This window comes from Lissotriton helveticus, chromosome 5_1, assembly GCF_964261635.1.
Source record: "Lissotriton helveticus chromosome 5_1, aLisHel1.1, whole genome shotgun sequence".
Classification (NCBI taxonomy): Eukaryota; Metazoa; Chordata; class Amphibia; order Caudata; family Salamandridae; genus Lissotriton; species Lissotriton helveticus.
The window spans coordinates 356,223,739-356,295,827 of record NC_136065.1 but is presented as its reverse complement, the minus strand read 5'-3'; positions in this window follow the sequence as shown (position 1 = coordinate 356,295,827).

The window sequence follows — 72,089 nt, the reverse complement described above, 5'->3', positions numbered from 1 at the left end:
TATATATTTTGAGGCAGTCTGGGATGCCCATGCTTCAAATGAAATTAAACCTCAAAACACACATGCAGGAAGGTGTGCACGGTTTGTCCTGCTAAAACTCTAATACCCATGCCCCAAGAAGCAATGTATTTCAATTTCTTGTGTATGTTCCTAGGTTTACCTTTTCTTAGACTTGCATCAAACAACCCCAGTGCTTCCGTGCCTGTGGGATTACAGTTTATAAAACCTTTTATTAGACTTGCATCAAACAACCCCAGTGGTTCCGTGCCTGTGGGATTACAGAGCCACAATCCGAGCAATGTTTTGTTTATAAACATTGCTTCCGCTAACAATAGAACAAATGGTAATAGGCCACGAGGGCCGGACTTTCTTTTCCAAGGATAATATCCATGTCACGTCTCTGTGCACGGATCCCCTTTTAATCATTTCTCAATGGTCCCCAGCAAGCATTTATTTATCATGTGCCGCGTATGCCGCTAAAATACATCACAGGTGATTTTTACAGAAACCCAAGATGCTTGAGCCGTTGCCGGTACTCGAACCATGTTGCCCGGTTACATCGTCAACTGCTTTTACCCGTTAGACCACCAAGGATCTCATAACAAAATCAACAAATTTACGATCAGTACGCCGAGGTGCGGATGGATATTACCAATGCTCCTGAATCTCGATATGAAAATGTGCTATGGGTAGAGCGTTCTTAACCACCGGTATTACCTACATTCTAATGGATCGTGCCCACCTCCGGCAACGAAACCGATGGTTCAGGTGAGGATTGCTAAGGTTATACGGGAGCTTGTATCTTTTGTTCCACTAAGTCTTTCCCAAAACAGCACAGCACACAAGAATGGCCGTGTCCACGGCCGGAATATGCAAACAATCCATAACACCATGTGTGCTTACCCAGTTATACGGTAAAAACAATTCATAACACCATGATCTATGCATGCGGGAGCATTTACACATTCGCCCCACAAAGTATTTCCTAAAATTGCACAGCGATAAGAAAAAAAATGCGTCCGTTTCCGTAAATTGCTTACCATGTTCTACGGTGTCAATGCGGGCGGAAGCATTTATCCTTGGGCCCACGAAGGGTTCCCTAAACAGCACGAGACGGAAGGACGGAAGGCAGGACAGAAACCCCCGCACTCCGCGCGTGCCTCCCAACCGCTGAAGTGTGTCTGCCCGTGAGTCTGCAACGCCGCAGGAGCATCTATTACTCGCCCCTCGACCGCCCCCATACATAGCGCAAATTAAAATTTTTACTCACATCGGGATAAGAACCCACCTACTTCGCTCTACAAAGTATTACGTAAAACAGCGCAGCACGCAAGAAAATACGGGTCCGTGGTATCACGTGGCCGGTAAACGCGACCGGATCTGGCAATACCGCCTGGCCGGCAATGGCGGCCGGATCTCGCACCAACCACATGGCTGTTAATGGCGGTCGTGTCTAGCACTCTCAGTGTCGGCAATGGCGGCCGGATCTGGCCCCAACCACATGGCTGTTAATGGCAGTCGTGTCTAGCCCTCTCTGTGTCGCCCAACGGTCGCCCCACTCCAAGGGTGAAGGGAGGTCTAAAGTGAGGTCATAACATAAACATAAGGCTATTGGGCTAATGTTTATTTCCAGTGTGAACCCCACCACCAGAAACATATTTTACCTATGAAACCGCGCTATTGATAAATGCTATGAAACCGCGCTATTGATAAATGCGTATTTTCTGCCATAATAATTAGACCTGAGGATGATACGGAAAGAACCTCGCCACGAAGGGGCCCGAACCCTCATACATCTGATTCGAAGTCAGACACCTAGATACATTCTCCCTGCATGATCCAGCACAGATACAAACCGCATGAATTGCCGGCGGTTTTAAAGCCCGGATAAACCGATCACACGCTCTGCGTCCCTAAGCTGGATACACCCGCCTAACCCGATCTACCCGCAAACAGCCGACGATCCCGCCCCCACATTAACCGGCGACCAGCAACCACCAGCCCCCCCCCCGTGGTCGATACCACAGGGCCCCATCAACCTGGTCATATCCAGGGACCGGACCGGGGGAGGCTAATTGGAAGCCACATACCTCTGAAGTGATCAGCCGACGCACAAGACGCGAGGCAACAGCGCAGAGCCGGGAGAGCCGAAGGACGGGAAAGAGGCCGAGCACTGGCGCTGGGAACCTAAATACCAGAGGGGCGCCCCTCCTCCCACTTGAGACCTCCCCTTGTTAGAATCTGGAGGTGGGCGCCAGGAGGGGCGTTGCCGAGCTGAGTTCGCGCGTCGTGTGGGACTAGGGCGCTGCCCCGCCCATGCTCCCCTGCGGGTCGCGCGGACAGCGGCAGAGAGCAGAGCCGCCGGGGGAGAGCTGCTGTAACCGGGACGCTGCATTTTCCTGCGCCCTGTTACAGCCCTTGGTGACGCTCTCTGCCCGCATTTTAGTGTGGAAGTACGGGACTGACCGGCGGACTTGCTGACTCCCGCTGGGCACTCGATACGTTGAGCCTGCCGATGCTCTGTCCCCGCAGTTCCTTCATCCAACGACCGCACGGCTGGTTGGACGTGGGTGTTCAGCGTGTGAGCCCCGCAGCTGGGAAGACTGATTGCGTTGGCAGCAGCAGCACTGTTGTACCGAGTGGAGCTCTACAGGAGAAGGAGTGTGAACGGTGTGAGAAAGGAGGCGCAACGCCTGCAGAGCTCCCGGTGTTTCAGCGGATTTAGTTGAGATCTGATAGGGTGATTTCCATCTGAAAGAATATCTAATCAAAGCTGCACCAAGAATCATAGTTGGGAAAAAAACTGCTGATAAGTGTGGTTATATTTGTAGTGCTTCAACTTGTGAAAAGTGCCAATTGGAGTAGATATAAGGGGTGCTCTAGGTAATCCTGTAATACTTCAAATGAGCCAGCGAGGAGCAGGACGCTCCAGTGTAAGCCTGCGCACCTCTTTACCCATTTGAACGCCAGAGAGGAGTTGATGAGCTGTAGCCGAGGCGAACCACAGGAGCTGGCGAGCTGTGAGGACCTGAAAATCACCAGTGGGCGGAGGTGAGCAGGGCAAGCAAGCCTCCAACTCTTCTTCTGGTGTCTCTAGTGCCTCCAACAGTGCCCTCTGTGCTCTGTGCCTTGTGCGCTGTAACCACTGTGCATTGCAGTTCGTCATCGGAGCAGAGCAGAGTAGAGTAAGAGAGTGAGAGGCGAGGCGGCGTGGCAAGGCGGCGAAGGAGCGGCTGCGGAAAATAGCGGCCATAGCACTCTACAGTACCCCTTACCTCCTGCTCTATTGCTTTGCTGCTTTGTCCTGTGGTTTCCGCGGCCCTGCGGTCGAGGCAGGCGGCCTATCTTTTTGGTCTAATCCTCCGTTCTGCCCCTCCGCTCTGTGGCCGCTCAGCAGGGGAGTTGGAGTCCGGGGTTGGAGTTCAGCAGCGGAGCTCTCAGCAGTAGTGGCAGAAAGCTGAGAGCGGCGTGAGAACAAGTTGTGCAGGGGTTGAGCCATGAATTCTGCTCTTCTGCTCCCCCGCTCCTCTGTTTCTCCTCTGCTTCTCCGTTCAGCCGCATCCAGCCGCATCACTCCCCGCCACTGACTCTATCTCCAAGGGGGAGGAGAGCTAGAGAATCGTGCAGAGGAAGCTAGTCCAGAAGGTGAGAGGCGCTCCTTCTGTCCTTCCGCCCTTGGGGAGAAGTCTGAAATCGAGATCACAATGGATTAACAAAAGGCAGTGTAAGAGGGGGAGCCCATCTACAGGGTCCAGGCCAGGGGGCCAGGGAGTGCAGTCCCCCTCATATCTATCCGCCAACCCCGTCCTGCCCCAACTTTTACCTTGCAGGAGGGAGAAAATCTTCATTCTGGGACATATCAAAACACAATCAAAGTATTCCAGTAAAAACTGAACTATTCCAACACCCGAACAGCAGCTAACTGAATAATACAGTTCAAAATCTACAATCATACAGAAACAAAAGTAACAATCAGCCACCATTACCCACAACATCAGAATTAATTATCATCAAATTAGGAAAAAAAGGAGAACTAATAATTCAGACAAATTAAATAACTAAATTACTAAGATACAACCAAGGAACAACCAAGGAAAACCTGCGCTAAAACACAACAGATTAAAAGGATACAAAAGGAAAAAACAAGGTAAAAACCAGGAAATATAATTCACAACGTCTGTTTGGGCTTCTAGAAAACCGGATACCCAAGAATCTTTCCGGCATTGGTAAACCTTTTCAAATATTTATTAAATTTCAACATAAAAAATACAAAGGCCCACATCAATTTAATTTGTTGCCCCAATTCATTAACCCGGACCACTTTTCAAAATATCCAACAGGAATTTTTTAGGATCAATCGGAAAGCCTTGGGGCACCCGGGATGAGGTCAGGACGAACAAGGACAGCTCCACCAAAACCACCCAGAAAAGGTGTAAAGAAGATGGACCTCTGTGATCCTCTGGCTGAACCCTCGGTGGTACCCCTGCCTCTCCAAACATCAGTAAAGCAAAGGACAGTGTCCGATCCAGGGTCAGAATACCCCTATTCAACTGTCGAGGAACAACTGTCCGGCCCCAAAGAACAATTCAAATCAACAAACATCAAACCCACTCTAAGGGATTACTTTAGGACCACAGTCCCAGCTACAGCAAGGAAGAACCATACAAGCACTCAGGATAAACAACAGGCACTTGCCCCTCGGCAGGTACTCGCCTCGGCAGCCCCTGAGCTAAGGCCACACCAAACTACGGTTCTGCCAATGATCCACAGTGTTGATGGAGGGCACTTCGACCTAGGGCAACCTAACACTATATCATCAGTAACAGAATCCCCCTGCAAAAGCAGCCTACAAGTCCTTGACCTCAGTCCACCTCAACAGCCCCTCCTTCAACCATCAGCCCATGATTTAATTCCGTTAGAACAAGCCTCATCCAATGTAACATTGCACAGCAATATTGATCCGCCAACTTTCCAACCATTACTAAATTTAAGCCTGTTTTCTCTGCCCGTATTTTACCCCTCAACCGATCCTAAATTGTACAAGCCTCAAAAGAGCCCAAAAGCCTCATTTGCACAGGCCGGGGCCCAACCACAACGAGAACCAGATTACTCTCTGGATAAGGAAAATCAAGGAGAAGAAGCGGATCAAAAGGTCACGCGAGAGGGGTCAAACATTAATATAATCAATACCTCTCTGGACTTATCGTTTTTTAATACTGAATCAAAAGAGCCCGAAAGGCAGGACAGTTACCCTTCGGCTAACCTCAACAATCTATGGTCCCAATTATTGCAAACCTTCCAAACAACGTCAGCGGCACTAACATATCACTCTGATAAGATGGACATGCAGGTGCACCTGCTAAACACACTTGTGGTGTACACTGCCGGGATTGATCAAAAATTGGAGGCGCTTAACGCTCAAGCCCAAACTCAACTGGTGCAATCAGTGTGCTGTTGCTCCCCCATAATTGACTCCCTCTCATCTTTGCCCCAATTCCTTTCAGCCGTCCTAACGGAAATAAAGAAACCCTTGGAGTCCAAGTCGTTAGCCTCTTCAACTGAGACTCCAAGCCAGGCACATGAGTCACCCTGCCTGAAAACCCACTCCAGTCCATCCTTACCAAACACCGCAGAATCAGTTGTAGCTAAACTATCCACCATCGAACCATCTAGAAATCATAATTTACATCGGTTGTCGAAAAGGGAAAAGAAAAGACAACGAAAAAGCCGGAACAAATAAAAAATTGGCATAACAAACTCAAACATAACAACTCTCCCAGAAGCGACGCAGTACGTCCAGGAAACGTTCCACCGGCCGCATCGGCATTATTTTTGAAAGGAGATCTGACAAGTCCACAACAATCACTGAACCAGCTGCCCACTCAGACAGATCCCTCAAATGGGACCACCCAGCTGTCAGTGCCACCTCAAGTTCCTGGAAACCCTCTCTTGCCGCCCATACAAGTACATTCTAGCTCTATACAACCATTTTTCGAGCACCCAGTATCGGAAGCAGAGCAACACAGTCTCGCAACTATTCACATGCCATCTCAGGAAACCAGCTTCCCTCATCTTCCTATTGTCAAGGAGAACAACTTATGCACACAGAGCACAGCTACAGAATCAGGTCGCAAGCACGTCAGCAACCCAGCAAGCTGTCACAAGTTGGTGCCCACAAACAAAAGTCAACCCCCACATTCCTCAAACACCAACTATAAGGAATTTCCCCTTTTATCATTCACCATACCCACAGATTCAAGAAAGCACTCTGATGAAAAACTAAAACAAAAACAGTCAGTAACGGTCAATGAATCCAGCAAGGCCCAAAGCAGGAATGAGAACACCGAATTGTTGCTTATCCCTGAATTTACTTCAAGGGGCCCCCATGACCTCCTTAACCGAGGGAATATATAAAAACTTTTCAAAACCCTACCAGATTTGAATCATCTGCAATCGAGAGATATAATTGCTATCAAATTTGTTCCATTCATCGGTTCCAACACGGGCGAAGCTACACAAGTAACACTGGCATCACCGGCAACCCGGGATTTGGTTCTGACGAAAACCGACCAATTTAAAACATGGGGAATAATAATAACAATACCAAGTGCCCCTCGTTACCCCTCAATACTGGAAAATAACCAGGCAGATACTCCTAGTTCCTCTTCAATCCCCTATTCAGTATTGAGGTCCGCAAGAGGCATCTCTCAAACGGGAACCACTGACCGAGCAATTATCGAAATCTTGGTGAAGCAGACTGGTTATGGCTGCCAGGGATTCTATCTAGAAACCAGTCCGATTGAACCACCACTAACCATAGTCTGACGATATGCTCCTGGAACATTGACGGATTTGGTCGGGAAAAACAATCTCCCGCCATCTTAGATTTTTTTAAAGAATATGACATCCTCCTTTTGCAGGAGACTTGGGCAGGAGAAAGTATCCCAATAGTGGGCTATCTGGAGTTTATGACCCCTGCCACCAGGCAGTCCAAGTTCGGTAGACCAAGTGGCGGTCTCTCGATCTATGTATCGACAAAAATAGCCCAATGTATCGAACAGATTAAATTTGAAGAGGATTGGCTCTCTGGAATAATCCTAGAAAGTTCACTCATGGACCCCCAGCTGCTCATTCTCAATGCTTATATATCCCCGTGCACCAATAAGAAAAAATTCAAAATGGACACCCTGATCAATTCCATCTGTGATCTAATTGGCAAGTATGGCAGTATACCAGTCATAATATCAGGTGATTTCAACACTAATCTTTATTGCAACCTTGCCGACGACCCAGGATCAGACCTTCCCAGTATTTCCCCACATTTTGCACCCCGACAATTCCTGTTGGAAACAAATCATCAAAATTGGGTGAATACATGGTAATGCAGTTTAACAGCCTACGATTTACCATACTGAATGGGCGCTTCTCATCTGACATCCCTCCCGCATGGACTCGGTCAGACGGCAGATCCTGTTCTTTTTTGAATTTTACCCTAGTGAGCAGAGAAATACTGCCCAGGATCAAGAACTACCAAATTGCTCCACAAGGAGAGAGCGACCACCGGGCACAAATAATAACACTCTCCACCAGTAACTCATATCACCAAGAACTGCCCCACCCCCATTCAGGGAGCCATACAGAGGATTTAAAGCGGATAAAGTGGTCACAATCCTCGGCTCTATCCCTGACGGAAAAAATCAGAGTCCTACTACAAAATTCTTCAGCGCTAAATACCCATGTTGTCAGTGGCTGGACCTCTCTCACAAACCTCCTTCTCCAGGAACTTCCAATAAAGAGGGGCCAAAGAAACCAAATTTCACAATTCTACATCTCAAAAGCCACAAGGAAATTAAGAACCGAGAGGAATCGAGCACTCCGTCAATCAAGAAAGTTCCCCAGCAGCAAAACCTATTTCAATAACAATAAGCAAGCTCAAGCCGCCTTCAGAATCTCCACACAAAAGGAAAAACGAGTGGCATCGGATCAATTCTGGATGAAGCTTATCCACGAAAGTAAAAATCCTAACCCAAAGCAATTCTGGTCTCTCGTAAATAGGAGTAAAGAAAGTTCAAGTGGATATGGTAGCGCAAACATCAGCGAAGCAGTTTGGTGCACGTTTTTATCTCTGCACTTTAGAGTCACTAACACAAACGAAGCTTGCACCGACTCTGCCGGCCCTGTCAACTCCACGAGATTTCTTCCGGGACTGGAGAGTTTGAGGCGGGCTTGCCCTGCAGCTATTCCATCTGAGGATCTGACACACAAGGAACTAGCGAAACGGTGTGATACTTCACTGGAGCCCACGGTGTCGCTGGTTGCCTTAAAAAATAAGATCTCAAGCTGCATAAGGAAAGCCAGAGCCGATGGAGCCCCAGGCCCAAATGGCCTCCCTCAAGCTATGTTTAAATCCGACATCAGCCTATGGTCAGAATACTTGACTTCTTTATTTCTCTACTGCATTTTAAACAACACGGTCCCAGAATCCTGGCGAGGCGCAGTTATCCATCCAATCTACAAAGGCGGGAAGAGAAATGAGCCAAAAAATTACCGAATGGTAGCGCTTCTTGATGCGGAGTCCAAGTACTACGCAAATATTCTACTGGAGGAGCTACAGGCTTGGACCAACTCAACTGCACTGCTTCCTTTCAACCAGACGGGCTTTGTGGCTAATACCGGTACCACAACCAATTTGCTAACGCTAACCGTCTTGCTGGATAAAGCGACCTGTCAACATATCCCGCTGCACTGCTGCTTTGTAGACTTCAAAGCAGCCTTTGATCGCGTGCCTAGGGGCCTGTTATGGCAGAAACTAAAATCGTGGGGCATTCCGCAGCCTCTTCTTCAGGCAATAATTCAACTCCACACGGAAACGTGGATAAAAATTAAGCTAGGCGAAGGCTGCCATGTCTCCAGGAAGATCCAAACCGAAACCGGCGTCAAACAAGGGTGCGTATTGGCCCCACTTCTCTTCAACTTGTTTATATCTGATCTCTCTCCAGTTCTCGACAGTGTAAACTGCCACCCTCCTCAACTTGACGGGACTCGCATCACTAACTTGCCTTATGCCGATGATCTGGTGCTTTTAAGCCACACAAAAGTGGGTCTCCAGAGATTGCTGGATGAATTGCTACCCTATACGACAAGAAACCATCTAGAGCTCAACTTGTCAAAAACCAAAACCATCTAGCAAAAAAGGTCAACAGAAAGGTGGTATTTCAGCAAAACAAAGTTAGATTCAACTCACAGCTACAAATACCTGGGCATCTATCTGGATAGAAGAGGCTCCTTTATCAAGCACAAAGAAGCATTAAAAATCAAAGCTCTGTCGTTAGAGGTGGTTGCTGCAAAGCTGGCAAAACAGCTACTAGGTCCCAGCTTAATACCCATGCTGAAAGTTATGAAAACCAAAGTAATCAACTCCCTGACATATGGCCACGAAATCACCAAAGGCGCAACCAGCACACTAATAAACAAGTTAATAACAAAAATCTTCAAAAGAGCCTTTGGGTTGCCAAAATCTGTCTCGCCAGCCCAAGTGAGACTTGAATTGGGTCTCCAAGATCAGCATGGAGTGGAGGCAGGTGCATTCATCAAACTGTGCCATAGACTGCGCCGTGCCGAGGAGGGTTCCTTGGAGGCCCGACTCTGGCAGGAAATACAGCATAAACAGACCAGCCACAAGCATCGGCAACTCCTGGACTACAGCCTACAGTTATTAGGTGCAAAAGATCTCTGGGCCATAAATCCATCTGTCCCGGTGCTAAAGTCTGCCATCAAAAAATCAGTTAGATTGTGGTCCTTCCACTCGGACAGGGCGATCCTTTCAAAGAGGAGATATGCCTGGGCTGTAATTGCCAATCTTAAAGTGGGTGTTCTGCCGCTCTACTTGTCAAGCACATACGCACTTTATTGGAAACGCAAGTTTTTAGCCCGGAGGATGGGAGAATGGCCCTTTCTGAAGAACCTCCCGGAATGGCGGCGGCCGAGTAGTTGCACGAAATGCAGATTGTGCGGCTACCATTCAGAATCAATTGAACATATCGTCTGTGCATGCCCTGCACTGCTTACAGCCAGACGGTCACTGTTGCGAGGCCAATGTATCCAGTTGGAAGTTCGATCTTGCCGCCAGGCAATAATGGCCGCTCTCGACCCTGACAACGTCAAGCTAAACATTGGGCTTTCAAAATTTGTCCATAAAGCGATAAAATCCCTTGAAGCCACTCGCCAACCCAAAGTCTCCCCATTATAGCAGACGGTGGTGTTAACAGACACAATATCCGAATCAGTCTACAAGTAATCCAGATTTAAGTACTGTACCAGAACATTATTAGATCTTATTGGCCCCCTGAATCCCAAGCTATTTTAAATTAACTGTTTTAAATTCTTTTTATCACATTCATTTGTATTAATTTTTTGTCATGTCGCAAATTGTAAATGGTTTTTTTAACCAATCAATAAAGATTACTACCCCATGCTGACCATAATGCAGACAGCTTTGCACTCTACTGCAAGAATCACTGCATGGAAAGAGCAGAACTGCGCCACTTCCTATTAGATGCGCGTAGTTTTCTTCTCTCCTGTTCAAACAATGCAGTACACAACTTTACTTGCTGTGCTGTGTAGTGTGAGCTCTTTGTAAATCTGGCCTTAAGAATGTTTAACCCCGTAACACTGATGACTCCTTTTGAATGGCCAGGTTACCTCCAAACTTGTTTAACTCAGTTTGTTCCTTCTGAATTTACATAAAGGTGGTTCCATCATTAAAACTCTTTCTGCTATGAAGACAGTCCATAGAATATTATTTCTTATCTGTTGGTCCCTGGAAATACTCAGCTGTTAAATGCACTTACCTCCACCAATATATGGATTGTAATTAAATATGAGGGTGAAAACAACAAGGAGTTGCAATTTATTAATATTTCCTTTATATAGCACTTCAGATCCCCAATGTGATGTCAACATTAACTGTCGTATTAAATCATCTTGGATGCTATTTAAATGCCTCTCTTCAACATATCCTCACTCAAGTCTCAGTCTCAATGAGTTGTAATAACCATCATCCACCTATCGCCCTCAAAACTCACTAATCAATAATCCATCCCCATCACCCAATTATTTTGCCACTCACTCTTGAAAATCATAACATTTAGCTACACCCTGACTTCACTACCTACCTTTCCAACACTACGTATTGCACCATACCCTCCAACACACCCATCACACTCCAATTTCATCCATATGCATTTTCAAGCCTTGCCACACATCCCCTTCTGAAATATGTTCAGTAATCTGAGCCACTAACCCATCCTCTATATCATCGGGCTCATTCATCCATCAAACTACCAAGTGTCTAGCACTGAGGTGCGGACCTCAATACTGTCTGAGTTATCTCTCCAAATATTTCCTAATTTCAGGCAAACACCCTTCGTTTCAAATCCACAGAGGTTCTGCCTCTCCTATTACAATCAAATGCATATCTTGGCGCTCTCCAACTATCACCCAGTATCTTAACTTCCCTTTTTCTGCAAGATGAAGGAGTGATCAGTTTTCATCTCATCAAACTCTATCTCTCCGCAAACAACATAGTTAGCCTCCTTTCATTAGTCTTGCCTACCATCCACTACATGCAAACAGAATTCTCCCATTTATCAAACTTTTTCCTCACTGCACATCACAAGCAATGTTATGGCAAGACAGGAGACTAGTATAAACGGACTGTAAGTAAATAGTGTATTGAATAGTTAGTTAAAACCATAACAATATTACATAAGACAACATACTTCACTCGAGGATGTAAAAGCAATTCAACATTTTACAGAATAAAAATTGTCATTGGGTGTATAAAAACCATTGGTATAAAAAGTCAATGTATGACGTGTCAAACTTTGCTCTGGGATCCTTGTTTTACTAGCTGAGCATGCTAAAATACAAATAAAGTGCATTTATAATAAAACTAGACATTTGCGGTGTCAGTCTGATTGTTTACGTCCTATCTGGATTTGAGTTATGTCTGTATGTCTCGTAGTCCCTCAACTAACAAAATTGTACTGGCAATACTACAGAAGGGAGACCAATTTGTAAATTCAGGAAATCAGTGATAACCGACTAGGTTGTCTCCTTCTCATTACAGTATCATCATCATCATCAAAGCTTTATTTGAGGATTATACTCATAAAAGCACAAACATACATTTAAAATGCATCATTTAAAAGATTAAATTCGAATTATACAAAATTTTAAAACAATTGTGCAGACATAATCAATAAGAAACTTTGATGTATAATTACATAGAACCCACAAAAAGTACCCCGATCAATTTGCATTAGTAAGAATTGCCCTCCGTCTAATGGACCATGCCCACCCCAAGTACTTTGCTGTTGCTAGGACAACAGGCATATCGGTGGAGGTACAAAGTATTCGTAGTGCCTCAACACCCCTACGTGTCCCTAAATTTCTACATACAGGTGTTAACCAGACTTTTCTTGGGGTGATATAGGCTATGCACATAAATAAAAAGTGGCCTATGCTTTCGTCTGCTGCACCACAGACTGGGCAGCAGGAGGTGGTGGAGCTCCTCCACCTACCGGTCAATGATCTCAGAGGAAGGGCACCTGATCTTAGCTGGAAGAAAAGCTTCTTATCCCCTGGGCTAGTGATACTGTCCCAATATGGTTCCAATGCAGGATATTGTTTAACTTCAAGAAAGCGCCCCGTCATGGTGTCAGATCTCGTTTTGTTCCAGAGTCTTCCAGCTACCCAGTCCCAATATAAGCTTTTAATTGTATTTTTACTTGGGAAGGGTTCCGCAGATGGATTGTCCCATAGATTTGAGAGGCCAAGATCGCCTAAGGCAGTCCTGAGCTTTTTTAGCCAAACTATCTTATGGAAAGTGTCAGCTTTAATTATGGCCAAGAACCCATCTGCATAGTGCCGGATCTCCGGGGTAGTCCAGAGGCGTCTCCAATAGATTATCGGGCGCAAACTCGCTTGGTCGCTAACTGATCTTCTCCCTAAATCAAGACCAAGTGGGATTAGTGGTGTACTCTGCGGGAGTCCTGTAATTCCCCTAAGAAACCTATTCTCGGATAACTGCAAAGGGAGGAGCTTCCCAAATCCCCACAACTCTGCCCCATAAAGGGCAGACCCAAGAGCCTTGGCGTCATATACAGCCAAGACGGGTTTTATTGGCTTAGTCTTCGACTTTTTGCGTTCCGCCCGAAGTGCCCCCGAGATCTGTTGGTGCCTCAGAACCGCCTTTTCTATGTGTTGGGACCGTCTTGAGTCGTTTGCTATCTGTATTCCAAGATAGGTAAATACACTGACCACCTCAAGCTGACAGTTATTCAGAAATATTTTCTGCCGGGGTCTGCGTTTTGATGTAAAGGCCATCAGTTTGGTCTTACCCACGTTGACTTCTAGGCCATGCTCCCCACAAAAGAGATCGAAAATATTCAAAGCTCGCTGCAGTCCAGCCGGGGTTTTGGATAGAATTAGCGTATCGTCGGCGAACATCAGGATCGGAACCCTGAGGCCCGCCAACGAAGGCGCGTCTACACTGGCGTCCAGCATACGAGCCACTATCCCATTAATAAATAGGGAAAAGAGCAGGGGAGCCATTGCGCACCCCTGCCGCACTCCACGCTCAATCGGGAAGTCAGCAGATGACTCGCCATTCATGCCCCATTGGACTTTGGCGAAGTTATACTCATGCAACCTCATTATCAGGGTGAGTAGCTCAGCCGGAAGACCTATTTCTCTCAGAACTGCCCAGAGTTTTCTCCTTGGGACCAGGTCGAAGGCAGCCCGCAGGTCAACAAAAGCAACATACAGGCTGCCCTCGCCAAGCACCACCGTCCCCCACTGCAGCAGAGCAAAGCGAAACACCTGGTCGACTGTACTTGTAGCCCGCCGAAAACCAGCCTGATAAGGGGACAGGGCATTGTTCTCGTCAACCCAATCCATTAGTTTGTTTACCACCATCCTCCCTACCACTTTTTGGACAGTGGCGATCAAGCTTATCGGCCTGTAATTAACCGGGAGAGACCGATCCCCTTTTTTATATATGGGTATGATGGTTGCTCCCTTCCATAATTCAGGGACAGCCGTTCCCTTTGCTATAGCATTTCCCAGAAGAAATACATATCCGGCCCACCTCACCTTGTCGTTTGTAAAAACATCAGAGGGTACACCATCTAAACCCGGGGCCCTTCCCCCGGGGGCAGGGCATATTGCGACTTCGGTTTCTTTAAGGGTAAATAAATTCCCAGTGGGGAATACAGCCGAAACTGCTTCCACATCCTTAAACTCTGCAGTCTCAGCATATTGGGGTTTGAAATAATCCACCCAGGCACCCTCGGCAACATTATTATCGGGTTTGTCTGGAGTTCCACCTCTACCCCACTTGACAATATTCCAGAATAACCTGGAGTCCTTAGCCCCCGAAGCAGTATCGTTTTCTCTACCGTTAAGGTTATCATAACTTTAGAGCCTCTATCTTCACTGCTTGGTCACGAGCAAGTAGAAACTTTACCAATCTACAATTGATTTGGGGGTCCGATGGATCCAATCCTCTAATAACAGCAGTTCTACCGGTGCTTATCCCACTAACCAAGAAAGCTTTCCTTAAAAACATGACTCGCGCTGGTTGCAGTTTCTAACAGTGACATATGAGGCAAATAAGGTCTTCTTTTGGCTGCAGCAAAGGCGGCATTCTTTTGAATCAATTTGCTTCCAGTGCGGGGCATCAGCCAATGTAGGGATCTTACTGAACCGCAGTGCCATTAGTTGTCTTTTTATATGGATAGAGAATGTGGAGTCTAGGTAAGCTGCCGGTTTAAGGACTTTGTAGTTGTTAATCACTGTCCACGAATGAGATCTTTGGGAAAAAATGTTTTTATTCATTATCAGAGAATGACATTTTGGTGCTTTATTTATTGCTAACTTGAAAGGTGGAAAAGGCACATTTTTATTCCAGAGATCATTGGTACAAGTTGCCTTAAATGCATTGTCCAGGAATTGGTTGTCCTTCAAGTTTTTAATCCTTTTCCAGCTCTAACCATAATAATTCGTTGAGGCTGTTTTCCTCCTTTTTTTAAAAATCCGTACCAGACCTTTAAATACGTGCAAAGTCTACCCAATGATTCATACATTAACCCGAATTCTAGGCACATTTGCGCTGGTGAGGCGGTTTTAGGGAGTTGAAAAACCTTTTTGTAAATGCTTGTTATTAGGTTATTAAGAATCACATAATTTTTCTCATGCATAGCAGCGCTAGAGTAAATTAAGGTTGGCAGTGTTTTAGCAGCTATAACCAAGAGCAGCGGCCTTAGTGATGGTCCTTTCAGTTTCTTTGCCTAGGACCTGAAGGCAAATGTTAAGGTCCCGCTCGCTGTGTCATGTAGTTTTTCTGGTCACAATGGGTTAGCTTGTTTTCCATATAGTGTCCCATGTATTTGTAGCTGGACACCTTCTCCAATAGTTTGTCTTCTAGCCAGATGTTATTTTGTGGGGCTAACCGATTGGTAACAAGCATTGTTTTTGTTTTGGATACATTGATTTCCAGCTTGTTTTCAGACAGAAACAAAGAGAGTTTGACTAACAGTCTGGTCAGAACAACCTTAGTTAGACTTAAAAGTACAATGTCGTCTGCATAGGCAAGGTGTGAGAGCTGTAACTTACCTAAGTGCAGAGAATGGAAATTAATTCTATCAAGCTTTCCAGATAGGTTAGATATGAATAGGTTAAACAGGTGCGGGGCCAACACAAACCCCTGTTTCAGGCCTGTGGTTGTATACACTTTTCTTGAAATTCTAGCACCATCTCCAAATTTCACTCTGACTCAAGTATCTGTATAAAATAACAATAGACCCCTTAGGATTCTCTCAGACATGTCCCAGGTTTTTAATTTTGCCCACAGTAGTTTCTGGTCCACAATGTCAAATGCAGCTCTTAAATCTATGAAACAAAGATACAGATCCTGTTTCTGGTTCTTGCATCTTTCTGCTATTAGAGAGATTGACAACATCTTTGAGATAGTTCCAATCACCTTTCTGAAGCCTGTTTGGTTTTTTGGGATCAAGTTGAGTTCCTCTGACCAGTTGACCTAATCTTCCAGGATTAGAGAGGCAAAATATTTAGCTACAATATCCTGTAGGGCAATTAGCCCTTAATTTGAGGGGTTAGTTCTATCTCCTCCTTTTTGGAATTTGATTGTTGATCTCAACTTCAGCATAAAGCTTCCCCAGATGAATGCTCCAGTATTCGAATCACTGTCAAAATATCGACCTACAAAATATCAACCTACAGGAATATCGATGCAGAAATATCGAAGTCAAGAATATCGACATCCTCCTATCTACAACATGGTAACTACAAAAATATCGGAAAAAATATATAGATGTTAAAAATATCGATGATAAAAATATCGGTTTTTTTCTGTAAAAATATAAATGTAAAATAAAGTAAATAGCACTAATAAATAAAATAAACATAAGTAAAAATATCTAATAATGTTTAAAATTAATAAATAATACATATGTAATAATAATACATTAAGTAAACAAATACATAAAATATATAATATATACATACTTTATAAGTTGTAATAATTATTTTAATATTTTATAAATTAATAAAAAATATTATAAATTACAAATACATTTACAAACATAAAACAAAAACATAAATAAAAAGAAAAGAATTATGTTAATAAATTAAAAAAATTAAATGTACCTTTAATAAGTTTAAAATTAATTATATGCTACATTATCTACATTTATACAAAAAAATTAAATACCTAAATAAATAAAAATACTATTCAAAATCCATAATTAAAAAAATACAGTAATAAAAATGTTGGATAGCATAGAACTTAAAATTAACATTCCCACTCCAGAGAGCGCAACAGTAGAGAAACCGTTGTATAGCGTAGGGGTAAAAATTACTATTCCAACTCCAGAGAGTGCAACAGTAGGGAAAGCGTTGGATAGCGTGGGGGTAAACATTACTATTCCAACTTCAGAGAGTGCAACAGTAGGGAAAGCGTTGGATAGCGTAGGGGTAAAAATTACTATTCCCACTCCAGAGAGTGCAACAGTAGGGAAAACATTGGATAGCCTAGGGGTAAAAATTACTATTCCAACTCCAGAGAGTGCAACAGTAGGGAAAGCGTTGGATAGCGAAGGCGTAAAAATTACTATTCCAACTCCAGAGCATGCAACAGTAGGGAAAGCGTTGGATAGCGTAGGGATAAAAATTACTATTCCCACTCCAGATTGTGCAACAGTAGGGAAAGCGTTGGATAGCGTAGGGGTAAAAATTACTATTCCCACTCCAGAGAGTGCAACAGTAGGGAAAACATTGGATAGCGTAGGGGTAAAAATTACCATTCCAACTCCAGAGAGTGCAACAGTAGGGAAAGCGTTGGATAGCGTAGGGGTAAACATTAATATTCCAACTCCAGAGAGTGCAACAGTAGGGAAAGCGTTGGATAGCGTAGGGGTAAAAATTACTATTCCCACTCCAGAGAGTGCAACAGTAGGGAAAGCGTTGGATAGCGTAGGGGTAAACATTACTATTCCAACTCCAGAGAGTGCATCAGTAGGGAAAGTGTTGGATAGCGTGGGGGTAAAAATTACTATTCCCACTCCAGAGAGTGCAACAGTAGAAAAAGCGTTGAATAGCGTAGGGGCAAAAATTACTATTCCAACTCCAGAGAGTGCAACAGTAGGGAAAGCGTTGGATAGCGTAGGGGTAAAAATTACTATTCCCACTCCAGAGAGTGCAACAGTAGGGAAAGCGTTGGATAGCGTAGGGGTAAACATTACTATTCCAACTCCAGAGAGTGCATCAGTAGGGAAAGTGTTGGATAGCGTGGGGGTAAAAATTACTATTCCCACTCCAGAGAGTGCAACAGTAGAAAAAGCGTTGAATAGCGTAGGGGCAAAAATTACTATTCCAACTCCAGAGAGTGCAACAGTAGGGAAAGCGTTGGATAGCGTAGGGGTAAACATTACTATTCCCACTCCACAGAGTGCAACAGTAGGGAAAGCATTGGATAGCGTAGAAGTTAAATATAAAATACTTATAAATAAGTGTTGTAAATAACTCTACATCATTTGCAAATACCCATTTATAATTACTAAAACATATTTAAAATTGAATAATTAATTAACTATAAATTACCAAATAATAAATATTGAACACAAAAATATTTTTCAAAACAAAAAACATATTGAAAATTAAAAATTGATTAACAATTAAAAATTGGTAAACAATACATTTATTTAAAAAAACATTTTTTATGAAAAATTAATTACAAATTAATAAAATACATTTCCAATTAATAAAAAGTAAATAACAATTAAAATATCAATTACGAATTGTAAAAAGTTAATTATCAATTTAAAAATTAATTGACAATTACAAAATGTAATTGCCAATTACAAACCTTAATTTCTAATAAAAAAAATCAATTGCCAATTACAAAATTTAATTACCAATTACAAACCTTAATTTCCAATTAAAAAAATTATTAATTATTTAGAAATAAAAAAATTATCAATACCAATAAAAAATAAATAATTAATTAATTACATTTAAATTACTTCCCACCCAATTCCCCTATAAACCCACAACCCGCTACAGAACTTAAACGCAAAAACGAATTAAAATTAAAGTACAATTACTAAAAATTAATAATTAATTTACTATAATTAAATTGCTTCCCACCCTAGTCCCCTATAAACCCACAACCCACTCCAATACTAAAACATAAAATTAAATTAAAAATAACATTTTTAACATACGAAAAATAGTACACATATACTTTAAAACAAATAAAATACTTAAACAAACACATAACACATACATATAAAATGCATAATCAAATACATAACAACATACATAACAACAAACAAATATCGATATTAGTAACATCGAAATTAGTAACATCGATATAATTGATATCGATATTACTAACTTCAATATTACTTACATTGATATAAAACAAATCAATATTACTTACCTTAGGGTCGATATTCTGTCCAACAATATTCTTGACCTCGATATTCTTCACCTTCGGGCCCCCAGAGTGAAGGAGGGGTGGGGGCTTCACACAGGGGGTACCCCCCCACATTTGCATAAACAAAGCGGCAGGCATTGCGCGGTGCCTGCCGCTTTGTTTATGCAAATGCTGAAATGCATTTCTAGCATTGTGGTGGGCAGTGCTGAGAGCACCGCCCGCCACAATGCTAGAAATGCAGGATGTGCCCGCCACTGTGGCGGGCACATCCTAATACCCTCCACGGGACCCCCGCCCTTATGGCGGTGCGGTCCCAATCCCCGCTAGGATTATGGGCGAACAAAGTCCGCCCATCATCCTAATGACCCCCTAAGTATTTGTTCTAGCAATGTTGGTAGGAAACTTAATTTGTCTAGGATAGGCCCACATGTACAGGCCGATTTCCCTGGGGAATAGTCTGATTGTACTCTTTTAATTGATTAGTTAGGTCATCAAGTTTCACATTTCTTCCTGCTATATATGATGCAATAACATTCTTTAGTATGCTAGTCCATTGTTTCAGGCAATAATGTTGCAGAGGCAGACGTAGTTGAGTTAAGTTGCAGGTTTACTAGTAAATTATGTTGAGGTTCCTTCATCTTGAAATACTTGTTGCGTGTTCCACATTAGTTACTGGTGAGTTGAAATTCCTTTCAGATGGCACGTTGAACGCAGGTAAGTCTCTTCAAGATCGTCGCCAAGAAATATGTAGTATGCTAGTCCATGTGTTCAGGCAATAATGTAGCAGAGGAATACGTAGTTGAATTAAGTTGTAGGTTTACTAGTAAATTAACAGGAAGCAGAGATCTGGAATTAGCAGCCCCACCAGGAGAAGCCTTCTAGCTGCTCAGCCCATCTCCCAACTCACAACACTCACACCAGGCACCCAAGCATTCCACTCAAGTCAATCACACTAACATTCTACCTGGAACACTCACACTGGCTCAGCAGCTAGATGCAGAGGAGTAAAGGAAAATATGTACAAATGTGAGGATACTACACATTCATTAGATCGTTTTATAGATCTAATTTATCTGTCTGCATTATCAAGGTAGCTGGTGATGTTTGCAATGCTTGCAGTAGCGGGCAATGAATTCTGTATGAACGTTAATTTCACTATGGTTATTAGTTCCCCTTTTCTCTGGTGTACAACTAGATCTCTCATTTAGTTCAGGTTTAAGTAATAAGTTAACTACAAAATCTAATGCCTTGTCTTGTCTGCTGATGTAGTTTGTACTAAATAGCTGATTCTCCACTACTTGTCTTCCTTGGGCCTCGGTCCAGACCACCTGTGGGTCTACTGCCGGTTGACTAGCCTGTGACCCATCCAAATGTGTAGTGGGTAGGCATGAATTTAGCCATGAGAGAGCGCAGGGTCTTCAGTACTTGATTGTAGATTTTTTGGGCTGACTGCTTGACCTTGCCCAGAGGCCTGAGAGGAGATGCTCATTAGGATGTTGTGTGTTTGGATCTCTTCTTTCTAACAAACTATCTGGTGCCCTTTCTCCATTGGTTTTGCTGGTAGCAATTTTCAGCTCTTGTTGCTCTGTTAAAATATTAGTGTCGTCTCATGCGGCATGTACTAGCACCGTCGTTGTAATGGTGTTACGCAGTAAAGTCCCACTGGCGAGAATACTCCTGTCTTGATCTGCTTGTTATTCACTCCATGTACGCAGGCTTTGGATCCTAGTAGGGTGTGGATGTAGTATCGCTGAAGTAATTATTTGGCCTTGCTCTCCCCCCCTTAGGTCTATCCGTTGTAGGATTTTAAGGTGGGACAAAGGGGTCATCAAGCCCAATGTTTCCCCTGGGGTAGCACAGAAAGATGACCCGGGATCCTTTAGAAATTGAAACATTGAGTTTTGAGTCGATTTTGCATTTGCCATTGATTTTTCAAACATGGAGGCTATTGGAAAAATTAATGGGATACTTATGGGTCCATTAGGATGGCGGGTGGACTTTGTCCGCCCGCCACCCTAACGGAGCTCGGGACCGCCCGCCATAAGGGCGGGGGTCCCGTTGTGGGTATTAGGATGTGCCCGCCACAGTGGCGGGCACATCCCATATGTCTTACATTGTGGCGGGCGGTGCTCTCTGCACCGCCCGCCACCATGCAAAACATAAGTTGCAGCATTCAGACATGCAATGCGGCAGGCACCGCTAGGTGCCTGCCGCTTAGCATATGTACATGTGGGGGGTTACCATAGGTACCCCCCATGTGCCCCCACGACAGTGGCGCCAACCTGGGGGCCCTGCAGGGGGCCCCCGCAGCAATCACCGCATGCCTTTCCGTGGCGGCATTGCCGCCGCGGAAAGGCAAACACATTTTGCCATTGTAATATGGCTGCCGGTGTCCAATGGACACCGCCACCATATACATCTATTACCGCCGCGGTCGCAAGGCGACCGCCGCGGTAAAGTGGCGGACGGTCTTTCCGTCCACCGCTGTCCCCTCCGCCATCCTAATCTGGCGGAGAGGTAAACGAGAGTGGTTGTCGGGCGGATTGCCTCCGCCAGGGTGGCGGTGGCCACCGCCACCCTGGCGGAGGCAATCCGCCCGATATCCTTATGGAGCCCTTAATGTGACACTTGCACCATTTGCAATTGCAGGATTCCCGTTGTTTTACTTTTTGGGAAGTCTTTTTTGTGCGGTGACTTTGTCTCCTGGTGGCTTCCTGACCCTATCGCATGATTAATTAACTTAGTGTGTTGTCACCTTTACGGATCACATTGCCACTAGTGCGTTCATAACCTCCTCTATCAAATTTGAACAAACCACACCAGGTCACAACAGTCACAACAGTCTCAGTCACAGTTACTAGTCGTTCGACTAGGACCAAGTAATGGCTTTATTAATCTTTTCTTCCCCTTAGGCAGTGGCACTTTTTCCTTGGCCAATGGGCTCCTAGAAGGATCTTTAAATGGTCCTTAAAAGATCTATGGTCTTAGGGTGCTTGTCTGGTTACTGGTTACTGGGGTGCTACGCTGTTAGGGAAAAGAAGAGGGAGGAAAGGGTGCCAATCCTCTGAGCAGCCGCAGTCATTAGCTACCACCCTGCACGTCAAACCTGGCGTGAGTGAAAGCAGGCCTCTGGTTTACTGACCCCCTCTCCCCAACTCACCGGGATCATGCCCGCAACCTCTGGTTCACCAAGCCACCACCCAGAGCCCGGGAGCTGGTGCTTAGAGCTCATTTGCTAGATGTTCCTTCCTAGTGCAGCTAGTGAGCTTCCTGATACAGCTAGCGGGTCCCATTGCTGAGGCCAGTACGCTGTATTGAGGTGGTGTAGGTAGGTGCGGTGGAAAGAAAAACACAGCTGCCAATTCCGCAGTTGAATCACAGTTTCTCCTCCGCTGCTAAGCTGCTCCACTGCTCGGCTGCCTCTGGATCCTGGGGCGCTTGCTGATTGCTTGCTTGCAGCAGGGGCCCTGAATGAAATGAAGCCAAGAATGCTGGCTAAGGGTTCTACTGTTGGGTGCAGGCACGTTTGCTTAGCACTGTGCCAGGGGCGAACCTTGCTGGGAGGTAAAGCGGTGTGCTCCCACCCCTGTTCCTGTTTAATAGTACTCCCGTGAGTCATTGAGCTGACGAACTCGTGGATGAAGCACCCGCATGCCTGTGAGAGGTACCTGACCTGAGAAAGATGTTGGCAGCCTATTCAGCAAACCCCACATTTGAAAGACTGTAATCTCTACTGATGACGGTTAAAGAACCAGAAACACGTGTCTAGAGATCAGCACTATCTGCACCAACTGTGGCAAAACACTCGAACACTCTTGAAGGAAGCAAGTAACTGAAACTGCATTTACCACAATGCCAGGGGCGAACCTTGCTGGAAGGTAAAGCGGTGTGCTCCCACCCCTGTTCTTGTTTAATAGTACTCCTGTGAGTCATTAAGCTGACGAGCTCGTGGATGAAGCACCCGCATGCCTGTGAGAGGTACCTGACCAGAGAAAAATATTGGCAGCCTGCTCAGCAAACCCCACATTTGAAAGACTGTAATCTCTAATGATGACAGTTAAAGAACCTGAAAAACGTATCTAGAGATCAGCACTATCTGCGCCAACTGTGGCGAAACACTCGAACACTCTTGAAGGAAGCAAGTAACTGAAACTGCATTTACCACAATGCCAGGGGCGAACGTTGCTGGGAGGTAAAGCGGTGTGCTCCCACCCCTGTTCCTGTTTAATAGTACTCGTGTGAGTCATTGAGCTGACGAGCTCGTGGATGAAACACCTGCATGCCTGTGAGAGGTACTTGACCTGAGAAAGATGTTGGAAGCCTACTCAGCAAACCCCACATTGGAAAGACTGTAATCTCTAGTGATGATGGTTAAAGAACCAGAAACACGTCTAGAGATCAGCACTATCTGCGCCAACTGTGGTGAAACACTCAAACACCCTTGAAGGAAGCAAGTTACTGAAACTGCATTTACCACAATGCCAGGGGCGAACCTTGCTGGGAGGTAAAGCGGTGTGCTCTCACCCCTGTTCCTTTTTAATAGCATTCCCGTGAGTCATTGAGCTGACGAGCTCGTGGATGAAGCACCCACATGCCTGTGAGAGGTACCTGACCTGAGAAAGATGTTGGCAGTCTACTCAGCAAACCCCACATTTGAAAGACTGTAATCTCTACTGATGACAGTTAAAGAACCAGGAACACATGTCTAGAGATCAGCACTATCTGTGCCAACTGTGGCGAAACACTCGAACACTCTTGAAGGAAGCAAGTAACTGAAACTGCATTTACCACAATGCCAGGGGCGAACCTTGCTGGGAGGTAAAGCGGTGTGCTCCCACCCCTGTTCCTGTTTAATAATACTCCTGTGAGTCATTGAGCTTACGAGCTCGTGGATGAAGCACCCGCATGCCTGTGAGAGGTACCTGACCTGAGAAAGATGTTGGGAGCCTACTCAGCAAACCCCATATTTGAAAGACTGTAATCTCTACTGATGACGGTTAAAGAACCAGAAACACGTGTCTGGAGATCAGCACTATCTGCGCCAACTGTGGCGAAACACTCGAACACTCTTGAAGGAAGCAAGTAACTGAAACTGCATTTACCACAATGCCAGGGGTGAACCTTGCTGGGAGGTAAAGCGGTGTGCTCCCACCCCTGTTACTGTTACAGTCCTCCACATCTCACACCACAAATCTTATTACTGCTGCTCCGCCCAACACTGCTGCGCTACTTAGGACCCATACTTGGTATTTGGCCCGCACCTGCACCTGCACATTCACCCGCACTCGACAGTTCTGGCGGCAGCGCCGTTTGACAGCGTTTTGGCTGCATATGGGAATGAAGAAAGGATTAGCGGCTGAATGGCCGGGACCTTGTCGAGCGGTCGCGCCGGCTTTCTGCTACCTGCTTTGCAGCTTTCCATTTTCCCCTGCTGCTCACTTCTTTGCTGTCTGCCATACGCCATCGCCGTTCTGCTCAGCTTCCCAGAACTCTCTCCGATGCTCCAATAAACAGACAGGGTGCAAGCAGGTCCAAGAGATTGTCAGAGTTAGCAAAAAAAAGTGGGAATTTTGTTTGGAAAACAAAAAAGATTTGAAAGCGTAGTATTTGCCTATGGGTCAAAATGTTATAGCAGATTGGAATTCATGGAATGTGGCAGATTTCAGCGATTGGAAGTTAAGGGAGGACATCATTCAGAGGATTATGATTCTTATTGGGCCCATGGAAGTAGATATGTTTGCTTCCAGGTTGACTTATCAATTGCCAAATTATAACAGCTGGAGACCGGATCAGGGAGCAATGGCAGTGGATGCATTGATGCAGAATTGAAGGGATATAAGAGGATATGTTTTTCCCCCGTTCTCTATCATTCAAAAAGTATTGGTACAGGTGATAAGATAGAGATGTCAGTTGGTAATGGTTCTAGTTTGAAAGATATCAGGTGTTCAGATAAAATATAGGGACTTTAGAGTACAGCATTGGACTTACTTAATGAGTCATGAGTACCAGCAACAAGGAAGAGGTATAGAGGAGCATGAAACATCTTGTTACATTGGTGCATGGAAAGGGACATGGATTCTGTGGAGGCAGATGAAGTACAGGTAACACATTTTCTAGCAGGATTATTTGAGAAGGGGATGTTAAGTCCCAGGGGCTTCGCCTAGTCTGGACAAATGTGGATCAAGGGGAGATGCTGGAAAACCTGCGTAGTAATCACATTGATATTATACATAATTGTTTAATTTTACCCAACCAATCCAAGTCTAATGGTCAATAGACCTATTTAGTGCCTTCAACAGTGTGGTTAGGCCCAGGCTGTGGGACATGCTGTACGAGCTGGGGGTGGACCCCGGGCCCGTTCAATTACTGCATGCCCTTCACTGATTTATCAGCATCTGTTAGGTACAGCCCTGCTTGTGAGCACACCCCCAGCTTTCTGCTGGGGAAGGGTGTCCATCAGGGATGTGTACTGACCCCCATACTTTCCCTGTTGTATATCAGTGGCGTTGAGGAGACTCTATCCGCCTGTGTAGTAGATGCACCGATAATGGGTGTTAAAAAAGTTCCTGCATTACTTTACATGGATGACACTGTCCTAATGGGTAGAACACATGAGTTTAAACACTCTCTTCCAGAAATTTGTGAGCTACATGGTGTTCCTGGGCTTAACTATCAATCATTTTAAAACTTACATCATGTCTTGTGGGCCCAAATCTATGAAGCCTAGAAATGTTTATCTCCAAGACCACCAGGGTGCCTCTACACTGGAGTTTTCTTATCTGGGGAGGTTATTGATGCCAAGGGCAATTGCGGCTCCTGTAAGAGCAAAACAGCTCAAAGATTTACCAGTGCTGTTGGTTTCATCTATAGCTTAGCTTCACATATTGGCAGAAAGCCCATGACCCCCTAGCAGGACGTTTTTAGGAGCAAATGTCTCCCCATCCTCACCAATGGGGCTGGCATGTAAGGCTACTCTAACATCTCTACCCTACGATGTCTACTGGGTGTTCCTAGATAATGTGCTTCATACATTGTACATCAGAAGCTTGCTGTCAGGTTTGTTTATTAATATCCCAGTCTTATGATTATATTGTTTGCCCTCGTTCTTTGACACTCCTTCTCCCGTTCAGGGAACTCTCAGATCATGTTTCTAGGTTTATTTGTTCTTTGTGGAATATTCTTCTTCCTTGTATTGTCTGCTTAGTTGGCAGATTAGCACGTCACTATAACCATATGCGCTGATTATGGTTAGAGGTGGATGGATAGTATACTATCTCCTTTCCAAAATGGCGCTAATGCTAGAACCACTTACGTGGTAGCATAGCAGGTCAGATGCATGCAACGGTCTGCTCGGAGCTCCTAATGTACGTTTACATTTGATGCGAGGACTCCGACACTAGATGCTCTTTTCTGCACTGCTGGGACACCATATCTGCAATTTGATCTCTTGAACAGTAAACACTAGCCATATGAGATCTGGCTCTGTAGTCTTACCGCTTTAGATTCCGATGTAAGTCTATTTGTGCCCTGGTGCAGTGAGATTTGTTTGCAAGCATTGATGCTGATCAAAAGATAACTATCTCTTTTAAGTGGAGTTCCTACACTTGCGCAGTACTATGGAGAAACATAGATATTATTTTGAGGACACTTTGGGCTATAGTCCTGGCCTCAGAATATGGTGAGCCATTGCTGGAGATTGGGATAATTGGCTGCGTGCATATGGGTTTGCATCGACTAGATACAGACGGAAGGATTGTCAGTTCTAACGGTTGATAGCAGTGAGCACAGTAGTTTGACTGCATTCTCTATTTTTAAATAAGTATATAAGAGACACAGGGAGGCCCGGGACCCAAAGTAGAACATACTTTAAATGTGGGAAGAGGCCTGTATTCTATTCATTTCTGTCTATATCAGTATCTCTTTCATTGCCAGCCATTTTATGGCTTCACCTTGAACATGGAAGCGGAGTCTCTAGATTGGGATACCCCTGCAGCTCATCGTTTAGTAAAGTTTAACTAGCATAGCAAGTAATTTCTCTTTCTGGCCGTCAAGGGAAACCATATACGGGCCTTAGTGTCTCGACACATTTCTTAAGGTGGGGCTAGTTTCAGTCTCTTGTGGATCCTTTCTATAGCTGCCTCATTTAATGCTTTGAACCATGGCTATTAAACTAGTTACGTGGGATTTCCCCCCATTTATGTTTATGCATGCCTTCTTCAAATTTGTGATTCTTACTCTATTTCTAGCCACTTTTCTGAGGCTATTCTCTTTGATGTTCTTCATCTCCTCAGGACTTCCTCCTTCTATTCGACGGAAGGTTAAGTGCCATCTGGCCCTTGGAAAATATGTGTTGACAGGTCTAGACACAGAGGATCCTGTCCAAAAGTAGGATATCTACAAGGGCATTAGATTTTCTATGGTTAGCACACCTTATGAAACCTTGGCTGACCAACTTGCCCTGTCTTCTCCCTCTTACCATTAGAGCTCGGGTGCCTCTAAGCAATATTGGCCCATTGAAGCGTCTAACTAATTGTTAGTGTATATTTATTACCCCTGATAGACAGCCATGTAAGTATAATATTCTATCACATTATTCTCTACTTCTTCTTTATTCAATTAATCTAGTGGTAGGGCTACAAATCACAGCCTTGTTTATTCAAGTGTTTGAACATTTACTAAGATTTCTACCCTCTTGGCATTTCTATTTTCTTTCCTCTCAGGACATGGGCCCAGATTAGCTTGAACCTGAGGACTGGGACTACTCTTAGCACCACCTTTGGTGGAACGTCTTATATCTTTTCTTTGGTACATGGCACACTAAGTGGCTGTATCACAGATTGGACTGTTGGTTAGTAGGAACTTTACACACTATATGGTAGGTAGGGTCCTACTTGTATCCATAGTCTTGATCAAGCTATTATTTTATTTATAGGATCCTTTGCATTTGTTGGTTGCCCCCACGTACTCCATTCCACTTTGAGCTTTGGAACATCCCTTCTTAGTGCCCTGAAGAAGGTGTAACTCAGAGAGGGTGGTCACCGAAATGGGCGTCAGCGCTGTTTTCAGCAGGATTCTAAGTTCTGATCAAGAAGTTTTGATCAGGAAGCGGACTTTACATCATACAAGGGTACAGTGATAAATTAAAACGATCAAATTGCACCAATCCGCTCTTTACCATTACACTTTGAGGTGTTTGGTATACACTGTATCACATATGCACTGCTAAAATTGTCCCTATGTAGCCTGAAAAATTGGGTTGTTTTTATTTCCTGTGCTGGTTTCCTTTGAAATATGTATTGTGGATTTAAAAGAATACTGAGTGTTAGCCGTAAGCAATATATGTATGGTCTGAGTTCTTAGTGAGTGTGAGTAGGTATTGATGAGGAATCTGAATGCATTGTGTTGGGGATGAAGATTACATCTGCGAGCCTCTTATCTATATAAGTTTTGTCTTTGTTACATTTATTACAATTGCTATCTCAAGAATTCTAAATATAGTTTTGTATTAAATACTTATGAATTTATATATGAGCATTGTCTTTATATCTTTAGCTTGGTCTGATTGAAAATTTCTGTCCCAGGCAATAGCGAGATATTCCACCATTTAATTATTAGTGGCAGTGGAGTCCCAATGAGGTTTGTTTGCTTCAGTACCACAGAGTCCTGTTAACTAGATTTAGGTTGGTTATAGTAAGGTGGCTACTAAGCTTTTCGCTGGGTCCCTTTAATTGCACTAATGTGTTAATTTGTCCCTGTGACGAGTCCTTTCCCCAGAGCTTGCTCCATTTCACTTTTTTCTGTAAATATTATAGTACATACCCCATAACGTTATTAGTCCCATTAATGAGAGCCCGTGTCATTAGAAGTTGTGCAGAGGCTTTGTTGTACCTGCAAGCACTGAATTCCCTCACTCTCTTTTGTTTCTGAGTACTTTATTGTGTATTTATTTCTTTTTAAGCAATGATTAACTGTGGTTTTTTATCTGTATTAAGGATGTTTTACATGATTGTACTGTGCTTTTATGGCTGTGTGTTACTGCCAAAATAAAGATATTAAAAAGAAACAAGAAAGGGGATTTCATAATGGACTGTTAACTGCTACAGACCTGCTGTAGCAGCTGGTCATTCATTACATCAAGGGCTGTCAGTGGGTAGGAGTCCCCTAATATGCAGACTGATGAAAGGGATTCAGTTGAAGAGACCACTTAATGTGAACTATCAAACATTGTGGAATGTGGATTCAGTACAACAGTTGTTTGTGAATTGGCCAAGCAATAAATGTCTGGAGATGAGAGAGTTAACTTGGAAGTTGGTCATATTATTATGCCTCATATCATTCAGGAGAGTTTCAGATGTTCGTGCATTGGAGGTGCACTGGATTTCAGCCAGATGGAGTTGTTTTTGAAGTTTGTAAGTGGACAAAAACTACGCCAGGCTCTATTTTTTCCCTAGATTTGACATTTGCCCTAAATTGTGTGTTGTGAGATGTTTGACGGACTATGAGTCAAGAATATAGGACAGGAGATGTGCTGGGGTAGATCAATTATTAATATCTTATGTAAAACCATTTAAACCTGTTATATATGTAACAATTACTAGGTGAGTAAAAGCTGCAACAAAGGAGGCAGGTGTAGATATGTCCAAATTTACAGCTCAGTCTGTGAGAGGTGCTATAACTAGTAAGGTGTGTCTGATGGGAGGAAGTCTTGGGGACATCATGAAAGATGCAGGTTGGTCTACTGCTGAGCCATTCAGGAGATTTAATTTCAAGGCTTTAGAACATGTTTCAAATTGTGTCTTAAAGGACTTTGAACAGGCAGAATGCTAGCCTTCTGTCTTTTACCATATAGGTTTACTAAATAAAGAATCCCAATTTTATTAGAGACAAGGAGCTAGCATTATCCCACTCACACTTCCCTTGGAGGAACCTATGTGGGTAGTGAATTAATAGACTATAACGTATTTACAATATGGATAATTTAAGAAATTAGTAAGTTTGGAGTGTGATTACTTTGGTTAATATAATTGTTGAAAGCAAGAATACGTTTTTTTATTGTGCATGTAATTATATGTTGATAAAGACAGGATGCAGACTTTGCAGACTGTGTGGTAAGGACCCTTTAAATAATACGGGACAACGTAATAGCGGGCCGGGACTTGAGAATTATTAAGTGCTAACTTCTGTTTGGCAAATTAAATAAGAATGAGCTCAAATAGACGCATTGAGGGCCGCTGGCACTTTGGATGCCTTTATCATCAGAGCAGAGTTCTCTTAGTCTTAACCCATGAGTTACAGAGAGCAGAGAGGCGTCTCTCTTTTGACCACTCTAAATTAGCTACATATAGACAAACGAGCCCACCTACTACCAAGGCTGGATTACAGTCACCTAGGATAAGCCCAATAGTGATTGTGCATAATAAGCAAAGAACACTAATCCCACCGATACCATCCCTAGCTGATTTGGGCGACGTGGAAGTTATCGAAGATGGTACAAACAAAAAGGGCATGGCAACTAGGTTGCGTGCACCAAGGTTAACTGAAGAACCAAAAGAGATGGTGCTATCGGTAAAACATAGAAAAACAAATTGGCCGAGTAAAGCTAAAACAAAGAAAGTAGGAGGGCAGGTGTGCATGGTAAATCCAAATCATAATACAGATGAGCAACCTGAGATTGAAACCCAGAATAGATCAGTTAGCACGCAGACAGAGATAGATTTTGTTATACACCCTTCTTTTCTAGAACAGACTAGGACAATTTTAGAGGGCTCAATAGCATCGATGCTAGAATCTGCTCTTGGGATAATGTCAACACTTATCAGTGACCCAATGGACAAGAAACTTAGCCTAATAGGAATCAAGATAGAGCAGTTGAACAGTGCAATTAAACAACTAAAAATCAGCAGCAATACGGTCCATATTGAAAAATCTACAGAGAGATACCCATTACCACAAGTAGAAGGGTTGTTAGCACAGCAAGCTGAAATGAGTAATGTGTGTAAAGAGTCATTTACTAGCAAATCACACACCAAAGTCTAATGGCAGGGAAATAGGCCAATTGTGTAGATAGTGGAATATACAAGATAATCTAGGATGATCACAAAATAGCAACACTCATAATATAATTCCTAATGTACCTGAAATCCATACTGGTTCAAGGCAAATGCAAAGCCCAAAAGGGACTGACCCTGTACCTAATAATGAAGTCCTAAGCCTCCCAACGGCCTCGTGCCCTTTTGCGCTAATTCTAGCTGGGGTTCCACCGCTTAAAAGAGAGCAAAACAAATCATGGTATAATTTGCAAAATAAGACGGTTGACTGGCTCACTAAACACAAAAAATGTCATCCTTCGAATATGAAAGATATCCTCATGGTTTGAAGGGTTGGGTGGATAGGGAACTCCCCAAAGAACATGGTAGGCGATTGTGTCGTAGTAAATTTTCAGCGACCACAGTTGGTACGCAGAATACTAAACACGGACGGGGAGATATTCCCCCAAGGAAGTTGCTTTACCGCCCTCCCACTTGGCTTTTTCTACATACCCCGATTCGAAAATCTTTATAACAATGATGGCACCCAAGTAGCACTCTTTAACAAGTTCAAGGGATTATCAGATCTAGACACACTAGATTGACAACAAAAGATACCATATCAGAGAAACATCCAACCCAGGATCATCCGGTAAAACTGTAAAATGGTTCAACTTGTTTAATAAATGGCTATGTCCGAAAGTGCCACACTAGGTCTTAGATTCTGGCAGGACACAGGAAATAAAAGAATATCAAGTGGAGGAGAATATAAGTATTACTCAAGGTAACCTCTTAGAGATTCCATCTGACACCGTGATTCGCAGTATAACAACTGAGAAATCTAATTGCAGCATGAGTAATAATCTACATCTAGATGCTGAACCAGGCTCATGGTCAGAAATACACCTTATCTCATGGAACATAGCAGGTCTTAATAGGAATCTTGGAGATATGGAATGGCATGAGTATATAGAGCAGAGCGATATTTGCCTTCTGCAGGAGACTTGGGCATTAGAAATTCCCCACAGAATAGGATATAAGAGTTTTAATGCGGAAGCCATTCCATGGGCTAGAGGTAGGCCTTCGGGGGGACTAGTTATTTGGGTAAGGATCAGCCTTTAAGTTGATATAACCCAAACATGCTTACCATCACATGCCATAATTGTGATCAAAATAACTGCTAGGGATGGAAAAAGATATCCTTATTTAACATCTATAATAGACCAAGCCCAGCAATAAAGCAATCTTCAGTGATAGACCAACTTGATTCCTTTTCAAACACACTAAACCAAAGGCACGGGTAATTGTTGGGGGGGACCTGAACTGAACCAGTGGTGGGTTTTGAAAACCTTTTTGAGGGTGAAGACGTAGCAAATAACATCCCTAATATAGAAAGCGATAAACTAGTGCCATGCACTGTGGCGGTGGCACAAATTATGAAATTAACTATATGGAATGGATTAAGAGCTTGCAATGGCCATTTACCCTCGGATAGACCGAGAGCGCATACATTTTGTAGAGGCACTACAACTGAAACATTATAGGGAAGGTCTAGAAGAGATATTAAAGAATGACAAAAGTAGGGATATTCCATGGTTTAAGCATATTTCACTCTGGTTCTCAAAGATGGGTTTATCATATTTTTGGGAAGATCCGACCCAGTTGATATCATTATCAAAGAAACTTCTAAAAATAACCTTTTGGGCTTATATCCACAATAGTATGTTGCAAAGCTCTAATAAAGGGTCCTTTACAACTAAGTTTCTCCTCTTTAAATATGTACCAAGCTTTGAGCCATTTATGGATGCGGTGCACCCACAATTAGCTAAGTTCTTATACGTAAAGTTTAGGTACGGGGTGTTACAAACAAATGTTAATAGATCCAGATGGTGTAATAACCCTGGAAGTGAAAGTAATGAATTGTGTTTTCTATGCCAAAGTGAAGCCAAAGAAAATGATTTGCATGTACTTTTTTTCTGCCCATCGTATAACACACCGAGGAAGAAATGGATCATACCCATTTGTAAAAACTGGAATACGTAAAGAGGCAGAAAGAAACTTGCAAACCGATACATTGCAAGTAATTGTCTTTGGCGTAAGTAGGTACTTATTTAATGTAAATCTTATAAGAGCCAAAGTAGGACTAAAGCTCTAAAAGTGGATACTTTGGTAAATAATAGCAGAACCAGAGGAAAATAGCATTTTGCGTTATAATCTTGCACATAGCACTTTATGTTTCTTTTAATACAGCGCTGGGAAGTTCAAATATCTATAACTACAATAGAATTGTGGAATATGGGAATTATGAAGTAAGACCTGCAGCAACGGCCGGTAGTAGGTGTAACTGCAGGGCAGTAACGTGGGGAGAGGGAGGGGCAGGGTGGGAGTAGTAATGTATAGATTTTGGACTTTAACAGATAAGTACACATATAAATAAATAAAACTAATTTTGTTGCGCGCACTGCATCGCATTTGGTGATGCAGTGCACAGAACGAAATGTGTTTTATTTATTTATATGTTTACTTACCTGTTAAAGTCCGTAATCCATATATTACTACCTGTCCCTCCCCCTCCCCACGTCACCGCCCTGCAGTTACACCTACTACCGGCCGCGGCTGAAGACCTGCATAGATGGTACCCGTGGCGTCATGAAGCCGTATAGGGATCCTGCGAGGAAGCACAATTAATATAAAAAAGTCATTGGATTGGTTTAAATTGATTTTGCGATTACATATGCCTGCTTTTAGATATATATTGTATATTATATAGTTTTATTGGCTGTAGTAGGGGCCTGTTGCACTTTACAAATTCGTCCTAAAGGCCCTTATTGTGATGTATGTATTGCATAGTACTTATATTTTAACAAATTCATTTGAATTATGGAATGTGATTTTATATGCAGCTTTTATGGTTCTAAATAAATCGAAATAAAGAATTTGAATTAGAATTTGACTCCCAGGTGGGTGGAACACAGAAACTTTCATGGTTGAACATTAATGACAATATTAAGATGCCTATTGAAGACAGACTAAACTGCCATTATGGGGCATGGAACAGAGCAACACAAACATTGGTGTGAGAAAGGATTTAGAGGTATAAGGATAAATAATAAAAGCAACTGCACTCTTGTTTTCATGCACCCCAAATTTACTGACTTGCAATCTACTTGACCATAGTCATCTTGTGCAGGGTCACAGGAATTATGCGTTTCTGGGGCTGCAGCATTTTTTGCATTTTATGGATTTGAAACATTGGCTTCATTTGCTGCATAATTACAGGTTTATTGGCAAGGGTTGACTGGTCAGCTTTCTATTGCTTATTGCTGATTTTACGTGTTAAATTAGTACTAATGAGGTGAAGCCTTTGACCAGACTGTGTTAACTTGAAAAAAAAACAAAATAATGAACTGATAGTATTCCAAAATGTGCCACATTACGCCTCATAAATTCATAATTTAGTCATCTCTGCTGCATAATTTCGCCCTCTCTTGCTACATAATTCCAGTGACCTTCATTTTGTGACACACACGTGTAAGACAACGGATAAATCTCCAGTTGTGTCCGTAGAATGAAACAGACACACATAAAAGAACAGTTTATCCTTGAAAAGACTCGGTGCCTTGTACTGTGTGACAAGAAAAATCCATAACAGGAAAAGGCTGAAAAACATAATGGGACCCTTTCCAGGTGAATTAATGAATATACATGACAGCATCACATAATTTGGTATAAAGAAACATTAATATTGAATTATTTGCAAAGATGTCCAAGCTCAATGCAATTTGTAATGAGAACTACCTTCAGAGCCGTGATAAGAAAATGCTGTACCCAGCAAAGAAACTGCTCTAGAGATGAGGGTATTTCGCACACAAGAGAGATATACACGCATAGTAAATTCCTTTAATTTATGTTTTAGTGCAAAGCGCACATAAATCTTGTTTACAAATCCTGCTGAGCCCCAGTGTTGTTTTTAAGAGGTTGACAACTATTTAAAGAGTGATTTGTTTACTGGCCGTTGCTTATGGGACTGTGCATGTTCTAGGTTAGCACATTTTTATTATTGGTCTCAGTTCATTAACACATGCACAACCCCCTTCTTCGCTGGCAGTTGACTTCCAAGTGCACATTACGCCGTTCTTGAGGAGATTTGTTCCCTGGCTCGCTCGCGGGACTTAAAAAAAATATATATATATATTATATTATATTTCTGGCTTTCCGTCTTCTGGATGTGTTGTAACTTATGGTGCAAGCATTTGCGACTTACCGGATATTGTGCATCGTTTTCTGTAGTTTTGGTAATGGCCATAAGTCTGTATTTATGGGCAGGACTTTATTCATTTTGTCTCCTGAAACCGTGGCTGTATTCGTCTTTAGAGCCCCAGGCTGCCCGTTCTTTATGTTTGCCTCTTTTAATGTTATGTATTGTTAATGAAAAACGTACCTACTTTGCTATGCTATGGTGGTGATCGTGTAGTACATCTAGCCTTGGACTTCTTCCACTTTCTGGTAAAATCTGATAAAAGCAGTAGATGCAACAGGAGGGAGTGTAATATCCAGTAGCGGCTGCTAGGGGGCAGTAGTAGCCGCGACCGCTGCAGGTAAGAGGAGTTGGGTCGGCTGGCGAGGATTTCGAGAGACTAACACGAGAGATAATTAATTATTTATTTAATTTTCCTTTGGGACACCTCTCGAACCCCCCCCCCCCCCCCCCCCCCACCTCCCCAACGGCGTGACCGTTTTTACCTGCAGCAGCAGCAACTGGGCAGTAGTGGTAAGGCAAAATAAAAAAAATAAAAAAATAAAAGGATAATAAAAAGAAAATGTCACTTACCTGACAGCCGCCGCCTCTCCTCCGCCCTCTTCAGTCAACTCAGGAAGCACACAGGCTCCCAGACTCCCCTAAGCCAATCATGACACTGCTGTCATCAGCGTGATAGCAGCCTCGTGATTGATCTGAGCGGCCTGGTTCAGCGCTCAGACAGGTAGTAGGAGCCCTTGCATGTGCTCTACCTAGCTGTGCAATGCAGCCAGGTGGAGCACATGCTAAGTGAGCATGTGTGTTTGGCTAGCTGAAGATCGCTGGCCAAACAGTCATGCGCACTTAGAAAGTGCCCACCACTCCTCCCCCTGCTCTGTAGGAAGCCCAGCCCCACCCGCACCTCCAGAGCCAGTACAGAAAAAATAAAATGTTAATAACAAGGTGTTATTATCATTTTATTTTTCCTGTGGGATGAGGTTCCTTCACCTTAGCGAAGAAGTCGCAGCTGGAAATATTACATTTATTCTTATACATTAGCAGTGGAACTTCATGGCTTGGTTGTGACTGTTCTCTTGGTGAACATTGCCCTCCATCACCAAGCAGGGAATCAGAGTCTGTTGATACACTGCTGACAGGTGCCTTATTGAGAAAAATGCAGTCCAATATTTTTCTTCTTTTTTCTTACCCTCCATCTTCTTCGTTATTCTTCTGATTCTACTTTATTTTCTCCCATCTCATTGATCATTTTATTATTTTCTTCCTTCTTATGTATTTTTTCTCTTTTCCTTTTGTTCTTTTTATTGATTTATTTCCGTCTTTATTCTTTATATTCCTTTCTCATTTAATTTTCTCCCATTTGTAATTCACTATCATGCTGCATCAGGAGGACTTGGATCCATATGCTGAGGGGATGGAGGATAGAATGTGGAACTCTGAGCAGAACCAGTGCACAAAATACTTCATGAGTACGCCATGCATGTCCTTAGGTTTTTGGTGGTCCTGGTTAAACTATTTGCAAAATCGGTGAGATTTTGGAAGTTTGTGGATCCTGGTGAGAATTTTTCAAGGTTGAGGGTATCAAGGGTATCAGGTGATGAGTTACACAGTAGAGATTTGTGAGAAGATCTCTAATGGTGCAAAGATATCTGACTGCAGTGGACATAGTGAACGAGTGATCTACGTTGCATAGCCAACTAAGGAAGTTCAATGGAAGATGGATGAAGAATGTTTTTTTACTTACAACTCCACTGAAACCCCATGTGGTTACCTGATAAATAGCTGGATATTATCTTTAACTTTGCACCTTCTGCAGTATACGCATTACACCTGTAGTGTTTAATACAATTTTAATAGCTTTTGTCTTCTAAACAAATGGCCTTGCATTCAAATCCATGTAAGCAGATTTTGGGGTCTATTCAGAAATACATTTTGGTGTAAGTATATCAGTATTCGGGTAGTACTCTTTTACATACTTGTATATGCCTTTGTGAATTTGCCCCAAAACATCTAAAATGGGAATATGCAGAGAAAATTTGCAAACAATTATTACAGCCATAAAGCTATGTCCTCTTTGCACTTTAGGTACCGGGGAGTAAGGCATTGAATGGGAGTTAAGAGCATGTAAAAAAGTACTCCGGTAGTACTGCTTTCTGTACTTTTAAATGCTTTGTGAATAATCCCTTAAGTGTTGCACAACAACTCTGAGAGCAACCTCAGACACTTTGTCTCTTGATCAAGTGAAACAAGTTTATTATTTTTTCATTATTTGTGCTTGTTATTAATAGACCTGTGCATTTGTGCATCTGTTGTTCCTTTTGTGAAATCAATAGCTGTGTTATATCCTCTCATTATCATATTTTGAAGTTTTCATCAGTGTAATAAACAGATGTTAGGGTTATCCATTGAGCGATCATTCATTCAGGATTTATAAATCACGGCTAATCACCCAATAGAGTATTCAGGCACTTGCAGGTCCCGGAGACTTATTCGAACAGTCATTGGGAATTCCGGAAGGGAGGTGATGGTCTGGAGGTGTGTGGGGAGGCTGTTCCAGCTCTTTGCTGTGATGTGGGAGAAGGAGCATCCTCCACTTCTGCTTTGGCAGATGAGGGGAGTATGGGCAAGTGAAAGGGAGGTGGAGCATAATCTTCTCAACGGTTGGTGGAAGTTTAGGTGGTGGTTAATGTATGTGGGTCCTTGGTTGCGTAGAGCCTTGTGTGCATGGTTCAGCAGCTTGAATTGGCATCTCTTCTGTATGGGGAGCCAGTGGAGTTGCCTGAGGTGGGGTGTGATGTGGGTTTGTTGGGGACAGCTGAGGACGAATCTGGCTGCTGCGTTCTGTTTAGTCTGAGATCGCTATAGGAGGAGGTCGTTTGCAAAGGGCATTGCCGTAGTTCAGGCAGCTGGTGATAAGGGCCTGTGTCACGTTGCGTCGCATGGGAAGGGATTGCCACTTGAAAAGTTATGTATTAGTCTTGAAGGGATGGAAAGCTGAGTCAGGAAAGCTAAACTGCCAAGCAGGATGAAAGATATCTTAGCAGCAAGTACTTAACTTATTTAAGTAAGCCTGGTATGAAGTCTTCCAGTGTCCAAGAAAATAACAGGCCCTTGGACCCATGTTTACGCTGAACAGTGTAATTTATATCAGTGGTCCGAGGGCAGCTACTCTGCAAGGTTTTCCAGTGGCGGCTCCTCCGCTAAAGCAGAGGCGTAACGCTCCCCCTGCTTAACAGCAGTGAAGTAATGGAAATATAAAATGATAATAACTCGCCTTATTATCATTTTACATTTCCTGCTGCGGCTGCAGCTTTCGAGGCAGGCGGGGTAGCTCCGACTACAGAGGAGCAGTGGAGGAATGGTTTGCCCACTATTACATGCACATGACTGTTTAAGGAGCCCTCTCGAGCTGGCCAAACATTCATGCACACTTCGCATCTTCTGCATGCAGGCTGCATTACAGCCTGTGTGGAGAATATGCCCAGGCCCCCATTCCCTGGCTTAGCGCCGATCCACATCGCTCAGACCAATCACAACACTGCACTGCCTCGTTGTGATTGGTTATCGGGAAGCTGGGAGGGTTCTTCCTGCTGCTTCTTGCATTCTGCAGCAGACCAGAGACAGGAAGAAGTGGATTGAGGAGTGGCGGCAGCCAGCCGGCAATCACAGGTAAGAGTTTTTTTTATCTGTCCCAGCCACCACCCACACCCACACCCCCACCCCACCACCCTGGTCTGGTAGCAGCCACTACTTGGTTTTTCAAAGATCCAGGCAAAATAACATTTAGCATTTTTGTCTCTTTCTTCCCCAAGGGATTGTAATTTGTAGGCCATTCTTGGGCTCTCTGTCCTCCTTTTGTGGTAGCAGCTCACTTTTAAAGCTGGTTTTTAGTGCTGACCATGTTTGTGGTGCTAGGATTCCCCCTCCGTTGTTGAGGGATGAACTTCAGGACCCCACACCTCCCAGTTTTCCAGGAGACCTGGCTCCATATTACATATAGGGTGCACTTTCTCACTTTGTGCCATGGCTCACCTTTAAATAGATGCACCATTCGCAAACAAGGAAGTGTGCCCTGTTACAGTGAATGTGCTGCCCCCAGGGCAGCCGCAAACTCATGCTGGACTGGGTGCAGCACATTGAAATGAAATACAGAGTGGTTGCTTCAAAGCCACTCCGTGTTCCACTGTGAAGGCGGCAACCCGTTTTTACTTTTAAAAGTGATTAGAGAGCCCCTTGCACGTGGGTGCAGTGAGGGACTACACCCACCTGCAAGGGAATGTCTGGGGGGGGTTCATGGGGCCTTGTTGCCCCCCACAGAGACCTGTCACTGACAGTGCACCACCTTTTGTAGTGCACTTTTAGTGAGGCTCCTGACAGCATCCTTGCCTTTGCGCCCATATCCATAATTCAGCGTGGGCACAGGGACAAAGAGTTTTCTTCATTTGCCTGGAGCCATGCCCCCATACAAATTAAGGAACGCCGTCATGAGAGACCACTGATGCTACATGTGACTTGTTCTATCTGTATTTCAGAAAGGGCGCACAAGCATCTGCGGCCTCTTCTGTAATACCAAAATGCCCCAGGGGTGCACAAAGCGGGCACACATGCCCCTTGCGCACTTGGGGCACTTTTATAATACGGCCCTTTGCATATTTGCCAGCAGCACCACTCAAAATGAGACCAGCAGCATGCCGGTCTTATTCAGCAGCTCCTCCTTTCTGTCAAAAAATAAATGTGTCAGTGGAACCTACAGTGTGGGGTCACCGTTCTCTCCTGAAAATAGTGGAAATGTGTGGTTTTCTCTAACCCCGGGCGAAGCACTACGCTACGCTCACGTAGTTTGCGAAGTTTGTGCAATTTCGCACTACGCGAGCTCCACATAGCACAGTGCGAACACGCGTAGCTCAGCGTAGCGTAGTTCAGCTGTCATTTTTTGCTTGTTCGCGGTCCTCAGCGTCATGTTCACGACCGCGAGCAAGCAAAATGACATCCCGGCAAGACTCTCAATGCGGGTTGGTCAGGTTTCTCATTGCGAGTTGTCGTGCATGCTCGTGAGAAACTACCAGTTTGCGTTGATAAAGCTGCAGCTCGAGTAAAAATCTACTCGAGCGGCAGAAAACTACAGCTCGCACTGTGCAAGATGCCGTTTTCAATGTTTGCACAGTGCCGGATGCTTGTTCGCACTGTGCAATCATTGAAAATGCATCTTGCACAGTGCGAACATGCTACTACGCAGCTCGCGTAGTGCTACGTGAAGTTCGCGTAGTGCGAAGTGCACTTCGCGTAGCTTCGCGTAGCGCTACTTCGCGAACTACGCCCACCCTTAATTTTCTCATATATTCTTAGCAGATCTTTGGAGTACTTTTCCCTGTACTCTGGTGAGTTCCTTTATTGTATTATCCCCCACGTCTCTGTGTAAGTTGGAAATACCTTTATCTTATTATAGAAAAACAAACTCCCAAAGTGGAGTTTGTTTTTGAAAAACAATCAATGGCCTTTTCTTTCTGAACATCCGGCTATTGATTGATTTCCCTAATCTGTACTGCCAATTTACAGACGTTTGACCTCTCTGCCAAACTCTAAATGAGAGTCTTGCAATGTAGAGAACAGAGGACGTACAACATTGATGTTTCTTTTTTCACTGATCACTGATTACTTATTAGTTAATTAAAAAGACACCACATAATAAAAGGATATTATCAATGAAGTACTTGAGTTACAATATTCTTGTGCTGATACTCCCATTCTTTTTTTTTTTTTTATTATTTTTATTGTTGCATCAGGCGGAACATGGGTGCAGGAGACAAAAACAATTCGGGGGAGCGTCAACATTCCGCTCTTCCCGATAATCTGCAACTTTTCAATGTCAGGTACATAGCTTTCATCGTGACGAACTTGTTTTTTATTTTCACCCCAAACTCCCTCCCCCCCTCCTTAACTCCTGAGAAAGTCAGCAACTGAGAAGCCTCTATCAAAAGCCCCTCTTCCCGCCCTCCCACTCCCCTCCCTCTTCTGCAGCATACCCCCCTTTTCCGCCACCCCCCTCGCCCCGAGTCTCTCTCATCCTCTAAGTCTTGACACAGTATATAGGCAATTCAACGACCCAAACCCTCCAGAAACAACTATGTTGGATTCAGTGACAAACGTGCCTCCCCGGCTGTCTCCCCTGCCACCCGCCCATTCTCCCCGGACAGTCCTACTCCAGTCCATGGTAGCGCCTCCACTTAGTCCATATTGTTCGAAATTTCCGAGGGCACCCTCTAGCTTTGTAGGTCACTCTTTCGGCCGCCATATACATATCTAAACCCCTCCTCCATTCATCCAGGTTGGGTTTCCCAGGCGCCCCCCACATTCGTGCTATGTCTCTTTTTGCTACTACCAAAGCCAGCAGCAGGAAAATGAGCAGGTATCGTGTGATGTCTACTTCCGTCGACATGCCCAAAAGCGCCAGTTTGGGATCCCTAGGAATCTCCACCTCCAATATCATACTCAGTTCCCTGAATACCTCACCCCAATATTCCTGTATCACTGTGCAGCCCCAGATGATGTGGAAGAAATCGCCTGTCTGACGCTGGCATCGTATGCAAGAGGTGTCGGTCACCCTCCCCATCCGGGCAAGCCTCACTCTATCGAAGTAGGCCCTGTGAAGGATCTTAAACTGTATGAGGCGAAGCCTCGATTTTATGGCCACTTCCCTCGGGTGCATGAGTGCTAGTTCCCAATCCAGGTCCTCCATCGTGCCCACATCTGCCTCCCACCTCTCCCTGAGTGTCCGCAAGTCTCCCAACATATTATTTGTCAGTGTTTTGTATGTCAGAGATATTGCCCCCCTCTGTATCTGCTCCTGTAGTAATCGGCCCTCAAGTGGTGCAAACTGGGGTATGTCTGTGAGCGATATGTGCTGAGCTCCCCAAGCATGTCTCAACTGCAAGTATTTATAGTATTGGGTGTTCTGGAGGCCAAAGTCCTGCTGTAGCGCCTGGAAGGTTTTAAGTTCCCCCTTTGCTATGACATCTCCCACAGTGGAGATGCCAATGTCATCCCACCTGTGGAATCCCTTCAGTTTATGTAGCTCTGTCAGCCACCTACACGACCATAGGGGTGTCTGTCGGGTGAGCCTTTCATGCCAGCCCATTCTAATTGTCGCTCTGCGCCACGCCGTCAGGGTGATCTTCGTCGCTGGTAGGAGCTGACGGCCCCCTTTCCCACCATACAAGAAGTGTAATACCGTCTTGTTGCCCCATTTGGATCTCTCTAAAGCATAAGTGGGATGGTCAGCCGGGGCGTGTAACCAAGCATTGATCGGGGCAAGGTGTTCTGCCCAGTAATAGGCCTCCAGATTAGGCAGCGAGATACCCCCACTGTATTGGTGGCGCTGCAGGGTCGTGAGTGCCACCCGGGACTGCTTCCCCAGCCACAAGAAAGAGCGAAGATCAGCATGGATTGTCCGCAGTGTCGCTTCTGGTAAGGGATAGTACTCATTTTGCAGGGCGTATAAAAACTTTGGTAACAGGATCATTTTATACAGGGCGGCTCTGCCCAACATGGTGAGCGGTAGCGGTCTCCATCTATCCATCTCCGCCTTCGCTGCCTCCACTACCCTATTTACGTTGTCTGCGTATGAGCGCCGCCTATCCCTGGTGATAAACACCCCCAAATACCGGAAGCCTTCCGTAGTGTGAATGAGCAACTCAGGCAGGCACTCCCCCCGCAGCTCACCTTGCGGGTCGTAGAGAATCGACTTATGCCAATTTATAGTGTGTCCGGCCACTGCCCCAAATTCGCCCAGTTCCTTGAAGAGGGCCGGGATCGTCCTAGCCGGGTCCGTCACATATAGCAGCACGTCATCGGCGTACAGGGAGATCTTCTCCTGGTCAGTTGCCGAGGCCCCCCAGTGAAAGCCGGTTACCTCCTGATTGAGCCGGATACGGATCGCCAGGATCTCAATCGTAAGGGTAAAGAGGAGTGGGGACAGCGGGCACCCCTGACGTGTCCCCCGCTCTATCGCGAATTCTCTCGACATTCGCCCATTAATCCGCACTCTCGCCCTCGGGTTCGAGTAAAGAAGACTCACCCACTGTCGGAACTTGGGTCCAAACCCAAAACGCTCAAGCGTTCCCATCAGGAAGGGCCAGTGGACCGCATCGAATGCCTTCTCCGCGTCCAGTGAGAGGAACCAGTGTGGCTCCCTTTTGTCACAGACTTCCTGGAGCCAGTTATGTGTGCGCCGCAGGTTAAGTTTAGTGGCCCTGTCCGGCAGGAACCCGGACTGGTCCGGGTGCACTAGGTCCGCTATGACCTGTCGGAGTCGTCGTGCCAAGATGGTGGCGAGGATTTTATTCTCACTGTTTAGAAGGGAAATAGGGCGATATGAAGAACAGTCCTCCCTGGGCTTGCCCTCCTTATGGATCGGGATTATGGTGGCCAGGGCCAGGTCCGGCGGGAGACCTCCGGAGTCAAACGCCCCCACATAAAGTGATTTCAAATGACGTGCCAGGAGGTCCCCCGTCCGTTTGAAAAACTCCGCCGGGAAGCCGTTAGGTCCCGGGGTTTTTCCTGGTTTCAGGACTGCCACTGCCTCCGTAATTTCTTCCAGGGATAGGTCGGCGTCCAGAGCCTCACTATTTTCGGGGGTCAACTGCGGCACTTCCATACTACCCAGGAACGACTTTACCACCTCGCAATCTCCGAGGTCCCTAGCCTTGTAGAATTCTTCAAAATAGGTCGCAAAGGCCTCTGCTATCGCGACATCTGTTGATGCTCGTGCCGAACCCGGGAGCCCAATCCAATCAACCCATCTGGCCGCTTGCTCCCGCCTGCTCAGCCATGCCATGAGTTTCCCGGATTTATCGCCTACATCATATATGCGATGAAGGGTGGCCAGCGCCTGCGTGCGCGCTTCGTCCGTGAGCAGTTCCCTGTATAGCCGTTGAGTGTCTAGCAGAATCCTTAGACGTCCCTCCCCCTTCGTCCTGTGGTATTCAGCTTCTTGAATCAAGATGTTGGCCTCCTCCTGCGCTATTTCCTCAGTGCGTTTCCTTCTGGCCTCCCCCACCCTGGAGCTGAAGCGGTCTCTCAACACGGTTTTCATGGCTTCCCATAGCGTAACTCCCGATTGCACCGACCCCTCGTTTTCCGCCACAAAGACTTTGATATCCGCTCTAATCCCCCTAGAATTCCAGGAGTCTGGAGATCCCACGGCGACATACGCCACTGTGCCTTTCCACTCCCCCTACCTCGTCCTATATGTACAAACAGCGGGGAATGGTCCGAGACACCCCTCGCCCTATATTCTGCCAAGTCCCCCGTCGAGAGTTCCTGCCTCGTAGTGAATATATAGTCCAATCTAGAAAAAACCTTGTGGGCCCCTGAGTAAAAGGAGTAGGCTGCCTGTACAGGATGGAGCCACCGCCACACATCAGTGAGACCAATCGTGTCCATTCTACGGGCCAAAGCCGTCACTGCCGTCACTGCGTGAGAGTCCCCCGATCTATCACTGGTCGTGCACATCACATCGTTGAAGTCCCCTCCCATAATCTGTGTCGTGTCAGCAGTGGCTAGCAGTATGTTCGTGATCTCCTGCATCGTCCGGTTTTGTAATTTGGGTGGAGCATATACTGACAGCAGCGTGTACCTGCGCCTCCTCCATGTCCCCTGTACCCCTGCAAACGTGCCCTGCGGGTCCAGCCATGTGCGTGTCATCGTGAATGGCGTCGTTTTCCTTATGAGTATTGCTGTGCCCCGTGAGCCCGTTGTGTATCCCGCGTGTGCTAAGACTGTGTACTGCCCACGTGCTAGAAAAGCACAATGGTTCCCCCTCAAATGTGTTTCCTGGAGGAATATGATGTCTGGTGCTATGCGTTTAATATAGGCATTGACCAAGCCCCTCTTAATTTTGGAACCCAGGCCGTTTACATTCCAGGTTAGCGCCTTTACCCCAGCGCCATCCCGGCTAGGTTCAGCTAGTGTACCTGCCATTGCACTTCACACCGACCACCGAGTGCCCGAGCCCGGGTCCAGGGCAGTAGCAAGGGTAAGCTCTGCTGCTTCACTGACACCCCCCCCCCCCCCCAACTCCCCAACTCCCCAACGTGAGGAAACAACAGTACCAACATGCCCCCCCCTCCCCCACCCCACCACCCTCCCCTTCTAGCTGCGCCCCAACAGGGGACCAAACTATCCATGGGAGTAGGTCAGTCGCCCTCCCGCACATCCCTCCCCAGATTAAACCGTGTTCAGTTCAGACACCCAAAAAAGAAACTGTAGGGGGTGTGCCAACTTGCGTGCTCCTTGATGCCGAGCTGCTATCTCATCCGAGCTGCATGTTCCTGCCTTCAAGAATGGGAGTCCTGAGTATCTACGATCGGGTCTTGACCCGAGGAGCCTTGCTCTAACTGGCGGATCTCCTTAGCCAAGGGGTGTAGCGATTCGCCTAAGAGGTCCATATCTTCCTCGCCGGATGAGGGGCCTTCCGATCCCTCCACGTCATCCCCCTCGGAGCGTACCCCTCGCCTCAGACTGCTGAACCGCGATCCCGCCACTGGGTCTTTGCCTGGGGATTCCGATCTGCCTCCCCTGTTGTTGGCCGATCCTCGGGTCCTATATGGCGTCGCCGCGCTCGTGTGTTGGGTCCTCCGTAACCTCCGTCGTTGCGGCTTCGGCCGCTCCCAGCTCGATCTGTCCCTCACCTCTCTGTCCATTGCGTCCCGACTGGCCGCCTCCCTACTGTTCAAGATAGGGCGCTCCTCCAACCACTGCCAAGCGTCTTCCGGGTGGGCAAAAAAGATAGACTTGTCCTTATATATCACCTTCAGCTTGGCGGGGAAGAGGAGCATGTATTTAAGATTCAGGGACCTCAGTTTCGCCTTCACTGCGTCAAAGGAGCGGCGTTGTTTCGAGACCTCCTGGCTGTAGTCCGGGAAGATCATTATTGTAGTGTTCTCAAGGCGGATCTCTCCCAGGGCCCTGGCCTCCCTCAGAATAAGGTCCCGGTCGGCAAAGTTCAAGAAGCGCGCTATAACTGGCCTGGGTCTCGCGCCCTCAGGTGGCTTGGCCAGAAGCGCCCTATGTGCTCTTTCAATAATAAAGCATGTAGAAAATGGCGCCTCGGGGAAAGTAGCTTTCAGCCAGGTCAGGAGGAAGGCGGCCATGTCCTTTTTCTCAATCCCCTCCCTAAAACCTACAAAGCGGAGGTTGTTGCGCCTGGACCTGTTCTCCGCATCGTCCACCTTCCATTGGAGGTGACGGTGCGCAACCTGTAGCTCTGCCATGTCTTTCTTGAGCGTAGTGATCGCCTCCCCGTCTTCCTTCACTTTGTCTTCCACTGCCGTTACTCTTTCGGTCAGGTTCCGGAAGTCCTGGCGCAGAAGCGTCACCTCGGCCCCAACCTCGCCAATCTTGGTCTCTAGGGCAGATCGCGATGCCTGGATGTCCGTTCTGGACGCTTGGATGGCCTCCAGTAGCATGGCCGTGTCGGTGTGGGGGCCTGGATGGTCTGCCATGGACCGTGGCGCCGCGAAATTGTCCATAGGTCCCTGGCGCGGGGGTTTGGGTGCCGGGTTATTCTTCCCCATCTCCTCACCGCACAGCCGCCCAGGAGAATATGCCGGGATCCCTGCTTCTGTATGAGAGCGCCGGTCAGTGTGTGAGCCGCCGGATGACGAGAGCGTGGGTAACTGCTTCCGCGTCTCCCCTCGTCCAATAGTCCCCCAGGCCCTGGGTCTCTCCGCTCGGTTCACCTGCAGGGTGCCCGTGACAAGATCAGCCCCCTCTCCTGTGGGCCATAGTCTCGCCGCACTCTGTGAGCTGTCCCCGCCACATCGCTGCTGGTCCCAGCGCCCCCGGGCCACTTCACCATCAAGGTGGCTCCAGCCGGTGTCTCAGGGGGGGGGGGGGGGGGGGGAGAGGGGCCGCCGCAGGCCGCGGCACCCGTGGAAATGGGTTGGTGCCCCGGCGAGGGTCGTCCCCCTCTCACTCCCTCCGCTCACCGTAGGTGTCTGGTCCACCGCCCTCAGTGGTGCGCCGCAGCAGGAGCCGGGTGTCTTCTCCCGTCGCTCTATCTCCCACCGGCCGCCATCTTGGGACGGGGCTGTTCTCCGCCGAGTGGTGAGAGCGGGTCTGGCTTGCTCTCCCAGCCGCGCGTCACAGTCTCGGATCGCGAGGGGTCCCTGGGTGGTCCGCCGCTCGTTTCTTCAGGCAGCCTGTCGGGCACAGCGTCAGTGTGTTCGCCGTCCTCCGCGCCGCGCGGCCGCCATCATGGCCGCCCTCACTCCGATGCAGTCTCCGGGCTCGCCGAATTCCAGGGAGAAACCGCACCTCTACCCCGGCCGCCTGCACTTCGGTAACCGGGGTGGGTTCGCTTCAAGTTGGTGTGCTTTTTAGCTCGATGTCAGGGTTTTAAAGTCGGATTATGGGGCAACTCGGCCGGAGCTCCGGCGAGGCACGTCTAGTCGGCCATGCTGTTGGCCACGCCCCCCCGATACTCCCATTCTTGATGGCTTATTTTAGTTGTACCTCTGTTCATTTTTTTTTATTGGCAGTACCTGATTAGTCTGATTACAACAAGGCTGCCTGCTGCTTAACCATATACAAATCAATAGCCATTGAGTCAATCAAACAGCTGTTCATATAGTGTTGAGACCTTATGGCACCAATTCTGGCCTGAATGAATGTATAACGAAGTGAGTTAGAGAAACGTTTATTTTTTTAAGTAATATAAGTAACTTTTATTTCTGAATGTTAGACATATTAAGGCTCCCCAATTTCTTCACATACATCTTGTTTTTTTAAAAACAATTGAAAAAAGTTTGATGAGGTTTTTACGTTCTGAATTTTGGGCATCACAGACATTTATTAGGATCAGGTGAGTCTGGTACTCGTCGTACTGCTCCGTCTCATTGACTTTGTAATAAATATTACCCAGACAAGAGATCCTTTTCTGCGTTGCAAAGTAGGTGTTCACACAACTGTTACTTATCTAACTTGTAGACAGTTTGAATCTATGATAATTGAAAAGGGAAATTTTCGTATGTGGCATCATTTAGCAAAACCTACATAAAAAACAAGCATTGCCATAGCTAATAGGTCTCGCCTTTGGGACCTTATAAGTGTTTTGCCACGCAACAGTTGATGTTGTTGCACCAAGGATATTGTGCTGCATAACTAAATACTTAAAAGGTCCCATAGGCGAGACCTATTGGCTATGCCAATGCTTGTTTCCTTATTGTTTGTGAATGCTTAGGTTATTGAGAAAGGGGTGTGTTGTAGTTTTAACTTGTGTATAACTACGCTGGGGTTCTGTTTAATGTCAGATAGAACTGCTGTGGAGGTTTTAGAGGTCAGTTATGGTTGAGCTGGCCTAAGGACCCCTCCTATGAGTTGTAAAACCCTTAGAATAAAGCGCTGCTCCTCTATTACTGGGTACCACGTGAAAGTGAAGTGAGCAGCACCACTTTTTTGGGGGAGTGGGGTGGGTTTGCGGGAGGCAGGTCATATATTTCAGGATCAGACTTTGACCCAGAGCAAAAGAAGGGGAAGTAGAAAAGGAAGAAAGTAGAGAAAGGCAGGAAGACAGTGATAAAGTGGGGATAAAAAAAGAACCAACTATGGGGAGGTAAATAAAATAAGCTGTAAATGTAGGTTAGTGGAAGAAAGAGAAATGTGAGGGAATCAAAAAGGGACCCTTCTTGTTATTCGGTACCCCCAGCATTCCGAGGGACTCCGAAAAACATCTTCGTGCCCTTGCACTTATATCTATCAAAGTGAAGCACCAGGCAAAAGGCTGGCTCAGCCATGGAGGGGCTTCAGCCGCCAGTAGTGAAACATAAACTAAAGGACGCCCACCTTCCTATATCACCTTAACTATAAATAACAATTTCCCTTTCGGCCAGTGATGGTATTGACAAGTAAATGCTTTGCCATTTCACCGGCACTCTTCGGTAAATAAATTACAGATGCGCTAAATAAATTATTCAACCAGGTGCTCGAATCCAATTCACGTCTCGCTACATTTCCGCGAGATGGCTGGGGGGAAACAAGGGTTATTGCCACTCAAATCCCGCCTCATCTAAGTTCCCAAAGGCTGCTTTCCTCGTCAGTCAATCGTCTCCGTGTTGCTATTGGTTGATGGCAGGGATGATGCCCCACGCATGCTGCTCTCACGCAGACCAGAGAGATCCCGCCACATTGCCCTCCCCCTCAAGCAGCTCACCTTGAAGTCCCATGGGCCTCTCCAGCTGCTTGGGGCTCAGGTCCCCAGGGTTGCTGGGCTCCAGTGCAGACTCCGTGTCCACCATGTCTGCTGGAGGTAAGCGGGGGAAAAGCGAAGGCTGAGACGCCATCAGTGTCGCTATGGGAACCGGCCAGTCACGTGATTGAAGCCAGCCGCTCTGACGTCTTTAGAAGTGTTTGATTGCTTTCATCCCACAGATTTTTCTACACATGCCTAGTGATGATGAATCAGCTTCCCCTGAGTTTTGCAGCGTTGTAAACAGCCGGTTTAAGACATCCCAAGGTCAACAAGCATAAGCGTGCACGCCTCTCGCGGCAGCAGGGGGAGGGGGCCTGCACCGGATTCCCTTGCAGCAGCGAGCAGCAAGGCACCATAATTGATAAAATATGGTGCCACTGCTCGCTCCCACAAGAAAATCACCAAACGTGCACGTGTTGCCATTCAAAGCAATGCAGCAACGCGTGCACATTTTTGCCTGCACATCTGTGCCGATTGCAAAAGGTCTTTTTCCTATGCAACGCATGTGCGCTGCATAGGCGAGACCTTATAAAGGAAATTAAAGTTCGTGCATTACTCAGAAAAATGAATAACATTTCTGATTTTTGGTAAATAAAACTTGAATATTGTCATTTGAAATGTAAGAACATATCTTTAAAATTCTAAACAAACATCTTTACCAGATGTGGTACGTCTGCATGTAGTGAATTTTAGTCTTGACCATAATCAGCTAAACCAAGATGATTGTTGAAGAATCATAGCAAAATAGGAGAAAAACCCTTGAGTGAGAGTTATTAGATGCTTTTCTGAAGATTCTTTTTGAAGCACCAATTTTCATATGCTTACAGTCTTTCACTTTAAAGAGTACTCTGTGTCTTTATTGTTAGTGTCCCCATCAATCCATGTTTCAGTATCTAACAATCGCTGAAACATGTATAAGATCTTTCACTCATTATTTCTATTCGCTGTTTGGGTAATGAAAGCTGCCACATTCACTCAACATGAAACTACTGTCAAAGGTGCACTGTAAAATATAGTCAATCCTACAGTATATAGAATCATGGGCCATAAAATAGTTTAAGACTGCACTTGCCAACCTTAACAAACTGAAGCCTTAGATGACGAAATCCCTTAAAATATGTAGTATTCAATTTGAGGGTTTGGAAAATTGTTGCCCCATGGATAGCCTTTCATTTTTATTTTCACTTTCAGGGAGAAAGGTGATAAAAAAAGTACTGTAGAATGACTGTAATTTATCATTTTAGTTACACAAAATTAATTGTATATTTCACAAACATTGCTTTTATCAACACCTATCGCTAGACAGTTTAGTTCATCAAATGTTTGGATTACAATTGTCTTCTTACTTCTGCTGACACATTGTTTGTGACACAAGGCATTAGGAAACCCATGTACCGTTACGAAGACTGGTACAATGCTATGCCTGATGGCCATTGTTGGACCTGGCCCCCTCTGCAGGGTCACCCCCAAACATTTTGCTTCTACTCATCCTATTTTTGCTAAATTCATTGTTGTTGCCTTTAGGACTCTGTGCACTTTACCACTGCTAACCAGTGCTAAAGTGCTTGTGCTCACTCACCTGTAAATGGTTTCAACATCTATATGGCCCCTCACCACCATCGTCAGACAGCAAGTACTCAGCATAGTATCCTATGCCGATGACACCCAGCTCATCCTCTCCCTCACCAATGACCCTATCACCACCAGACTCAACTTCCAGGAAGGAATGAAGGACGTTGCATCCCGGATGAACAGAAACTGCCTGAAGCTCAACTGGAGAAGACAGAAGTCAGCGTCCTTGGACACTCCCCCTCGGCATGGGACAAAACCTGGTGGCCTACCACCCACTGCAGCCCACAAACCACGCCCGAAACCTCGGCATTGTACTCGACTCCTCCCTCTCCATGACCTGACAGGTCAAATCCGTCGCCTCCAGCTGCTTCAATACCCTCCGGATCCTCTGAAAAGGGGAACAGCCATTATAACGCGTTTTTTACCACGTGTTGCTATTACATTGCATGGTTTACAACGCATGCGATGTTACAACGCGTGGTAACAACCACGCATACCATTACATCGCATGCGCTTTTACAACGCATGCGATGTAATATGTAAAGGCGGCGGCTATCCATGTTGTTGTGAGGAAACTTAGGTTGTTTCCTCACAACGACGTGCACCAAACAGGAAGGAGGAAGCAGGAACTGGGAGCAGAGACAGCGACGCTGGAGAAGAGAGAGGTAAGGGGGTTTGAGCTTGGGGTGGGGGTTACTTTTGTAGGGTTTAGGGTAGTGTAAAAGTAGTGTTCTAACGTTTGTGTGTTTCTTTAACATTTTAGTGTGTTTTTTTTGTAGTGTAGTGTAGTGTTGTAGTGTTTGTTTAGTGTAGTGTGTTAGGGTTTAGGGTTTTAGGGTACTGTAGACGTGTTTGTGTAGTGATTTAGGTTTTAGGTTAGTGTAGTAGTTTTTGTGTAGTGTAGGGTTTAGGGTTTAGGATAGTGTAGTGTTTTAGGGTTTAGGGCAGTGTAGTGTTTTAGGGTTTAGGGGACTGTAGTAGTGTTTGTGTAGTGTAGTGTTTTATGGTTTAGGGTAGTGTAGTGTTTTAAATTTTAGTGTAGTATAGTAGTGTTTGTGTAGTGTAGTGTTTTAGCATTTAGTGTAGTGTTGTAGTAATTTAGGGTTTAGGGTCGTGTAGGGGTGGGAGCAGTGTGGGTTGTAGTGTAGTGTAGCAGTGTTTTAGGGTTTAGGGTAGTGTAGTGTTTTAAGTTTTAGTGTAGTATAGTAGTGTTTGTGTAGTGTAGTGTTTTAGTATTTAGTGTAGTGTTGTAGTGTTTTAGGGTTTAGGGTAGTGTAGGGGTGGGAGTAGTGTGGGTTGTGTTGTAGTGTAGTGGTGTTTTAGGGTTTAGGGTAGTGTAGGGGTGGGAGTAGTGTGGGTAGTGTTGTAGTGTAGTAGTGTTTTAGGGTTTAGGGTACTGTAGTGTTTTAGGTTTAAGGGTTGTATAGTAGTGTTTGTGTAGTGTTTTAGGGTAGTGTAGTAGTGTTTGTGTAGTGGTTTAGGGTTTAGGGTAGCGTAGTAGTGTTTGTGTAGTGCAGTGTTTTAGGGTTAAGGGTAATGTAGTGTTTTAAGTTTTAGTGTAGTATTGTAGTGTTTGCGTAGTGTAGTGTTTTAGAGTTTAGTGTAGTGTTTTACAGTTTAGGGTAGTTTAGGGGTGGGAGTAGTGTGGGTAGTGTTGTAGTGTAGTAGTGTTTTAGGGTTTAGGGTATTGTAGGGGTGGAAGTAGTGTGGGTAGTGTAGTGTGGTAGTGTTTTTGGGTTAGGGGGTAGTGTAGGGGTGGGATTAGTGTGTTGTGTAGGTGTAGGGGTAGGGATATCACTTACTTTGCAAACTTTTACTACGAGTATTGCATTACCTCGCATGCCTTTGCGTTGTAATGGCATGCGTGGTAAAGGCATACTCGTGGTATAAGTATGCGATGTAATGGCATGCGATATCAATGACATTGCGTAGTGATACCCGCATTGTAATGGCACGCGTGGTATTACTATGCGATGTATTGACATACATCCCTCTGAAACACCTCCAAGTGGATCCCCCATGAATCAAGGAAGGCCGTCACCCACACCCTCATCATCAGTAGACTGGACTAGGGGAAAACCCTCTACACCGGGATTAACAAGTCTCTGATCCGAAAGCTCCAGACCATACAGAACACCTCAGCCAGACTCATCCTCGTCATTCCTCGACATGAGCACACCACCCAACACCTACGGAACCTCCACTGGCTCCACGTTGAGAAGAGAGTCACTTTCAAGATACTCACCCATGCCTACAAATGCATCCACAACACCAGACCCCAATACCTCAACGAGAGAATCTCCCTCCACGTACTCAAGAAAAACCTCTGATCCGCTGCCCTCGCCGAATTCTCGCGCATCAGCAGACCCAGAACACGTGGAAGAACCTTCTCCTACATCACAGCTTCTGAGCTCCTTCTCAACATCAGACGCCCCCCCACCCTCCCTGAACATCTTCTGGAAGACGCTCAAGACCTGGCTCTTTGACTGAACGGAGCTTCTATCCCCCTACCCCCAGCGCCTTGAGACCCTCACAGGTGAGCAGCACACTTACAATTCCCCTGATTGATTGATTGAGAGGCCCCCAACTTCCAAATGGGATGAGAGGACTGTGAGTTAAACTGAATAAGGGCACCAACAGTTTCTGATGGTATTCCGGCTCTGCCTTTCTCTAAATAAAGTCTATTGACTACCCTTCAGTAAATTCTGAAGCCCAAGCTCAGAGGTTCAGTTAAATGGAATTTCATTTGTTTTTGGGCCAAGCATGGCTTTGTCCCACCCGAGTGGTCTTCCAACGATGTGGCTCAGAGGGAAGCTCTTTTGAAAATTGAATTACTTCCCATCATGTTCTACCAAAGCCCCTCAACTCTTAGTATGACATTATAATGGAATATTCTACTTTATTGCTGACTTGGCAAAGCTCAGTAGTTGCCAAGGCACAATATTACCCCAGTAGCTCTTAGGTTTTGTGAAATAATCCGTAGGTAGGGCAAAGACAAAACACAAATGCTGCCTTTGCCCTATACAGGGAATATTTCACAAGAGACACTTGTCATTTTTTGTTCGCTATTTTGTATCGCTATAACTAACTGTTCAGCAATTCATTTCTTAAAGAGGGGGTGCACTTTTTTTGTTTTCTTTTTGTTTAAGTAAAAGTGCACTGCTGGCTCAGACTGTTTCATTCTCTGCCAAAACCTGTAAAATTACGCAATATCGCAGCGCCTGCCTGGTGAAAGAGGTGAGAGGGCAAGGGACACCGCAGGGACCCGTCTCTCAATGCCCCTTTCTTATTTTGGATGCACCCCTCCCCCCTTTTACCATCACGAGCCATTTAACCCTAGTCCTCCCCCCAATTATTCTTATCTGCAAGTGATTTAAACTCCGAGGATTACTGACGATTTACAGAGTGTGAACACAGTTGGAATGTTTTAAACTAACAGTACAAGTTGCATTTTAGGGAAAATAATTAACTCCCGGGGGGAGGCGCGGTTCCTGGAGTAATGACAAATTCAAAGCTGGCTTTCCCTTCTACGGACTTTCCAAATAATAAAATATCTTTGATTCCCCACTGGTGTCAGCTGAGAACCTGTTACTCTGCTAGTTGCTAGCAGAATGTCATATTTTAAAGTGGGCTCTACCGTGGTATATTTTGGTTTAATCCCACGTGCAAGCTACAATATATAACCAAAATATTAATGTTATGAATGAAGCTGCTCACAAAACCAAATTTCGATGTTTCCCCTTTTGCTTATTTTTAATCCCTTCACTGATTTCTGTTGGGCATTTTCTGTGGCTAGCCTGCTGGCTTGCATTTTAAGGCTCAACTTTGATTTCTACCGAACCAGTGTGGTCAAAACATTTGTTGTAGTCGCGTGATATTTAAAATAGCAATAGTGTATGGAATGCGAGTATTTACTTTTAAAACCCAAATATGTTGTAAATTAAACAATGATATGTAGTAAGGTGTTGGTTAAAAAAACGCGATTTTCTATTAAAACATAATATTTTAGTCCGCTTCCTGAGGCCGCAACATTTATGTTTTGTAAAGTGAATCGTTGCTTTCTTGTTCTTAGAAAGTTAAATTGGGGGGAGGTTTCTTTTATGAGACGAAGACGCTGTTAACTTGCATACAGCTAATAGACGCGATTCGGGAGGTAGAAGCCGAATGTTTTAAACAAAAACAAATGGCTTTATTTGGGCTGTCTCCCGCCTGAAATTTCCTCTGATTCAATAGAAGTCGATTGGAAAAATACATACTCCCGAATATTTTTTTAAATCTCCCCCTTACCTCTTCAAAAATGTTGGGATGTTTGAACTTGCACACTAACATTTTTACAGATGATACGATTTTTTTTTTTACTTCTACTGCAATATTTAACAAGAGTGACTAATGTATTTGAATCATCGAGTTATAGGTGATTTTTGAAACTTTTATGTTTGTACTGGGAAACCGTAACCTCCGACGCTATTGGTCGGAGCTAGGAAGTGAGGACGGACGTTCTGTGGCATTCCCTGAGTGACGCAATTGTGTTGTGGCGTTTGTGTAGATCTGAATCACTGGTTTATTTAGTGATGTGCATGAAACTGACGAACGTCTTCCAAAAACTTCTCAATGTTCGCAAACTTGGTGAAAGTCTTTCCTGAAAGAATGCAGATGGAATTAGAGTTTCCCACAAAAAAAGAAACACAAAATCTGCTTCTTGTGAAAATATTTTTAACAGGAAATATCGCCTGATTAAAAAAAAAATAGAAAAAATGCTTTGGTGGAATTTTTACCTCAGGTAATGCTTTACGGAGTTGCCACACTTTATACCTTCATAAAGTTGAGAAGTTTGTTAACTTCATAAAAATGAGACAACGTTTAAATTAGATACATTTCTTCATTTGTTTCTGATCCTTAAAGTATTTTCGCAATCATGTCTTACTTTATTGGTTAGCACAAATGTAGTAGCCTTGTTCCATGAACTCTGGCTTTTTCTCCCTATTAACACCAGGAACCTCGTCCCTGGCTGGCCATGCGAAGGGTGGTTTACAGATGCTGATCTCCACCTTATTACCTGGTATGATTAGAAGATCTGTCTTGTCCTCTCCGAATGATCAATTTTGTGTGATTGACATTTAAGGGGTGACTGTTATCATTATCATCATCAATTATTATAATAATGTATTTGATTCTACTCGTTGTGAGGTCGTTAGAGCTCTGGAAGCTGACCTTGATGTGTTTCTTTCGCAATTTATGCAAGTTTGTCCAATTGTATGGGCCGGGATTTTTATATTCAAAGATGTTGCTACTCGGCAAGGTGGGTGTGTGGTTTTACTAATTGGTCTGGAGAGGGCTCGTTATGTTTTCAACACAGCAAGTATGGTAAGTGTTTGTTTTGCTTCACACAGAGTATTTATTGTGGGGAGAATTTACTCGTCTGGGCAATCTTCAGACTCAAGCGTTTGTGGGTGCAGGTATTCACTCCACCACTGATCGTATTCCGATTAGTTCAACACTTGATCATTCTGTCTCTAATATATGAGTTAAACTAACCGCAGTTAGCGATCACAACCCATTAGTGCTATCTGTGACTGCTCTGCACCAAGATCTCACACATTGTTCCCATTAGACCAAACGGAGTATGTATTAGATGGTCGGGAATTGACCCAATATGCATAATGCGGAGGCTTTTGTCTCAAGTGTCAAATGAGTTTCACACATTCTTAGCCCATGTTGTGGATGACGTTACCTGTCGTCTCAGCCTTCAAGCTTATGACCAAGGCCCTTCATTCCCTCTTGGTGCACCTAACAAAAACGGGGTTGTCTGTAAGGCAGGGCTGGGTCAGTCAAGCATGCAGACAGGCTTCAAAATTTCAGGGCTGCCCTACATCATGTTCCAAGAGATTACATCTATGTCAAACTTTTAAAGAAACAGTATATCGAGGCCCTAGCAGCCAGGAAACAGCATTTAAGGGTAATGGCATGGCTAATCTGGTACAGACTGCTGAGACTAATGGCATAACGCTGTTCTGGAACACTGTACATTTTTGCAGAACAACTCATTGTGGGCGTGGGCACAGGGATGACCGTGACACCAGGATTTGGATTTAAGGAAGGTTGTATTTTGAGAGTTCTTTTAGGGTAGGACATAAGCGTCTTTCTGTTTCTAAATGTCAGTCTCTCTCGGGCAAAGGTGTTGGGGTCCGTGGCGAGGGTCTTCTTTCTCCTCTGATGTCGGGGTGTCTCCTTCACTCCGGATACCGCAGACTCAGGGCCATGGAAGAGACCAACAAGAGAGGGAAGCCGTTAGTTCACCGTCCTCTGTATGAGGTGCACCAGGGGGACCCAGGGGAAGTGAGGGGGAACCCAGTGAGATCTGTCATAAGGTATGTACAGTGCTCCGTGAAACATAAAGGGAAGGGAAAGACATAGGATTGGGGAACACAGAATGGTAGGGAAATGACAGGGGGTAGGAACACACAGGGCATTTACAACGCTACTCTCTAGCGCTTAGTTTCCCGACCCAAGCCGCCCAACGCCGCCGTACCTGTGGTAGCCACACTCCTCCCTCGGGAGCGTGGCACGGCGGTTCGCGGGGTCGTTGGCCTCCTGGCTCTCCTCTGGTCTCGGACCCTCCGTCCCTTCCGCGTTCTTCCTCCAGGTAGTCGTTTTCCTCTTCTCCTCCTCCTCGGTTTCTCCTCTCCGCTCCGCCGCCTTCCGCCTTCTCCTCCGGGGTGATAACACACTCCGTGTACATCACTTCCTGCCCTTTACCCAATCCGGTGGGGCTGACGTCATTCAGGGCTGTCTCTCCTTCCGTAGTTGTAAACGCCCAATTAAAGGCGCCGCTCTCTTCTCCCTCGTCGGTCCGTCTGCTGTAATCGTCCTCCCAGTTGTTGGTCTGCGGAGAAGGGGGAGACGCACTTTCAGCAAGGTATGGATTCCACCATTCACTCGTGCATGCCCCTACCCCGTTACACTCATACTGTTTTAACATCACTTGTCCCCTTACAGGCATAGGTTCACCACTTTGAGATTATGTTTGACACGTCATCCACTAGTGAGGTACGGTACTCCTCCATGGCCTTAGATGGACCAGAAAGGAGCTCCTTACCTATGAGCAGGTTGCCCTTGCTATTTACATCAGATAAGATCTTGGATGCAATGCATAAGTGTGCAAAAAGGGAAAGTTCCTGGACCCAACAGGACTAAAAGGTTGATTCCTTTTTTGGTATGGGCCAGCTGTGGGCTCCAATACTTCCTTACCAGAGTCTTTAATGAAGCGGCAAGGCGGTTTATACCTTCTTCTTGGGCTAAGTCCATTATTGTGCCTATATATAAGAAAGGCAATAGAGCAGACCCGAAGCGCTACCGTCCTATCACCCTCCTGGATTCATCAGCATAACTCCTTGGCAGTGTTGTTTCACGGAGACCCAATATGGGTTCAGAAAATGACTTGGGATAATGGAGCAATGCCTAAATCTCAAGCTTTTGATTGGGAAATACACAAGAGCCAAAGCCAGGATTTCTTTATCTGTGCTTTGCATACCTTTCTAGTGCATTTGATTTAGTGGACCATTCTAATCTGGGGAACACTTTGCTCTCTTGTCTGGTCCCTGGGTATATTGTTTGCCTTCTCGCATGGCTCTATGAGAATCTTTCCACCAAAGTTTGATATGATCCCAATGGTGAATTGTCACCTCCTTTTAGAATTTGGAGGGGTTTAAGACAGGGGTGTGTGCTGGCAAGTTTTGATTATCCCTATTTATAAACTGGATAGACAACACCCTTTGGTCCCTGCAGGCTGATGCACCAATCATTGCTGGTTGCTCGGTACCTGTGCTTCTCTGTGCAGACGATGCAATCCTTTTGCCAGGGACCGTGGTTGGGTTGCAGAGCTTAATGGATTCCTTTGCATGTTTTATGGATTCTAAGAAATTAATGATTAACAAATCTAAGACATTCATAACGACTAGTGGGATAACTCCCAAGAAAATAAGACATTTTATTTAGAGGGCACTCCCATAGCTAAGTTTAGATCCTTTTGCTACCTGGGTGTCTTCTTTCCTGGTAAGGGTTCTTAGATTGATCATATCCTGAATTCCCGGCTGAAGATGAAAAGAGTTTGTGAGGGAGTGTTTAGAATCTCTAGTAAACTTAGCTGTCAACCCATCAAGGAGATGCTTACCATTTACAAAAAAAGGGCATTACCTGCTGCAACTTATGGCAGGAGCGTGTGGGGCTACACGCCCTGGAACTCTTTATAGTCTGAGGAAAATGCCTTTTAAAGACGTTTGTTATGCACCTCTCCTTCGGCATCGTCTTCCATCTTACACAGGGAAGTAGGGCTGAGTCATTTGGAAGATATATTGTCATCCAAACCCATTTATTTGTGGTGCTGTATATGGGCCAAATCTGAGACTGAATTCCCAAGTTAATTGTACAGGACTGCTTAACACTAGATTATGTCCTCCATATCCTGTCACTGCCTTCTATTATCAGCACACTTAGGGGGTCATTAGGATGGCGGGCGGACTTAGTCGGTGACTGGGATCGCCTGCCATAAGGGCAGGGGTCCTGTGGGGGGTATTAGGATGCGCCTGCCACTGTGGCGGGTGCATCCTGCATTTTTAGCATTGTTATGCTAAAAATGCAAGTGACGCATTTACATAAACAAAGCGGCAGGCACCGCACTGTGCCTGACGCTTTGTTTATATAAATGCAGGGGGGTACCACAGGTACCCCCCTGTGTGCACCCCACCTCTCCTTCACTCTGGGGGCCCACAGGGGGCCCCCAGAGTGAAGACCGCATGCCTTTCCGTGGCGGCATCACCGCCACGGAAAGGCATCATACCTAACCCATGGTAATATGGCTGGCAGTGTCTAATAGACACCGCCACCATATTAAACCTTTTCCGCCCCGGCCGCAAGGCAACCGGGGCGGAAAAGCGGCGGACGGTCTTTCCGTCCACCGCGGTCCCCCGCCATACTAATATGGCGGGGGGTCATTTAGCTGAGGATGGCGGGCGGATTGCCCCCACCAGGCCGGTGGTGGCTACCACCAGCCTGGCGGGGGCAATCCGCCCGCCATCCTAATGATTCCTCTAGATCGGTATTCGATTTTTCTGGGTTGCCAGACTCGACAAGAACCCGTGGGAACCTAACACTTCAGAAGTCAACAATGATGGCTGCTTTGCTTGATGCAAGGGTAAGAAAGAGAGCCCCACAGATAAGATGAAACAGATGGTGGTACCATGCGTTTCCTATGCTTTACCTGAGGGCTTTCAACCCTACTTGGCCTGGGTGACAAATACATATCATTTTGCCCTGACCAGATTGCGGTTGAGCACTGTACACCACCTTATTTTCCTTCCTAACATTAATCAGTGGAAACAATGACTGTCCCTTGCCCATGTGAGGTAACCTCTAAACAGAGTTCTTTGCATTGTAGGGTATTTTGTCAGTTTTATACGACGTTAAGGAAGCACTTCTTAAAACCCCATTATTATTGCATGTGCCATTAGGGACCTCAAAGGTGCTGTTTGCCTGTTGTACACTTTGAAGTCCCCTGATATATGTTTTAATGTTGCATCTTTTATTTGTAAAGCAATTTGTGCTAGGAAAAGATCGTCCCATTAATTTTTAGAATCGTATTGCAAATTTATAATTGAGACTGGAATGTATATTCTAATGATTTAACTCTTTTTAAGATGTATTGTATTTTATTGCATATGGCATGCCTTTATTGCCTATGCTGATAGTGCTGAAATAAAGATCTTTTGACTTTGTGCATGCAGCTCTGTAGTTTGGTGAATCTGACAATCAATATTTTTAAAACTTTGGGGCAGATTTATGTTTACTGGCGCCGCATTTATGATGCGGCGCACCATGGTGCAAGGCAGTGAAGATGCGTGACGCATCTCTCGGCGCACGGGCGGCGCATTGCAGGAGTCATGTCGCAAGTGCGACATGACTCCTGCAATGCACAGGGGCCACCTGTTCAATGTATGGTGCGTCACCCTTACGCCTGCTTCAAGCAGGCGTAGGGAATTGACGTAGAAAGTGACTGAGTGAAATCTCATAGATTTCACTCAGCCACTTTTAGGAGGCGTTCCTGCGCAGGAACGCCCCCCCCCTGCGCAGGAACGCCTCCTTATGGCGCAGGGGTTTCCAACGTGACGCATCTCCTAGATGCGTCACATTGTAAATAGGGCGCATTATTTGCGCCGCCGTTGCGTCACATTACGTGACGCAATTGCGGCGCAAGGAGGCGCAAGAGCCTCATAAATCTGCCCCTTTGTCTTTAGCTTTTGCTAGTTCTGTTACCGGATTGTTTCTTGCAAAATTGCATACTAATAAATAATCATAGCGTAATCTTGAGTTTTCATAAGGATTTCTACAAGAGCACAATAGTGCATTATCCTGTGGTGTTGCTTTCTCTGATATCAAAGGGGAGAGTAATGTGACTTCAACATCCATGTCTTTGGTGACACAAGACCACTCTATTTTAGGGGCAGTTTCTTTATCTATTTCTACAGGCTGTTCTGTTACTTCCGCAATATTTGGCTTTTATTTTTTAGAACATACTATCATAGAGCGACTCTGTAGCCATCCTTCCAGAAACCTTGGTATGTAAAGTCACCACCTCTCCAAGTACCATCTGCCCTCTAATCTTGGCTTCCTGTGCTCGGATATGTCCCACGAGGTGCTCAAATCCTTTATGGAACTATAGGCTAAAGTTAGTGTATGCTCTAAATTCAATCCCCTTCACCCAGACCTTCTGTCTCTGGGTCTGAAGCAAATAGTGCAGGAACGTACCCACAGTGCAGGGTGCATGCTTGATCTCATTGTTACCACGGCTCAGGCATTTTCTGCTTTGGCAACGACCTCCTTATGCTGAACAGACCACAATATAATCAATTTCAATGGACTCAGTCTATCGCCCCTTGGGTGAGGTAAATGGCCCCTAGCCATTAAAGGAAAATAAAGGAATAAAGGATCTTTGTCACCAAACCGGCCCTAATTCACCTGAAATCCTTTTCCCTTGTCAAGAGTGTCAGGGAATGAAGACAATCTTGGCTTATCTCAGTCATAGGTGTTTCAGATTGGATGAAAATTGTGTGCCTCCCCCATCACTCAGACCCATGATCAACTGGCAGGTATCCTTGGCGTTGGTTTACACCAGAGCTTAGAGCCATGTGCTTAAGGAAAAGAGAGGACAAATGAAATTGTGGCAGGACTACTCTCTAAAAAATGGGGCAAAGTATAGAACATAGCTCAGACTTTGTAAAACTCAACTTCTGGAGGCCAAAGCTAATTATATTGCCACAGAGGTGGTATCTTCCATGAATCTTGCCAAGACAATATTTAACATTGCTAAATCTTTTATGATGTGACATTGCTGTATCACGGCAATTGTTCCTTCATCTTCTCTTTGTGAGGAGTTATCCCAACCTTTTCTGTCAAAAAAATTGATAACATCTACACAGACATCAAGGTCAATTTGACCATGATCCTTATGTCTACTATGCAACCTTCAGCCTTACAAGCTCCCAAAATCTTGTCTTTCCCTGTTACCTGTGAGGAGTTAGAGGCAGCTCTCCGCAGACTTACCTCAGTATCTCCTTGTGATAAATTCACAATTGCTATTATGTGAAGCTCTTACTCATCCTCCCCCACTTTTACATGAGGCTATTAAGAAATATCTGAACACAGGCAAAAACTGTCAGAGCCCTCACAGTGATGAAAAATTAGTCTTTATACAACTTCCCCCACATTTGCAAAGGTAATGGAACAACACCTGGCCAAGTGGCTGGTGCAACATGTAGAAACCTCAGAGGCCCATGACTGGTCCCAGGCAATCTTCCGTATTGGGCATAGCACAGAAACTGCCCTGATGACCTCTCTACAGGTACTTAAAGTCAGAGAAGATAACAAAGCTTCAGGCCTCCTTCTATTATATATATATATATCTGCAGCCTGTAATATGTTCAGTCAAACCATTCTTTTACACCACTTAGGCAATTGTCGGCTGTGGGCTGTGGGCTGTGCTCTGGGCTGGTTCAAATCATTCATACAGGATCACTCTCGGGTGGTTTTGCTGTCTCTTTTTTGCTCTATAACGAGGCTGGTAAATAAGAGGTTCCTCAAGGCTCTGCTCTCCCGCTTATTGTATTAAATGTGTACATGCAGCGCAAGGCAGAAATAATCAGGAGTTTCAGTTGTCAATCCCTTTTATATGCTGATGACTCTCAACTCTTACCCTCCTTTGACAAGAGCTCCTACATTGTGGGCAATATGCTAAGCAACCACGTACTGACGGTCCATAGCTGGATAGCCAACAAATACTTAAAATGAATGGAGGCAAGATCAAATTCCTCTTTATTGCTAGTACCATCTAATTGGCCCCCTCTTGAAAAGGGTGTCTTCCCTACTGATCCATACCCCTCCAACCTACCGAGTAAAAAACCTGGGGATTTGGATTGACAACAAACCGTCCTTTGGCCATCAGAACCAGAAATTAGGATTTTCATGTGTGCTCATCATTTAATTGATTTAATTTCTACAACACAATCTACTTGCGCCTTTCAGCCTCCCATGTCATCAACCTCCAGAGCATCCAAAACATTGCAGATCAAGTGGTCTGGGGTCTTTGAAAGTTTGATCATGTCAGAAAGTTTCGAAGTGCAATACATTCGCTTCCAGTCCTAGCAGTGATTCAGTTTAGTGTTCTCTGCCTGATACACAAAGCGAGGCACTCAAGCTTCAAACTGGTTTATTCATGTAGTCTCCTCATATCTACCAGCAAGATGTCTTCTCTCGCTCAACCATACTTCAGAAGATTCCTCACTATTAGAAGGAAAATGTCAGAGGCTAATACTTTGAGATTTTGGGACCCAAACTTTGGAATTCCGCCCACTTGACCAGCGCCTGATAGTCAACTTTTAAACCTTTCAGAAAAAGAATGACTCACCTCTTTGTTAAACGTCCTTTTTATTTCCTTCCCTGCGCTGTGTCTCCATTTTAGTTTTTTCTCACCCTTTTCTACTACTCATGAGGACTTTTAAAATAATTAAATAAACAACATTTGGAAATTGAGACATTTATTTTGCAAAAGAATTGATGTGGTCCACCCGTATCAGTCATAGCACGTTAATAGTCTTGTATGAATTTACTGCTTATTTTTATCATCTGCAAGAAGAAGAATCAATGAAACATAGCGCTGCAAGCAGTAATCATAAAGACATTTATTAAAATAGCAGGACATTAACTTAGGCTTGTACTGTCAACCATTTCATTGATAGGCCAGATTTTCGCTTTTGGAATGTTTCTCTTCTTTGCGATTAGACCAGAAAGAGAACAAACTTGAAGCTCATCTTGCATATATTAATCCAACTCATCACATAGATCTGTCAAAGAAAGTGATGATAAAAGAGGTAAGTTCAGTGGAAACGGCTGAGGATAAACTTGAAGCACCCAAAGCAGACAAAGTCACATGTAAAAAGAAAAGAAGAACGTCCATAAATGGGATTGTTATTGAGTTGTATACCCTTTACTGTAGGCAGAATCCTCAGACTGTCACTAAATACATACATAGTAGCCCTAATTAAAAAAATACCAAGGCTTGAGATAGGGCGTCCATGGTCCAATCAGCTATGAAACTGAATGCATTAACTGTGGTCCCGATTCACAGAATGAATTTAAGACTAAATCCTAAACTTACTACTATTTGGTATTCACAGAATGCACTTACTACTTTCGGGATTCACAGAGTGAACTTACTACTTTCGGGATTCACAGAATAAACTTACTACTTTCGGTATTCACAGAATAGATTTAAGACTACTAACTCTAAGTCTGAACTCGGGCTGGAAATTCCGGCCCGGAGGCGGAGCTTCTGGCTTGGGGGCGGAGCTTGCGGCCCGGAGGCGGAGATTTCAGCCATGTATAAAATCCCCACCTCCGAGCCGGAAGCTCCGCCTCCAAGTCACAAGCTCCGCCTCCGGCCCGGAAGCTCTGCCTCCGGGCCGCAAGCTCCACCCCAAGTCGGAAGTTCGGCCTCCGGGCCGGAATTTCCGGCCCGAGTTCGAACTTAGAGTTAGTAGTCTTTAATCTATTCTGTGAATACCGAAAGTAGTAAGTTTATTCTGTGAATCCCGAAAGTAGTAAGTACATTCTGTGAATACCAAATAGTGGTAAGTTTAGGATTTAGTCTTAAGTTCATTCTGTGAATCGGGCCCTGTGTCTCTAAGACAGGATCCTGAACCATTCAAGTTCAGAAAGACATTTAAAATATTGCTTTTGAAGCTATTAGGATCAGAATCTAACTGACTACTATCAGTGCCAAAAAGGTTTGTGAATTTATGGTTTAAACCTTAACATAGCACGTTCCCTCGGAAATAAAGACCCCAGTCTGATGCAAAACTGGCCCTAGTGCTCATTATTATTTAACAAATCATTATAGAGAATGACATGTTTTAAGATTGGTACCTTGACCCTGCTAAAAATCAGCAAAGGCAGCTGTGTTCTGTTCCAATGTAATGAAAAAGATTTTGTGTGCCTTAAATAGGTGAACCTTATGCAGGCATAGTTCAAGGTCATTAGCTGGTACTTATGCAAACAATGGCATTGTCATCAGAATAACATAAAAATAGTAATAATAATAATAATAACAATAAATAAAAAATAATAATATTAAGAAGAAGAACAACAAGAAGAAGAAGAAGAAGAAGAAGGAGGAGCAGAAGAAGAGGAAGAAATGTCTTTTGTCTTCTCTGAAAAAGGGGATGTAGGCAAAGAGCACTTCATTGGTTCGATCTGGTATGAGGATCTTATTTACGTAGTGAATTCTATTGGAGTCTCAATTCCGCAGATGAGATGATCCATGTCAGAGAGAATTAGGGATGATGATATTAGAAGTTGGAAACACGCAATAAAAAGACATTTCAATTAGAATATGAATATGTTAGCTTTGGACAAATGACGAAAATCCTCTTTGAGTTTGTTCACACCATGCACTTTTATTGTAACAGCCAAGGCAAGATACAAGGGAAGGTGGGTTTATCTTCTGAGCTGGTTCATAGGAACATTTTGACCAATATTTATTTTAATTATTTATTTATAAAGTGCCAAAATCGACCTCCGAAGGGGTATCTCTGCGCTCTAGACGGGCCACAAGAGGAAAGACCTAACAACTAACGATCGGAGGTAAACAGAAAGGTCTTAAGCTGTTTACTGAAGAGCAGATGTTCCGTGCATTGTCTTAGATGTACAGGAAGCTTGTTCCAATGGCAGGGGCCCAGATAAGATAGGGCCTTCCCACCTTGTCTAGCTCGTTTGATTCCAGGCACTGTAAGCAGGTATTTAGATTGTGAGCGTAGAGACCGCTGAGGGATGTAAGGGATACATTTATCTGCCCAGATAACTAGGGCCAGAGTTGGCCAAGGCCTTATGAATGGTGCAGTAAACCTTGAACTGTACACGCTTCCGTATCGGGAGCCAGTGGAGCTGGCAGAGCAGGGGCCGAGAGGCCTTCCTTGGTGCTGCATTTAGAATCAGACGAGCTGCCGTGTTCTGAACAACTTGTGGTCTGTCAAGGGCGGCCTCATTGACAGACAACAGAAGGCTATTGCAATAATCCAGGTGGCTTAGAATAAGTGCCTGGGGTAGTGTCTTGATGAATCAGGAAGCAGAGGAAGGTTACGATGCAGTAGACCCAACACGTGAAAGTATGAGCCAGCTGTCTGAGTAGCAAGTCTTTCATGGTAAGGGTCTGTTGAAGGCGAACACCTAAGTTTTTCACACAGGTTTTTGGAGCAGGGGGGTACCTAGAGCTAAGGGCCACCAGTCGGGGTCCACAGTAATTGAGTTTTCCTAAAAAGCATTATTTCCGTCTTCCCCACATTGCACTGAAGGAAGTTATTCCTCATCCAATGAGAGATGTTTCTCATTCCCCGAGGGAGAAGGTGGCCTGCACTGATGGAGTAAACTTTGCAAATGGAAAAAGCAGTTGAGTATCGTCCGCATAAGAAACAGGGGCAAACCCACTGTTCCTCAACAGATTGGCCAAGGGAGCCACATAGATGTTAAACAAAGTAGGGCTCAGACAGGAGCCCTGTGAGACTCCCTTGGACTGCTCTGTTGCGGCAGAATGATATGAACCAAGGTTAACCGCTTGGTAGCGAGAGAAAAGAAAACTTGTCAACCACTGAAGGGCCAAATCTCTAAATCCGACCTCCTCCAATCTCCTGAGCAAGATCCAATGGGAAACCGCGTCGAACGCGGCGGACAGATCCAACAGCACCAGAATCGTGGAGTGGCCTCTATCTAGGGTCATCCTGATGTTATCGGTTACCTCTAGTAGGGCCGATTCAGTGCTGTATTTTGGACGAAAGCCTGATTGAGTGTTTATATGTTTCTCCAAAAGCCTGCCCAGGAAAGGGAGGAGAGAAATAGGACGGAGATTGGAGAACTCAGTTAGCGGGACCTTGGAGTTCTTTGGGATAGGCATAACCTGTGCTGCCTTCCATTCCAATGGGACCAGTCCTTCTCACAGGGAGAGATTGAGGAGATGTGCAATGGAGCGGGACATGTGGCTGGCAAGAGAAGCGGTAATTTTTGCCGACATGAAATCCCGAGGCGAACCAGATTTTACTGAGTGGATCAATAACTCAGTCTCCTCTTGTGTCACCGGGGGAAAGCTTCCTAGCAGTTGAGTAGCTACCTGTCTAGATTCTACGGGAATCATAATGTTGGCAGAGTGCTCTCCCGATTGAACAATTTTATGATAGATGGTCTCAATTTTTTGCGAGAAGAAGGTGCCAATATCATCGCACAGCTTTTGTGTAGGGACCATCGGGTTCTCGCACGCCTTAGGGTCCATGAAGGTCTTTACGTGCCGTCCTGATTTCCCCATGGTATTTAGCCAGGGCCGCATGAAACCGGACTTTATCCTCCTTCTCATGAGTGAGGCGCCACCGTTTTTCATACTTCCTTCAGATTCGTTTCTGCATGTGAAGTAGGGGAGAATACCAGGCGTTCTGAGGGAGCCTGGGCGTGCTGGGGAGTGGTTTCAGGGGGGCTAATTGGTCCACTGCATTAGAGACTGCCAGATTATACTTGGCTAGCGCCTCTTCTATATTGTCCGATTCTAATATCTGCAGCTCTACAAAAGTGGTTTAAAGCCCTCCAAGGTGACTTCCACTGTCTGAAAAATCCAGGGGAGTCATTGGTGGTATGAGTTCTCTTCCTTGGTGCCTGAATACAAAATTCAATTGACGCATGGTCAGACCAAGGCAGGAGCTGAGGGGATTACAGAAGACATTGGGGGAGTTGGAGAAAACAATATCCAGGGTATGACCCGCTATGTGTGTGGGGCCCACAATGACATTGGTGCTCTAAATCTGGTGTTTACACTGCAAGCGACAAGAACTAGGACCTAGAGATAAGTGTCTTGAATTTCAATAGGGTATGTCGGTATTACCAGAAAAAATTAATGGCTGGTTTATTTTAGGCTTTTCTTTAAAGATACTTACCAAGAAATGGAAGCAGCATGTATTGGTACCTATGTTAATTGGTGCTTGAACCACTCCATTTCAGAATATAATTGTTTTTTTGTGAGAGCCAATCTTGTAATGGCGAGATGAGTGCTGATTGAACCACAGCATCATCTATCCCAATGTAGGCCAAGGTACTGATCACGCTTCAGTCTCTTGCCTAAGTGAACAGGAAGGTTTGAAAGAGAAAGTGTTGATTTCAAACTACTGGCTCTCTGCCAATGGTGTTCAAACCAGGTTTGTGCCCACAAACTCACTACAGTGCGGTATGTAGATGTGCTTGCCACCAAATTATTAAGGAGAGCCGAGTAAAAGTGGGTTCTGGCTCTAAGAGCCTGTGCAAGATACAAACCATGAAAATAGCTGGCCTGTAATTCATGCAACAAACATCATGTTAGATTATGATAAGGTACCTTCAAAATTCATGAAAGTGTATTTTTTTTTTTTTTTTTTAAACCTTTATTGAGAAACAGGTATAAGTACAAGCGCAGGCCTACAACCACAAGGGCCGGCCGCAAAATCAGGAGAGTCAAAAGGGAACAACATCAATGTGTACGGTAGGATGAATACAGGATAGACGTGTGATGAAATCGTTACACAGTAAGCGCCAGGATAAGAAAGGTTTCATTTTATGATGTATAGAGGAGGCAGAAGCCATATCTACCCATGTGTCATGCAACATACTCAGAAAAAGAGGGGGGGGGCGAGAGGGATGCAGCCCCCTACGCAATCAAATAACCACAGTAGAGCAAAGCCCAGATACATCCAATGCCCATCAAAGGTTCAAAAACAAAGGACAAATCGTAGCAAACAAGTAAATGGGTCACCGCATAGACCGCCCTCCCGCCCCGAAAAAGGAGAAAGTGCAGACACTTACGAAACGAAGGAGAAAGAACAAAGGGACATAGCCCACCCACTAGAAAGAAAGCAAAGAAGGGACCATAGAAGAAAACAAACTAAAATAACAAACACCCCCCCCACCCTACATCACTGTAATGGCTATGGCCTATCCCACTAAACAGCGTGCCTGTCGCCCAGAGTCACCCGAAATATAGAAGAAAGAGAAAGGGAATAATAACGAAGGGAAAAAAGAGAAAGGGATAAAAGGAGAGGAAAAAGAGGGAAGAGAAGGAGAGGAGAGAAGAGAGGAGGGGAGCCAGCGATCGAAATACAGAACACCACCCCACCCGCAATAACGGATCACTAGTCGAGGTCAAAAAAAGGACACTGAGAAAAGCCTACATAAAGGATGAAGACAGGAACTGTCCAAATGATGAGGCACGGAGATGCCAATTAACAAAACAAAAGTCCCGCAGGCACCCAGGCACGATCACCCCTGTCCACTTCTATGAAAAGCAGACCTGCCAGACCCCGCCACGGCCAGGAAACAGCATGATACAGTTGGTCCATACCAGTCAGGGAAAGCAAGTGGGATCTTCACGGAACACCGTCTCGGCGAACAAAAAGCAGCCAGGAAAACTCGGCAGCAGTCAGAATGCAAAAGTAACCCAAAGATCCACGTGGCCAAGCACAAAGTCCGGGCTGTCCAGCACAAAGCAAAGAAATCAGGATGTAGGAAATACTGCTGCATCGGCACCGGGTCCACTTGATCCCATGGAATCGAACACCCAGCCGGATATCCCAGCACAGCAGCTGGAGAAGTCTCAACAATACCAACTCGGGGAGACGACACCGCGTCACAAAATGGCTGAACAACCATGGCGGCGATCCGCAACTCCAAGTCCCGGCAGTGCAAGGACAGGTCGATCCGCAGAGCACCCAGGGCGAACAAGACAGCACTCCGTGTAGGGGCCGCCCGAATCAAACGAGGTCTGGGGAGAGCAAATGCAGCAACGTCCCTGTCTCCAGGAGGAAGACACTCCGAGGGGCCATCCGCCATCTTGTGCATATCGCCCGCCGCCATTGTCGCATCCGCCTCCAAGCCCACCAGGAGTGCCGGAGGCCCCAGGACACACAGCCGATCCGCGGCGGATGGCGCTCGGCGGAGAAAGGAGAGTCACCAGAAGAACGGGCGTGCTCCCCACAACACTCGGGGGAGCCCTGCACCGGATCCCAGGCGGGACAATCAACAGGAGTGGGCTTCTCACCCGAGGGGTGCCGGACAACGCGACTTCTCTTCCTCGGGCCGGCAGGCAATCAGGCATGCGGGGTGGCCCACCATCGGGGGTGGGTCCGCTCCGGCGCTTCCGGCTCGCGGCTCTCAGGCTCCCACCCTCGGGTCTCTTCAGCGGTTCCGTGCCGCCGGCACTCCGAACACCTCCGGGCAGACACAGCACTCGAGGCCCCGGCGTCAGGGCCGGGAAGGCCAGCAAGGATACAAGGGCAGAACGCAGAAACCACTGCACGCCAGAGCCCCGGAAAAAGACGGTAAGTGAAGGCTCTTCCCAGGTAACCAAATTCGGAACACCCCGATCAGGATTAAAGACAGGATAGGCGGCGGGGAGGAAGGGATCTCGGAGCGAGGCGTTTATGCGACTGTTCCGATCGCCATCTTGGCTCCTCCCGAAAGTGTATTTTTTTAACATACAAAAGCTTTTTAGCCTTAGTACATCAGTTTAATTGAAAAATGTGTATTAAAAGGCGGAACCAAATTAATCAGCTTCCTGATTTTGATGACACGTATGGTGCACAATGAGCCCAGAGTGCATTAATGAAGAATACGGAACACTAATTCCACATACCATTGGCTTGGATTAATATATTAAGTACATACAGCCATGGGTAGATGTTTAATCATATAGTTGATCACGTGCTGCAAATTCTTTTTACCAACTTTTAATTAATTCGGTTCCGCCTTTATGTCTTGGACGCTCAGTCTATGATTTTCTTGACCTGATGAGCACCGTGTATTTTACAATGGTCGAAACGCCATTGACACACATTTGTGGCCGAAATTGAAGAAGGACGCATTATTGTTGCTTTGTGTTGTTTCAGTTTTGTCCTGAACTCCCCTTGCGTGTATAATTCCTTCCGTCAGCCACTTCTTTGGTTATGCACTATGTTTATTATACCTTGTTGTTACCAATGTTTTGAGCGCCACTGCCCTGTATGTTTTAATATTTAATGAACTGAATACATTTGTTATACATTTGTAAGCATTTGTACATGGGCTTCAACCCCCTTTTTTCTTCTTTTTTCCTTGCTTTCTTCTCTCGTCTTTCTGAACTGATGTTTCTCAGATGCTATATTTGTTTCTTTATAATTTTATTTGTTGTATGTATTATGATGATGTATTGTCGGATTATGTGTATGCTTTTATGATTTTAACTTTTCAAAATCGAATAAAGCTAATTTTGATTGGTATTGATATCCTGAACTTTTGTTAGGATTCATTATTATTTGCCCCTGGTTCAGGTGTTCAGGGCTGCCCCTATTGTTTGTAACTATTAGTGCACTCGAGGCACATTAG